Below are 72,089 nucleotides of genomic sequence, written 5' to 3'. Positions count from 1 at the left end.
CATACACACCAAACGTAACTCACACACACGTATGCACAGTACAGTAGCAACAAAAAATTCAGGTGTAAAGGGCGCGTAAGGAATACAAGGAGGACAGCCTTGTTCTGTCAGCAGTTTTCAAATTATCTGCAAGACTTTTATAGAAAGTTGAAATGAACATTGAGCCTAAGAAATAAACTGAATAGGTTAGGTTGGACTGTCGCCCGTCAATAAAGACCTCAATAGATAGACGGAATGTGTCCATAGTGTTACCAAAATTTGTTTGACAACCAAACGAAAAAAACCCCAATAAGGTGTCAGAAATTATATATTAAAAAACTCCGCCTTCTTGTCAAATACTATAAGTTTGCTAGGACACACGTCAATTTCTGCCTCGAGATTTGTCAACTCTGGCGCACCTAGTAGCTGTAGAGCCTTGATCTGGCGAGCGTAGTATACGAATATGGCATATGCTCAACTGTTTCTTCCTGCAGCTCGAACTTCCTACATTTGCTGTTACTGACGAGGTCTAACTTATAAGCATGTGACGCCAGAAGGCAGTGCCTTATTAGTACGTCCATCGGTAAGCCTTCTGCGCTTCTGTCCATCTCGCTCATGCATATCATATGCAACTCCAGTCTTTTTTTGATTTTTCCTAAAGAAAATAATAATAACGCTATAGTGAAAATTCAGTTTTCGGCGGGCGTGGAGCATACATCAGCGAACAAAAAAATAGCAGTGGCCATTTATATAAAATTTTGTCCATGTACATGTCTTCGTTTTTTGCATAGGGAAAGGCGTTGGCGAGGACCAAGGAGTGGGTCTTAGCCAATCTTGTTTTAGCGAGGTGCTCAACTTTTTGGAACCGTTGCTTTGTCCACAATAGATAACTTGGCCGACTGATACGTTGTCATAAAAAATATAATTTACATACTTAGCAATACAGGAATTTCACTTTTTTCCACTAAGCTTCCGATTGTGCATTATTTATTGATTTATTTCCAATAACAAAAGTACAGCGTGCTCCGCCTACCACCCCGTATGCCCTGGGCTTACACCCCGGGCAAAGCAACATCAAAATTTTTGAAATAAGGGTTTTCAATTAGAAGAAAATTTTTCTAAGCGGGGTCGCCCCTCGGCAGTATTTGGCAAGCGCTCCGGGTGTATTTCTGCCATGAAAACTCTCAGTGAAAACTCATCTGCCTTGCAGATGCCGTTCGGAGTCGGCATAAAACATGTAGGTCCCGTCCGGCCAATTTATAGGCAAAATCAAGAGGAGCACGACGCAAATGGGAAGAGAAGCTCGGCCTTAGATCTCTTCGGAGGTTATCGCGCCTTACATTTTTAATAAAAGTACAAATAATTATAAGAGTACCAAATTTCAAAACAAAAAATTACTTACATTTTGTTTTCCTCTCATTCGTCTGTAAAATATAAGTGAACAAATTTGGGTTTCCCCGCTGTTCATTTCGCCCGTACAAAGAGTTGCTGATAAGGTGAAATCTTTTTCGAACACGAAAAATTCTTTCGCCATCCTCTGCGATAAGGTGAACAAAAACTGTGAATATTTTCGGGCGAAAAAAAAAACTCGCGATAAGGGTGATTGGTTTGCATGGTTTCAATTACTAAACTTGAAAGAAATTGTCATTACTATTTTGCCATTACTATTTTGCAATTCGTTACTTTACTTATGAAAGTACTCGGTCCATTCAGTATCTTCATTTCGATAGCTTCTTAAAATGAAGGCAGATTCATAACTCTGTTTCACTTCCTCCACGGAGTAAAAGAGAATCTGTTTTTAAATGTTTTAAACGAGGTGCCCTCAAGCCTATCTCTCTAACTTTTCATGTACTAAGGAAAAGGCACACAAGAGGTATTTCGAGAATAAAACTCGACACGTTAGACGAAGTTGCAGGCCTTTCAGCACTTAACTCTCTTAAGGATGGATGTCAATTTGACACCATATATATGATTTTTCTAAGGCTTTTGACACAGTTTCGCACAAATTACTTCTGAGTAAACTTGAAAACTTGGGTTTTCACTTAAGCTTTCTGCCGTGGCTCAAGTCCTATTTGGAAAATACAATCTCTTTTGTTGAAATCGAGAAAACTAAGTCTTTTGAATTCTCAGCAACCTCGGGTGTACCACAAGGTATCATCCTTGGCCCTATTTTGTTCTTAATGATGTTGACTCATGCATAAACAATTCGAATTATTTGCTTTATGCTGACGAATTAAAACTCTTTCGGAGGATCTCCTGTACTTCTGATGCATTGCGTCTGTAAGAAGATCTGAATGCTAGTAATAATTGGGCCTTTCAAAATAATCTGCGACTCAATATTAATAAATGCTGTCACATAACGTATACTAAGCCTATTAATGTGTTTCCTTTCGCATCGATTTCAAATGTAGCTCTTGCGTCAATTAATGAATTTCGCGATTTTGGCGCAATTTTGGACTCATCTTTTACTTTCGGTAATCATGTAAACTTCCTCATACAAAAGGCTTATACCAGCTTAGTTTTCTTGCGACGACATGCTAAGGATTTCAAGAACCCATATATCAGGAAAATCTTATAAAATGCCGTAATGTATTCTAGGCTAGAGTATGTTTAAGTCATCTGGAATCCTATATACTTTTCACACTCTTTAAGAATTGAAAGAATTCAGCGCAAGTTCATACGATTTGCTTTTTGACCTCTACATTTTGTTAATCCCCTGCCATCCTATAATGCTAGATGCATGCTTATCAATATCTTGCCACTTGGAGCTAGATGTTTTGTTCAAGGACCCATATATCAGGATTGCCATTGACTGCTCAGTACTACTTGTGAAGTGGACTTTCAATGTCCCTAACAGACCTCTCCGCTTTCACAGTACATTCTGCGTTGAAGTGCTGCATTTGAATTACTTCAGTTTCGGACCTCTTCTAAGAGGTCTTGAAGAATCTTATTGCGCATCCAGTAGCCTTGACCTGGGCCTTGCCATGCCAAGGTCTCTGTTCAAGGCACGCATTGAGTCTTATTTCTTATCTCAGTAAATCTTACTTTAAAATTGTTAAACTAGCACTAAGTTAACCTGTAATCTAGTCAGTGAGGTTGTTACCATTTGACTTAATAAAGATATATGAAATATGAAAATTATCATTGAACATCCCCTTATGGCAATATAAAGCCATAGGGATCGAAAATAATCTATGCTAAAAGTGTAGTTGGTATCTATGGGCTGAACTTCAATAAACAGATACCAATGGAATGTGTTCGTTTTATATTTCAGGCTGAAATTCAGGAAATCATAAGAAATATTCAATAGGAAAATACCTATGAATCGGTTTATTATCGAGGAAAGAGTCAGAGCCCTGGGCAATCTTGCGTCTTGAAGTCAAATACAACCCTTATAAGCCAGAAAATGACTGCATAATAGTGATGATCTGCCAATGAAAAACAAAGTTATGTTAGTATGGGCTCCTGGCCAGTATTGAAAATAAGATGGTGATCAAGCAGACTAAGTTACCCAATGGGATGCTACAGCAGAGTTTATTGGTATGCAGGCTTTCTTTGGGCTTATCAAAGTACACATTATGGAAAGCATGTGTACCTGGGAATGGAAATATTTAAGACGTCACTGGATTGACTGCCTAAGAAAACGGGCGGTCAAATTGTTAATATATCTATCAACATCACCAAAACTTATCAATATGGGGTCACGAACGGAGCTTATCCGATCTTCTAAGTATAATTTTGTCATGAAAATTTTCACGGGAAAATCTCAACTACTTCAGTTGATGCCACATTTGGTACAATATTTGTAGGTCAAACTAGCTTAGTGTTTATATACTGCAAATATGGGGGAACAGTTTAAAACTCCAAAAAAATTACTGCCTAAAAAAGCTCATAGATCATTAGATATGTATATCAAAGTTGCCAATAATTTCAATCAGAGACAAAGCTTCTTGAAGCACATAAAAAACAAAAAATGTTCATACTGACACACCCTGCATAGACTTTCTTGAGCCAAAAGCTCAAGCGCGGATATGTCAACCCAAAAGGCGACCATTAGAACGTTGCACATCAAACGCTCTTGTCGTCAGCGCTTGAGTTTTGCTGATGCTGGCGACACACAATTATGCTCCGTACGTGCGTGCATGAAAGAGACAAAAGAACGCCCAAACATAAAGCAGCATTCAGTATGAGTAACAAGTAAAGTGCCTTGCGGGGCATGGCATTTAAGTATGCGAAGCACATGGAGCAATGAAAAAAATATCAAATATCTGCTTGAGGATATTTCGCAAATGTCGTTAAAGAACTGAGTGCTACAATTTCACTAACTAAATTTGCTAACTCGCTAAAACTAATTCCGTATACGAATAGAGTACCGAAAAGAATTAAGAAAAGAGGCGGAAGGCGTTCGAAGAGTAGAGCATGTGCGCGTATATTGTCGAAACAAAAAAGTTGAAATAAAATGAAAAGATATTAAAAAAAAAGGAGCTACTCGAGTTCAAATTGAGAGAACAAAAAAAAAAAAAAACAAAAAATACAACATTAAATAAAAACAAGTAAGGAAGGTTAAGTTCGGGTGTAACCGAACATTACATACTCAGTTGAGAGCTATGGTGACAACATAAGGGAAAATAACCATGTAAGAAAATGAATCGAGGGAAACCCTGGAATGTGTTTGTATGACATGTGTATCAAATGAAAGGTACTAAAGAGTATTTTAAGAGGGAGTGGGCCATAGTTCTATAGATGGATGCCATTTAGGGATATAGCCATAAAGGTGGATCAGGGTTGACTCTAGAATGCGTTTGTACGATATGGGTATCAAAAGAAAGGTGTTAAAGAGTATTTTAAAAGGGAGTAATCCTTAGTTCCATAGGTGGACGCCGTTTCGAGATATCGCCATAAAGGTGGACCAGGGGTGACCCTAAAATTTGTTTGTACAATATGGGTATCAAACGAAAGGAGTTAATGAGTATTTTAAAAGGGAGTGGGCCTTAGTTCTATAGGTGGACGCCTTTTCGAGGTATCGCAATAAAGGTGGACCAGGGGTGACTCTAGACTTTGTTTGTACGATATGGGTATCAAATGAAAGGTTTTAGTGAGTATTTTTAAAAGGGAGTGGGCCTTCGTTCTATAGGTGTTCGCCTTTTCGAGATATCGCCATAAAGGTGGACCAGGGGTGACTTTAGAATATGTTTGTACGATATGGGTATCAAATGAAAGGTGTAAATGAGTATTTTAAAAGGGCGCGGGGCTTAGTTCTATAGGTGGACGCCTTTTCGAGATATCGCCATAAAGGTGGACCAGGGGTGACTCTAGAATGAGTTTGTACGATATGGGTATCAAATTAAAGGTATTAATGAGAGTTTTAAAAGGGAGTGGTGGTAGTTGTATATGTGAAAGCGTTTTCCAGATATCGACCAAAATGTGGACCAGGGTGACCCAGAACATCATCTGTTGGATACCGCTAATTTATTTATATATCTAATACCTGCCAAGATTTTAAGGGTTTTTTATTTCGCCCCGCAGAACTTTTTCATTTTCTTCTACTTAATATGGTAGGTGTCACAACTATTTTATAAAGTTTTTTCTAAAGTTATATTTCGCGTCAATAAAACAATCCAATTACCTTACCATGTTTCATCCCTTTTTTCGTATTTGGTATAGAATTATGGAATTTTTTTCATTTTTCGTAATTTTCGATATCGAAAAAGTGGGCGTGGTCATAGTCGGATTTCGTTCATTTTTCATACCAAGATAAAGTGAGTTCAAGTAAGCACGTGAACTAAGTTCATTAAAGATATGTCGATTTTTGCTCAAGTTATCGTGTTAACGGCCATGCGGAAGGACAGAAAGATGACTGTGTATAAAAACTGGGCGTGGCATCAACCGATTTCGCCCATTTTCACAGAAAACAGTTAACGTTATAAAATCTATGCCCCTACCAAATTTTAAAAGGATTGGTTAATTTTTGTTCGACTTATGGCGTTAAAAGTATCGTAGACAAATTAAATGAAAAGGGCGGAGCCACGCCCATTTTGAAATTTTCTTTTATTTTTGTATTTTGTTGCACCATATCATTACTGGAGTTGAATGTTGACATAATTTACTTATATACTGTAAAGATATTAACTTTTCTTTTAAAATTTAAATTAAAAAAAAAAAATTTTTTTAAAGTGGGCGTGGTCGTTCTCCGATTTTGCTAATTTTTATTAAGCAGACATATAGTAATAAGAGTAATGTTCCTGCCAAATTTCATCATGATATCTTCAACGACTGCCAAATTTCAGCTTGCAAACATTTTAAATTACCTTCTTTTAAAAGTGGGCGGTGCCACGCCCATTGTCCAAAATTTTACTAGTTTCCTATTCTGCGGCATTAGCTAAACTCATCTGAGATGAGTGCTCAGGAACCTACATACCAAATTTCATCAAGATACCTCAAAATTTACTCAAGTTATCGTGTTAACGGACGGACGGACGGACGGACGGACGGACATGGCTCAATCAAATTTTTTTCGATCCTGATTATTTTGATATATGGAAGTCTATATCTATCTCGATTCCTTTATATATGTACAACCAACCGTTATCCAATCAAACTTAATATACTCTGTGAGCTCTGCTCAACTGAGTATAAAAATATATATATTTGAAATTCTCTAGCGCAGAAAATTTTTATTTGCAATAGCTAAAATGCGCGCACCGGAATGAAATACATTTTTATTTCCGTCAAATAAAAGACATTTTTTATAATTCATTTAAACAATAGCATATTTAATAATACGAAAAATAATGAGGTTAAGTTTTAAGAAATGTGAAGTGGCCGTTGATTGCACACATACACACACAGGCATACATACGTATATAGCTGCAATCATGCAATTATTTCATTTTGTCTGTGTGCATGGCGTATACGTAACCAGCGTGAAAAAGCACCACCATGAATCTGCATTCAACTTGAAAGCTTGAGAAAAAGTTCAAGTATGAAATTACAAAATTGTTTGCTCTACACTTTATAATAACAAAAGGAAAAAATTTTATTTGTATTTCTTCATTTGCGTTGAAATAATTTTTATATTCACTCATATTTTCGTATTTTACGCCTCAGTTGACACAATTTAACATATGACTCCGTAAGATTCGTAGACAAATATATATTTTCAGCTATGAACATATTAATCAAAAGTTTTATATTGAAAAAGTTAAATATTTTTATAAAATTATTTTGGGGCTTTCATGTGGTTATTTAGTATGTAGATGTCATTTTTTAGTCATTCTTCCATCATCAATTTTGCAATAAAGAAATCATAGCATCGCACGTCTACTATTTTTTATACCCAGCGTGTACTTGTACACATGTGTATTTTACCTTGACTGGAAAATGGTTACATAACGGCTTAAAAGATGGGAGAAAAATATAGATTTCCTTTTATAAAAATTGTCAGCATCGAAACAATTTTTTTTTGAGCCCAGTGAGTAAAAATTAACATATCTTTACAAAATTTGGTATGTTGGCTTATCTGAACCCAGGATAGATTGGTATTGAAAAGGGTGCAATCGAATGATAACTGCGCCCACTTTTTTAATATCGAAAATTTTGGTAAAATGAAAAAATGCGATAATTTTTTTACCAAAGACCGATAAAACAAGTAAGCAAGTCTAAGTTTGGGTGAAACCGAACATCACATAGCCAGCTGCGCACTTGAAATGCTATTGTTGTTTGCTTTGTGTGTAGTTAAATACCATAGAATTATTGCAAACTCTGCAAAGGTATGGGTGTGGTCCTTAACCGATTTTAATTATCTTCACTCAGTCTATATAATTTGGCAAGTATAGTGCCTCTGCCAAATTTCAACGTAATGTTTTTAACGGCTTTTGGTTTACGGCTTGTTAAACGTTTTCTTCTTCTAAACGTCGGTGGTACCACCCCCATATTCCAACAATTTTTTAGACTTTATATTTTCAGAAAAGCGACCCACCTACCTAATTTCATTAGCTTTGTGCTGTTCGTTTCTGAATTTTCGATTTCGCTCATTTTCAATACCAATCTTTCCACGGTCCAGATTAGCCCAAATTTGGTGAAGAAATCTCAATATTTGCTCAAGTTATCGTGTTAACAGACGGACAGATGGACAGGTGGACGGACGGACTTCCTACGGTAATGGCTTAATCACATTTTTATTATTCGTTACTGATGATTTTGATATAAGTATATAAAGCTAAAATATTCTGTGCAATACTACATCTGGGTATAAACGGAACTTGATATATGTATGAGTTGACATGAAACAGAAATTTTGAAAAGTTTTGGAAAATGGGCGTGGCACTGCTCACATTAATAAGGAAAATAATATTATATTTTTCAAGCCGTAAATCAAAACCCGTTGCAGATATCGTACTGAAATTCGGCAAATTGAATCGGTTTGGCCACCACGCTCATTTTACTAAAAAGCGATATGGAAGTTACGAAATATAGAGAATTACGGCAATTCATTGGCACAGAAAAAATTAAATATAATTGGTGCGTGATGAAATATAAATTTAATAAAATTTTATAAAATGGGCGTGGCACCGCCCACACAACATTTAAAAGTTTCGATGCCGACAATTAATAATAAGGCTGTTCAAGATATTTTTTTGGAATTGAATTGAAAGGAGGTGGTCCTTGCTAATATATATGTAAGGTGTGGTGTGTAAATAAACGGAATCGGTTGGCCAATACACCCATTTTACCAGAAATCGATATCGAAATTTCAATAACTGAGAAAACGCCAAATTACCAAAGACCAATCGAAAGATGAAGATGTAGGTTGACTTTGTGACAAAAAAAAAATTTGGTAAAATTTTAAACTATGGGCGTGGCGCCGTGTATATTAAGAAGAAAATTTAAAAGTTTACAAGCCGTAAATAAAAACGCGTTGACGATATTATGCTGAAATTTGGCTGGGATGCTACCACTGCTGCTTTTCAGCGAATTTGAGAGCAGTGTTCCATTGTTCGGCTAGAGTTAGCCGATTTTGATACAAAACTGCCGGAAACATGAGGTTAAGCTAGCAGACGATCTGTTAGCCGATTGGCCAAAAAATTTAGCCGTTTTTAACTGATTTCACAGCATAGCATAGTAAGTTTCGTGTGAAAGAGAAAGCAAAAAGCCCCAGCTTTGTACGCAAGAAGATGGTAGGATAGACGTGAAGCCTATTTCCAGCACTCTTTCGATGGTATCTACGGCAATTGTCAAGCCTATACTTTACTATGGAGCCCTTGCTTGGAAGAAAGCCTTAAAAAGGACGCATACCAAGAAAACTAAAGAGGGCATGCAAGGAAAGGGAGGTGACGAAAAGGCGATGCATTTTCAAAGGGGGGTCCAGCACTCAATGAATAGACAGTAGACGTCCCAATCAGCTTATGAGCAATAAAAGCGAGACTGGAGCTGCCTATTGAACAGTTAAGCAGGAAAGGCGTGGACAAAAGCATGCCGATGAAAAATTTGATGTGCAAAACCTGCGATATAAGGCTTGCAAAATGGCTCATATCTCTAAAGATAGAAGACTTAAGGCACATGATGTACATGACAACTGAACACTGCCTTCTGGCGTTACATGCTTACAAGCCTCGTCAGTAACAGCAGGTGTAGGAAGTGCGAGCTGCAGAAAAAAAAAAAATGGTTGAGCACGTTCTGTGTTCATATCCTGCACTCGCCAGGTCAAGACTCCAGCTATTACGTACGGCAACGTTTTCAGATCTCGAGGCACCAATTAAGCTAGGTCCTAGGATACTTCAAGTATTTGTCAAGAATACGAAAATGTTCTGTAATATAAGTCCCGATGCCTAATGGGGTTTTTTTCTGTTTGATAATCAAACAAATTCTGTTAAAAGTATCGACACATTCGGTCTATGTGAGTTCTTTATTGACCGGCCAGATTAACCTGACCTTACCTAAGGCGAACATATAGGCATTAATCTCGCACAGTACTCCATAAAAAGTGTGCTGAAATGCAAACAAGCATGCGGACCTAACTACATCAAGGCTCAAGCTACTAGGGGCGAAACAGTGGTCAGATCTAGTAGTAGGTAGTAATTAATATCGACGAACAGAAATCTTTAATGAATACAAAGTAAAATAAATGTAAGGCGCGATAGCCTCCGAAGAGATCTAAGGCCGAGCTTCTCTTCCAATTTGCGTCGTGCTCCTACTTTTTTATTGGCGGGATGGGACCTACTAGTTTTATGCCGACTCCGAACGGCATCTGCAAGGCAGATGAGTTTTCACTGAGAGCTTTTCATGGCAGAAATACACTCGGAGTGCTTGCCAAACACTGCCACGCTTCGAAAAATTTTCTTCTAATTGAAAAAACTTGTTTCTAAAGTTTTTGATGTTACATTTTCCGTGGCGTGAACTCAGAATCTTCGGTGTGGTAGGCAAAGCACGCTACCATCACACCACGGCGACCGCATGAATAATAAATCGGAATACCATCTAGAGATGGCTCCTGGGAATGTTTTCCGAAAGATTTATGGTCATGTTTATGATACCAGTGGTGTCCATCAAAGGAGGTGTATAAATGAGCTTTATGCAGATATATTACAAAGAGTACAACGAATAAAAGTCAAAAGGCTTTGCTCGCCCATAAAAACACTTTATACTACCAAGATTGGCTTAGAAACTAAAAATATATTTTTTCATCTCTTCATCTTTGTTTGTGTACAAAAAATTTATTATTTACGCTTTTATGTTTGCACTTTTGATTATAAATTTTTATTGTTATTGTTTTATGATTGTTTCCTTGTGTTATCTTCATTTGCTTACAGAACATACATATTCTCGAAAAACTCTATGCACTTTTATATTCATTCTTTGTTAAGATATATGTGCATACACATATGTGTGTATGTGTGTGAGTAAGCTTCTGTATGAATATGCTCATAGTCCTTATTCGATATTTATGTTAACTGTTCTTTTATTCTAAATTGCATTTGCAGTTGCAATTGTTGTTGTTGTTCATTTTCGTTTACATCTTTCTTTCCTTTGTGACAGTTGTTTGTTTAGCTGTTGCTTTTGGTAACTAAAATTAATTTGCAACCCATAGCAAAAAACAAATTGTAGAATCTTTCATTGCAACAATAACTATAACAACATACTTGCTGCAGTAGTGTGGAATAGAAAGCAGCACCCAACAACAAAGACACCATTAAAATCAACATCAACATAAGCTAACTATGTTACAGACAACAATAAACAGCATTACAAGAACAAAATACTCTAATAATACAAGGAGAGGTTGCAAGAGAAAAGCAATGACGACAAGAGCAATAATAGTAACAACAACAATGAGTAAAACGTATGTATGTACATATAACTTGTGTGCGCATGCAAACATTTATTATCATTTTCTCGGGAATTCTTCTTTGTGTATGTTTGCATTGAAATTGCGGTTTGGCTAAAGAAAAACACACCAACAACCACGAAACTAGCATCCGGCTACAAACAAAACACTAACACCAAAATTTAACAATTGCAAAAAAAAATAACAACAATCCACAATCTCACTGGGCCACAGCAAAAATAAAAATTACATTTTATGGTGAATTCCTAATGGGATCAAATGCAACAGTGGCACAAAGCTTTGGTTTACAAAAGTTAGATCAAGATCGAAGTTTGACTTTTTTCGGCTGCATTTCAGTGTTGCCGTAAAATTTCTGGCTTGTTTTCGGTTGAAAGCCGAATAAAAAAGCTAAACTTTGGTCTAACATTCTCATGAGAGGTAGGCAACTTGTCGATGATTTGATAATGGGACTTGCATTACGCCGTTCCGTCTTATTAGGCGGCTGTGAAATCTCGCTAAAAACGAACCCAATCCCCCTATTATGTTATGTGGACTGGACCGTGCCTATTGGTATTGGATGATATTCAGCATACATTAGTGAACCCAATCATGAGAAGAATCTTGCTGCCCTGTAGGTGGTATCCGCCCAAAGCTTGCTGCGCTGACTCCAGGCTCAGTGGAATTCCGAAATCCCTACAACCATCTTAATCCAGTTCAATTTTACCGATGAGGGCTGAGAGATCCGCTTGACAGCCCGGGATATCATTATGGTCCGGAACCCAGATAATCTTAAACATAAAATAGTTCGATGCAATCGCATGTGAGGTTAGACACTCCCAGACCACCCTCGATCGCACTTTAGTTGAGCTCAAGGGCTTGAAATTTCTTAACCCCAGGAACACTGGATAGCATTTCATCCACACTGGATAGCATCCTTAATCGCAACAACTTCCGCTTGGAAGACGCTACTTTGATCGGCCAACTTAAACTTCTTGCTCGCATTCAATATGCCTGCATAAAGTTCAGTAGCAATATACATATGGCGAATTATATACCCAGTGCTTAATTCGGTTGAATAACTATTTGAAAAGGTTTCTGCTTATGGTACACCAAGAGCTTGGTATTTAAGGGTTTTATTTTCAACTCCTTAGACCATAGATGCCAAGAAGAGCTTCGTATAGCGTCGGAAATCGATTCAACCTTTATTTAGTCGCGTGAGTGCAGCGACTTGGATTCAGCAGAGCAAGCAGTGAATAAGAAATATAGCGTTAGTTTAAGAAGTTCTGTAAGCTTTATCTCTTCGTAAATACAACAGATCATAAAAAGTGATTTTATGTTAATGGCCCATAGGTCTCTATGTACCCTACCGCAAACGGCACTACTTTCGAACTAGCCCAGAGCTATCTCATTAAGAGACGATTCGAGTACTAACTCTGTCCCTTCGAAATAATTTCAACTGACACATAACATCGTTCTACGAAACGGCAATCGCCAGTCTTATAGACTGTTTGAACGCATTCTTAATTGGTTGAGTCGAAATGGTGGTTCTGAAATTGTCTCTGCCTAAGGAGGTAGTCATTAAACCTGTAGTGCAAAACTGGTGCAATGCGTGACTATGTCCAATTTTTGCTGCTGGGTATTTACGACTAAAACAGAAACAAATTGGAAAGCATTCAAAGAGAATTTTGTATTAGTAAAACAAAGCACAAACATAATTAGAAGTTAGGAACAGTAAAGTTTCCTACGTTTATTTGAAATAAACGAGCGAGGGGGAATAATCAAAGGCTTGAGCTAAGCAGCTAAATTTATCTGTCTTGAAAAAAGATCAAATAGCATAACAACGCCAGTTTAAAGAGATGCCAAAAATAAAAATAAATGTACGCAAAGTAGAAAACAGTGAGACTTGAAAAAACAGGGGTTTCAGGGGGTTTATAAGAGCAATTCATGTCATCCGCAACCCAGTTGTGAACCTCACCTATGGGAGGTGAATTCTGTTACAAATATGCATGTATAATAAACATATTTAGCAGGCGGGGCTCTGGCGACTTCAAGTTCCTCATGGAACTAGGGAGTGGGGGGCGATATGGACTTAAAATAATGACAAATCTGGTGACAAGACACATATATCTCATGGCTTTTGACGGAATGGACCCTAATTTGCCATGAGAATTAGCCTAATTAGCCTTCTATGGTCATTTCCAGCTTCATTTTATTCTGGCAAAAGCTGACGATTGAGGTCCAAAAATTTCCCGCCGGCGTATATCAATACTATAGCTACCTTTTTCTCATGCGGTACTGTGAAGTTATAAAGCCCTATACTGCGCTTACTTGCTCACATTTCTCACTTATATCATTTGTTAAACTTGTGTTCTCAGAGGGTAGGTACTTATGAACAAATAGTTTCGACTTAGACAGTAGTCTGTTGCGACTACAGATTTTTTACTTTTATCTCGACTTGGGTTTTTGGGTGCACGTGGATCAATAATCGCAATGTTTAAAATTGACAAGATCTGAAAACCCGTAACGGACCGTTATAACAAAATCTGTTGGGTCGTGTTTGAAAGTTACTTTCAAACGAATCTCTGGCAAGCTGCGAATAAACTTTCACATAATCATAAGACTTAGAGAGTCTAGATGCTGTCAATAATGGCATCCTTTGAAGGCACCCGGATCGGTGTAGTTTCGGAGAGATTTGAGCTGAGGTTTTCTTGCAGCTTTCGCAGTACTGCTTTAAGGTTTTCTTCAAAATGGCGGACTGACTACCAACATTTGCGAGACAGATGAAATTTCTCTGAGAATCTTTTCGTTGTCAAAAGTATATGATGCAGTCTTGAGGCGGACTTGAACTTCCGTAGTCGCATGTTACCGCTGCATACAATTTCACCTTCCTTATGTTCTGAGGCGTAAAAGCCCTTCCCGAAGGTTTAAGGAAGTTTACGGATATGAAAAATATTATGCCGGAAGGAAACCCTTACGCTATGGTACTAGGACTATCTGGAACTATCCCGACGACTGCTGTAGGAACTATTTCTTTATCCGCTGAATCTTCGAGATGCAATATTAGTCTCCTCTAGCGACAGGCATGCCTTGCCGCATGAATATTCTGAGCATTTTAGCCCGATGAGTTAGACCTCAGTTGATAATGTCATTCAACTCAAAGTACTTTTGCGGAAAACGTACCACCTTCAGATTTTTAGCGCTACAAAATGTTCCAATCTTTGGCCAACTATTGATTAATTCCTATTTAAGTACTTTTAAATCCATGCTGATTTGTACTTAGGCGACTAGATCTCCAATTTATTTAGTCTGGGCAAATAAATAAATACAATAGCTTTCATGAAGCTTAATTAATTTATCAATTGCACAAAATTAGCATATGTGTGTACACTGAGAAAAACGTTTAAACTGCTCTGCAAATTTTTTGTTTGCAATATCTATTTCTAATGAAACTCTGATCTGTATTCTGTTGGTTTGACATTATTCTGCCTTAACTTTTGTTTATGTGCATGAGTTTTAATAGGCTTAAAGAACAATTACCCACCGACGTGTGCCGTCCGTACGGACGTTGGTCGTACGAAACACGTTTGACCGAACCCTCAAGCCCGTAGGAATCAATGTGTGCGTCTGTGTACATGTACATAAGATATTTGTGTGTGTATTGTTTACAGATAAGCACTGTTGCCATTGACCATTTTGCATACATGCTTATGGAAACATCAACTTTTTCCAATTTAATTTTTGATGTTGCAAAAGGCTGGAATTAATATTAAATAAAAATAAATAGATTACATATATATAATCTGCACTTTTACATAATTATTTCGAATTATTTTCACAATTTTTCAAACTTTAAATAGGTGTTTTTGCATAAAACTGCAAACGGTCAAAAATTAGCGCACAAAACTTTACTAGGCAACTCTGTCTAGTGAGAGAGCGATCAGCTGACACGTTCATACGGAAAAAATCAAAATTGTTTTGATTTCTACGTTCCGGGCTACGTACGTACGGGCGTTGCATGTCGGTGAGTTTTCGTTTACATTGCACACTCATAAGATAGGTCGTGTCAGCTGACACGTTTTTTCTACGTACGTTCGTGAGTAACTGCCGCATTACTCTCATCTCTCACTCTGCCACCTCCCACTCCCTCACGCTCACCTTTTTCACTTTTACACTCCCTCGCTCTCCTCCCTCTCTGAATTTTCACTCAATACTTTTCGCTTCTCCATCTGCCTTGCTCGCTCGCTGCGTCTCTTTCTTTCTCTTCGTTTAATTCTCCCCTTCCATTCTCTCAGTGTCTATCTTTCTCTCTCTATAGCTCAAAAAAATTCCGCGTGTTTTGCCTCAACCGATCCCTCTATTTCTCTATATTTAACTCCCTATCCTTCTTTTTATTTTCTTTTATTCTATTTCTCTCTTTCTTTTTCCGTGGGTTTTCCTTTCTCCCGTTTCCTCTATCCAAAAATCTAGCAATCCGCTTTCTATACAAAATTATGTGAAAAGTGAATGTAGGAATTAAAAAAACTAAACAGAAACAGGCCTTTGAACGGATGAAAAAAAGTAATTGTTTTAATCTCACATAGTTGGGTTTTACGAACCAAATACATACAACTATTTTAAAAGCCGAGCTTTTTGTTCCGAGCTATTATATTAAGTGGATATTATATGACCTTTTCTGTAAGATGTACTGACTTAATCTATTATAAATTGTAAAAAATATTAACTTCCAGTAACAAATTATTCGCGCTCTCTTCACACAAAATATTATTCTATTTCATTTAGAAGTCGCTGGACAATCGTCGTACCAACATCGGAGGAGGCTGTTACTTATTTGCGTTAACTATTATCAAATACTAGCCGGACAAAACACAACAACAAAATACAAAAATCTCATATCAAATATCCACAGAAATAAGCTGTTCTATCAATCAATCATCTATCAATAAAAATTTACAGGCGCTTTGCGCTGCCACCTGGCAAATGTCAGCAACTGCCGGTAATACAGTGTTAGTTCTAATCAAATATTCACAATAGTGCCATAGTACAAATTGGTTTCTTTGTGTGCTCATAATTGTTTTTTTTAATAAATTATTTTAAAAAGATATAGCTAAACAAAAGCACTACGACCAATAATGCCCAAAGTTCGCTAATAGCACGAATCTCCATCTTTACAACCAAAACTTTATTTATAGATTTGGATTCCAAAGAAGAGCGAAAAGGGGACCTGCACATAAAACAGCAATTTGAAATAATATATAAGATGCGTGCATATGTCCTGCCTGGTGAGCTCGTTAATCAATCAGAGTCTAACTTTGTAAATAACATGGTCGAAAATGGTTGTTCCCCAGCAAATATCAATAAAAGAGTCAAGGTACTTTACATACAAGCAAAAGGCTGAACGGATCATACTCGAAAGCATGGAAATCTACAAACAGAAAACATTCGACGGGAGAATAATAAACAAATAGCCAAACACAATTTCTGACACAATATCTGAACCTTTAAAACTTGTTAAAACGAAACAAAGTAATAACCAAGTTAAAACAGACAAACAACACAACAACAAAAAAATACAAAACAATAAAATCCCAGCACGTTAGGGGGCTTAGAATATATCCGCGGTAGGTATGCCTGTCGTAAGTAGCGCCTACAATACTAAATTGATTCAAGGGATTGTGTAGCTCCATTTATTGCTTCTTCAACCCAATTGTCAACCTTATCTACCCGTGGCGTATCTTGTTTCTTAAACAGCCGAGGCTCTGGCGACGCTAAGTTCCTCATGAATCTTTGGGGTGGGAGGGCAATATGGTCTAGAAGGATTTAATGGTCGGGCCAGTACCTTAAGGTTGCTTGTTACCGGAACGCACTGGATCTGCATCCCGCAAAGGACTATCAAAAATAACAACAACTCAACAATAAAAACATCAATGCAAAAACACACAAAGAATGTAAAACGACTAGAATTACTGACTTCTACCTGCCACAGTCAGCCACACTATTTGATCAGTTAAAACCACCATTGGTTCTGAACAAATGCACATACACAAATATCAATTTTGACAATACCTTCTTATGTACCTAAGAACTATAAATACAAGACCTACAACAACAACAGATAAGAATGAAAATTTACAAAAATGATGGCACAACTCCGAAACCGGTTTGTCTCGAAACCAAATTTGACAAGGGATGAGGGAAAATCTTTCCAATATACATTAGTTATCGACCCTGTCGAAAAATTAACAAAACAAAATGAATCAGTACCCGCCAAGTAACGTTCTTTTTAACAAAATTTCTCAACTTCGAAACTTCTATTAGCATGTGCCGATATTATAATTGTTGCAGTATCCATAGTTGTATATACGCTAAACATATATATCGCTCAGTGTACATAACTACGAAAATGTATTTAACTGAGGTCCTTTCTAAGTGTTTCATTCTTGTTAAATTATATAATTACATATCTCTAAATATCAAATGGGCTATTTATTCGCATATTTCACTGCGCGCTTATTTACACCAAACATGGCTTGAAGGCATTTGTGTGTGAAACCGAAAATCTAAACATATGTACTTAAACACCTAATTTTTGGTCACAATAAATTTGTGCTGTTAGCGAGTTACAATTTAATATTAAATTAATTATCATGCTCGTAACTTCCTCTAGTCTACAGCTAATTAACCAATTTATCTTCATTCTCTCGTAGCTATTTTGTACGCGGAAACACCTCAGCGATTCGCTATCTATGAGTATTACATACAGACACATTGACTACTTTTTCGATTGTGCTCAAAATTCATTGTCATATCTACTCATATAAACATTAAACAGCCGTCCATTGCACAGTGGCTTAAGTTGTGCTAAAATATTTTAAAATATCTTTCAGCAGTGATTATAAATAAATTCAGCCGGCATGCCACATGGAAAGGGCTACGTATCTTTCCAGCTAATCAGACTTGACCGGTTCGATCGGCTTCGCAAACGACTACCAATTTCGCTGGTCCTCGTAGAGGTCAGAGCTCTGGATACAGTGTGGTCAGTTGAACGATCCTAGCTTCATCGTTGTTGGGCCAGGGGTTCCAAATGTATCACCTCTACGCTGCGACGTGGCATATTTTTACGTAGTGACTTTTCCGGAAAAACCGGACCAAAGAAAAGTATTCGAAGGAGGGAGAAATCGAGGAAAGCGCCCATATTCAACCACCTGTCAAGCCATAACGTCTTGCCGCTGAATGTTACGAAGAGGTGTCTGACATATGCGGATACGCAGTGTTGTAAATGCAGAAGAGAACTGAAGACCGTGTCCCATACACTTAACCATTACACTCCCCATAGCTCAACAAGGAAGCCACAACAATATTCAAAACAGTCTGGTTCGAGCTCTGAGGTGTCATAGGAACGAGAGGGTAAATAGGACTGTAGAGGACTCCTAGGGTATTGTTATTGTTTTGCGGCATGATATAGTCATACGCGGATCTAATAAGCTTGGTCATTCCATTTGAGAATATAATGAGTTTAACTATTTGAGAATAAAGGAAACTCGAAAACAGAAATAGAAAAATCTCAGCCTCTTGCTGATCAGCTGACGGCGGTTGGCTTCAGGTCAGGGCGGAGGCGTTTTTCATTGGAGCCTTGTGTGGATGGAAGCTGAAAATGAACTGGTAATAAACTTTCCAATATTTCGCAATAATATGCGAGTCTCATGAAATTCATGATTAGCGACACCATTCGCTGGACCTGGGCCGTATGCTAGAACACATTAGCGGCATCAGGTAGCTCCGCCACAAATCCACATAAAGACTGTATTCCTTTCACCTTCAATATATGGGAGGAAGTATTATTATTTTTTTTTTAAATGAGAGTGAAGGCTTCCGTCTATTTGAGAACCAGTATTAACAAAAAAACAATGCCAGTTTAAAAATCAACGGCAGAATAACTCTTGCCAACAAGTATTGCTTTGGACTGGATAGCCAATTGAAAAGTAAAGTCTTCTCGCGTCGAACAATAATCACGCTCTACAAGTCGCTCATCATACCTGACCTGATGTATGGCTCAGAATCATGCACGCTGTCGAGAAAAGATAAGATTGCTTTTGGAGTGCTCGAGAGAAAAGTTCTCCGGAAGATTTATGGTCCTGTCCGTGATCCGATGCCGAGTATCGAAGGAGGTATAATGGTGAGTGATGTATATTGGAACGATTTTCCGTCATCCCTCGTCAAATTTGGTTTTGAGACAAACCGGTTTCGGTGTTGTGCCAGTGTCGATTTTCGTTCTGATCTGTTGCTGTCGTTTGTCCTGTATTTATAGTTCGTAGTTACATGAGCAGGTATTGTCAAAATTGATGCTTGTGTATATTTAGTTATGTGTATGTGCTGTGGGTTCATTCAGAACCGAGGATGGTTTTTACTCGATTTGTGTGGCTGATTGGGGCAGGTAAAAATCCGTAATTTTAGTCGATTGACCATCTTTGTGGGTATGTTGTTTTGGTGCGTTAATTGTTTTGTGTTTATTTGTTGTTGTGTATTTGTCTGTTGTTCCTGTGTGATTACTTTGTTTCTTGTAAACAAGTTTAAAGGGTCGAATATTGTGTCAGAAATTGTGATTATCTGTGGAATGTTTTTTGTATGTGAAGAACCCTAACTGTTTTATAGATGTTTGCTGGGGAACATTCATTATCGCCCATGTCATTCGCGAAGTTAGACTCGGGTATAATGTCTGGCTTCCGTATTTTTTTGTTGTTATCTCTAATATGTTCTCTGAACCTCGTTCTTATTTGCCGTCCTGTTTGTCCTATGTAACTATGTTGGCATCCGCAGGTAAGCTTGTATACGCCGTCGCTGCTAAACGGATCCTCTGAGTTAGTGCTAGTTCTTAGTCTTCGCCTTAGATTGTTCGATGTTTTGAATGCTGTGTTGATGTTGTATTTTTTAAAGAAATTTGCCAATTTATATGTTGCTTTTCCAGTATATGTCATATTCGTTCAGCTATTACTTTCCTTTTCATTATTTCTTTTCGTTTCTCCATTTGTCCTTCTGAGCCTATCTACTAGTGCCTTTTTATATCCGTTGTTTGCAGCGATATTATATATGATCTCAAGTTCTCTCTTAAATGCCTCTTGTGTAAGAGGTGTTCTTTAAAATCTATGTACCAAATGCCTTAATGCTGCCTTAATTCTGTATGTTTATGCTTCATTCAACATCTGTTCGCTATCCTTGCATACATACATATCAACTTACTTAGATGCACTTGTTGGGATTTCTTTCTATTGTAAGTGTAAAATTGTGTGTTGGCGTAGATAGGTTTTGATACTCCAAAATTTGCGGGTGGAATAGATGCTTCTAAACTTGGACATGCATAACGACCTTTGCTCGAATTGCCGTAATAAAATGCGATAGTCGAGGGTGTGATAGTGTCCATACATATGTATGTATGTACATATAGACATGTAGTTACATATATACTTGGCATTTTGATATCCAAGCACATCGATTTATATGTACATTTTGACCTGAACGCTTTGGAATAAATACATATGCTTGTAGTTGTGGCCTGTATGTGGGTGTTGAATACCAATAACCACAAACTTGCTATAATTAGGCTACAAATTCGAGCGTTATTTAATTGGTACTATCACCGTAATAAAACGCACATTCACATACATGACAATTGTACATACAAAACTAAGAGATGCATTTTCATTATAAGACCGTGGTTAACTAATTGGACACTACATATCTGCCCACCTGTGAGCTAATTTGCCTATTGTTGGCTTCGTGTGCATTTATTTTTATTAATATGCAGAAACGTAAAATCATCACCCTTTTTGTTATTTATATTTTCTAAATTTGTCCATACAATAACCTTCTCTAGTTCTGTTGATTTCAATAGAAATTATAGAGATATAGCTGTTTTAGATTTATAGGCTTCTTTGCGACTTTGTAAATATAGGACGAGCCCCAATTCTACTGGAAGGACCAGTGGAAAACGATTAAAGCTACCTTAATGCTACAAATTGCCGCTAATTAGCCAAGCGAGGAAGAAGTTGGCGCGCCTTTTTGAGCGAACATAACCGTTTTAACAGTTAAACGCCAATTAAGGATATTATTATCCCGGTGGGATTTGGGGCTTAAAATACACCCGCGGCAGGCATTCCAGTCTTGAAAGGTGACTTAAATATCCAACTATATTGAGGGGTTTTGTAGCGTAGGTGAGGTTAGGTTGACCGGTCCATGAGGACCTCGCATAGACTGAATGAGCTCGTAGTGTTACCAGAAGTTTGTTTTAACGAACAAACTGAAAAGCCCTATCAAAAACCAGGACCTATGTTATAAAATAACTCAGACCCCTTGGCAAAAAGTAGAAGCTTTCTAGGACTTAAGCCACTTGCTGCTTCTAGATCTGACTGCTATCAATGACCAAGCTTAATTTAAAGGCATGAATACCAGTCATGAGCTTACAGTCCTCTCTTTTTATACTCAGTTGAGCAGAGCTCACAGAGCATATTAACTTTGATTGGATAACGGTTGGTTGTACAGGTATAAGGGAATCGAGATAGATATAGACTTCCATATATCAAAATCATCAATATCGAAAAAAAATTTGATTGAGCCATGTCCGTCCGTCCCTCTGTCCGTCTGTCCGTTAACACCATAACTTGTAAATTTTGAGATATGCTGAAAAAATTTGGTATGTAGGTTCCTGGGCACTCATCTCAGATCGCTATTTAAAATGAACGATATCGGACTATAACCACGCCCACTTTGTCGATATCGAAAATTTCGAAAAACCGAAAAAATGGGATAATTCATTACAAAAGACGGATAAAGCGACGAAACTTGGTAGGTGGGTTGAACTTATGACACAGAATAGAAAATTAGTAAAATTTTGGACAATGGGCGTGGCACCGCCCACTTTTAAAAGAAGGTAATTTAAAAGTTTTGCAAGCTGTAATTTTGCAGTCGTTGAAGATATCATGATGAAATTTGGCAGGTACGTTGTTCCTATTACTGTACGTATGCTTAATAAAAATTAGCAAATCGGAGAACGACCACGCCCACTTAAAAAAAATTTTTTTTTAAGTAAAATTTTAACAAAAAATTTAATACCTTTACAGTATATAAGTAAATTATGTCAAAATTCAACTCCAGTAATATATGGTGCAATAAAATACAAAAATAAAAGAAAATTTTAAAATGGGCGTGGCTCCGCCCTTTTTCATTTAATTTGTCTAGGTATTTTAATGCAATAAATCGAACAAAAATTTACCAATCCTTGTGAAATTTGGTAAGGGCTTAGATTTTAGGACGATAACTGTTTTCTGTAAAAAGGGCGAAATCGGTTGTAGCCACGCCCAGTTTTTATACACAATTGGGCGCCCACCCTTCCGCTCGACCGTTGACACGATAACTTGAGCAAAAATCGATATATCTTTACTAAACTCAGTTCACGTACTTATCTGAACTTACTTTGAATTGGTGTAAAAAATGGCCGAAATCCGACTATGACCACGCCCACTTTTTCGATATCGAAAAGTTACGAAAAATGAAAAAAAAGCCATAATTCTACACCAAATATGAAAAAAGGGATGAAACATGGTAACTGAATTGGTCTATTGATGCAAAATATAACTTTAGAAAAAACTTTGTAAAATGGGTGTGAGACACCTACCATATTATGTAGAAGAAAATGAAAAAGTTCTGCAGGGCGAAATCAAAAGCCCTTGGAATCTTGGCAGGAATACTGTTCGTGGTATTACATACATAAATAAATTAGCGATACCCGACAGATGATGTTCTAGGTCACCCTGGTCCACATGTTGTTCAATATCTCGAAAACGCCTTCACAAATACAACTACCACCACTCCCTTTTAAAATACTCATTAACACCATTCATTTGATACCCAAATCGTACAAAAAATTCTAGAGTCACCCCTGTTTCACCTTTATAGAACTAAGGCCCACGCGCTTTTAAAATACTCATTAAGACCTTTCCTTTGATACCCATATTGACCAAGCAAATTCTAGAGTCCGCCCTGGTCCACCTTTATGGCATATCCCTAAATGACCTCCACCCATAGAACTATGGCCTACTTCCTCTTAAAATACTCTTGAATACCTTCCATTTGATACACATGCCATAAAAACACATTCCAGGGTTACCATCGGTTCATTTTCCTACATGGTGATTTTGCCTTATTTTGTCTCCATAGCTCTCAACTGAGTATGTAATGTTCGTTTACACCCGAACTTAGCCTTCCTTACTTGTTGATGATAGAAACAACTTTGTTAGTCTAAGGTTGTAAGACGTACACATAATCTTCTATACTTTTGTAACGCAACCCTTCCCAATTGGCAGCCGAGGCTCTGGCGACTTCAAGTACTTCATGGTGATTCCATGTGGTCATATTAAATCGTAAATAGTCGGGCTTATATCTTGATGGTGCTTCTTACTGGAACGTATCGGACCTATATCCGGCAAAGGACCATCAGCGTAAATAACTCCCCTCACACGTTTCAATTTAGAGTAACATACCCAAACACCTTACTGAAATTTGGTTTATGTTTCACAAAATTTGTAATCGGGTTGTATTACGTTTGTTTATATTCATATATGGTATGGTGTAATAAGCACGTTAGTTGATGTTTTGACGGTGCCAGCGGCAAGAGGCCAATCAACTAAGCATTACTGGCATTGATATTTTGGGGGCTTACTTCAAGCAAATGAGTTGCTTGGAAATTAATTTGCGATTTTTTCCAGCTTACCAAAATGGATGCGTTGTTGAGCTGAAACTTGTGCAATAACAACTATACCTGTAGACCTAAAACTCTTGCTCTTCCTTAGCTCTCTTTTGATTCGCATGTTTTTTCATTTATGTGACCGAATGCACGCATTGAAATTTCAATTAGTTCCTTCATACAAAATTTCACCATAAAGGGAAAATAACAAGTTTTCTTGAGTTTTATCACACATAGGAGGAAATGCTCCTTGCAGCCTAAGTCAAAGCGAGCTAACTTTCCATGCTAGCTGGACATTTTTTATTCAAACTCTACCAGCTTTACCAGATTCTCCATAGATTTGAAGGTACTCTTTCTTCTATGTAGCCTTTTACTATCAAACAAAAATAGGATATATTTGTTTTTTGTTTTAACCGATGAATTTATGTCTTTCTCCGAGTCTGTATCAAAAAGGTTATACGGAGATCCTACAGAAACACCACCCAGTTTCTTACTAAAAGATTAAAGAAATAATATCCATAACCACTTTTCGACCTGCAAAGTTCTCTGAGCTAGGAAAGATAAAGGTAGGAGCTTCTCTCTTGTTGAAGCGATATGCAGCTGTATTATTTAAATTAATTTGGTTAATACGAACAAAACTCATTGAAGCAGAAAGCTACCTATGTGCAATAAAAGCGAATAGTTCAATAACTAAGTTTTTTCAAATAGATTAGTCCCTGACCCATTACCAGAAAAAAATGTTCTCTAAATATTAACTAAGGGCAAAAAAATCGCCCAAATAATAGTTTTTTTTTGGAATAGGTCGGTCCCTGGTCCACTTCCCGAAAAAAACTTACTTACTTAATTGGCGCATAACCGTCTAAACGGAAAAAAGTTTCCTGTATATTATACTTTGCTGGTGGTTGAGCTTTCGCTCATCATGAAATGCAAATTATTTTTACTTAAGTGGAAGTGGATATGAAAAGGTTGAGAATTAAATGCCGTCTTAGCTAGACGATCGGTGCACGAATGAAATGCTTGCCCATTATTACTTGCGTTTGTCAGTGCCAGTCATTCGCTTGCAGCCTGCTGTTAAAGTGGTGGCATATGTAATAGGGACAGTGCATTGGCTACAGTGGGGTGCATGTAGAAGATACTTGTAATGCATTTGTAAAACGTCATTACATAGTGTTACGAATATTAGCAACACTAAGGGGTACTGCCATCTCTAAGCCGATGCTAATCAATGACGTGAATTCACATCAATAATTCAATAATTATGTCTATACATACACGTACAGGCAGCGGAAAAGCAACGCACAATCACATGCAGATATCATATCTGAAATGCTCCTAAAGGTATGCTATTATAATTGTGGAAGTGTCGCTCACACATACAAGCGCATGGGGTATGAGGGAAGCTATAAATATTATACATCTGTAGTTGTAGCTGAGAAATTTATAACTAACTAGTAAGTTCTGGAATTAGAAAAGCCTAGAAATATGCAACGAGTAAATCAGACAGTATAAAAAGGCGACAACAGTAGAGGCGAGAGATCAGTTTCATTTAAGCTATCAATCAGTTTGGTTTAATTAAGCAAGCTATTAGTTGTGAGTTATGAGTGTTATTGTACTTTAGTAAAGGCCATTTCTCCATTATTCAATGTTGGAGTTATTTATTCAACAGTTTAGCGATACGAACTGTAGAAGAAGATTGCAAATAATTGAAATTGCAATAAATTCGTTACAATAGTATTCTTTTTCTATTAATAAATCTCTGCTAACAATTTGCAACACATAATTAGTGCAACAGCTTACCGTTAGTTCTTACTGAGTAGAAGATCAGAATATTATTGTTGTTGTTACTTAAAGACGACTACATTTCATTTATTGCCGTGCATTTAAAGTAATTAGACTTGTCATCAAGAATTATGCGTGAAAAAATTCATTTGTTAGGCGATTTTTCTTCTTTCTTAAGTGGGTGTAAACTACCTTCTAACAAAGAAGTTATGAAGGTATTATTTTTTAATTTACGAGCAGTATAATTAAGTTTACGTAAGAATGCTAAATTAGTGATCGAAGAAGTGAATCCCCACAAGAACCAAGCAACACTGCATAACATAACTTGAAGATTTATATAATGTATGGAGGAAAGTGAATAAAAATTCTAAAATTAAATCGGAAACGCAAAGAGAAAGGGAAGAGGCGTGGATGTCGAAGTTAGATGAGTTATTTGATATAGCAAGTGCAAATGCACTGGACCTTATTAAAAATTCAAACAAAACGGCAGTAAGTGAAGAAAGAATGGAAGAACGTCAACGAAATCATTTAAAATGGAAAGAGCAGAGTGATCGTGCATTAGCTGCTTCTATTAAGAAAAAATTGTATATTATTTTCAATATAATATAACATATATTTATTTGTACTGTCTTTATTCAGATGAAACAGCTGAACTTTCTTCCTGCAGTTCGGAGAGCGATGTCAGCGAAATAGCTGCCAGCTATGCGGTAAGTTTAAGGTTATAAATTATAAGTAAAACGTGAGAATGGAACTATATAAACGTAGGTGAGAAATAATTGAAACACAAAGGGTTACTTTACAAAACTATAACCAGAACACTTAATTCGTTTTTAACAGGTCTTGGGAGTAGAAGCAGTAATGCCAACGCCAGCCAAAAAATGAGAGGATTTAAAATGATAAAGACTCTAAAACTTGCAGCCGCTTTAGATGTGTGCAAGGTCAGTGATCGAGAGGCCGTGCATTTAATTATATCTGTGGTAGAAGCAGTCGGTCTTGAAATACAACAATATATTATAAATAAAACGTCAATACATAATGCAATTGAAAAAATACGAGCAGAACAGTTCAAAAATATAAAAGAACGTTTCAACAAGAACGAACTTGGTATAATTTGTTTGCACTGGGACGGAAAGCTGTTACCAGCTCTTACTGGGAATGAAAAACTTGACAGGCTTCCAATCATAATTTCATGCGGGCCTACGGAGCAACTACTTGAAGTGCCCGCACTTAAAAGTGGAATTGACAGAGAGCAAGCATCTGCTGTTTGTAAAGATATATTTGAATGGGGACTTCAATATAATATAAAAGCCTTGGTGTTCGACACAACTGCCGTAAATACAGGCCGTTTTAATGGAATCTGTACGACTATTGAACACAGTCTTCAAAAGCAGCTCGTTTGGCTACCTTGCCATCACCACATTTTGAAAGTCGTATTGAAAAGTGCCTTTGAATTTAAGATTAGCAAAATCGAAAGCCCAAATGTAAAAATGTTTGAGCAATTTATCAGTCTCGAATTGAAGATAATGATGTCAAAAAATATTTATCAATAAAGGTAAAACTAAACAGCCAAGAGATGATTACAGGGAGCATTTGAGCTAACACTAATATTTCTTGGCGAAACTCCACCTATTTGAGATGCTGCTTTTCGCGCCCCTGGGGCTGTCAACCACGCGAAATGGATGGCAAAAGCTATATACTGCTTAAAAATATTTTTATATTCTGACGTGAATTTGATTTGTCAGTAAAAGATAGGAAAGCTTTACGTAATATATGTATTTTTATTGTTTCAATATATGTTGAGATGTGGTTCTCTGCCCCTTCTGCTGCACAAGCACCATATAAAGATTTCCAGCTTTTGAAAAAACTAGATTCTTTTAAAAAAATTGATGTTGATATATCTCAAGATACATTACACAAGTTTAAAAACCACGTATGGTATTTGAGTCCTGAATGTGTGGCTTTAGCATTTTTTGATAACAGTGTTTCTGTTGAGTCAAAAAAAAAAAGAGATGGTGAATCCATTGAGTCGTGAGACTTTAGATGAAGACGTAAAACGCGCCTCAATTCAAAATTTAAAAGTTATGCATGTTGTTGAAGGCGGATTGGATCAGTACATTTCTTCTGAGACAAAAAATTTTTTTTCTTCGCTTTAAAATCAATACAGCATTTTTGAAAAATGATCCAAGTTTATGGCCTGCGGATAGTAAAGCTTGCAAAACTTCTAAATTACCTTCTTTTAAAAGTGGGCGGTGCCACGCCCGTTGTCCAAAATTTTACTAATTTTCTATTCTGCGTCATAAGTTCAACTCATCTGCCAAGTTACGTCGCTTTATCTGTCTTTTGTAATAAATTATCGTACTTTTTCGGTTTTTCGAAATTTTCGATATCGAAAAAGTGGGCGTGGTTATAGTCCGATATCGTTCATTTTAAATAGCGATCTGAGATGAGTGCTCAGGAATCTACATACCAAATTTCATCAAGATACCTCAAAATTTACTCAAGTTATCGTGTTAACGGACGGACGGACGGACGGGCGGACGGACGGACGGACATGGCTCAATAAAATTTTTTTTCGATCCTGATTATTTTGATATATGGAAGTCTATATCTATCTCGATTCCTTTATATATGTACAACCAACCGTTATCCAATCAAACTTAATATACTCTGTGAGCTCTGCTCAACTGAGTATAAAAAAGTGTCCAAAGTTAACTAAAATTTGAAGTGATTCGTGAACTAAAAAAAATATGAAAGAAATAATGCAAAAGGTACCGGTTTTTAATTTTGAGATTTTGAAAATTTCTTAAGGAAAAACAAGAAGCAAACCATGATTCAATTACTAGAGGTTTGTTCTTCAACGATGACAGATCTTTGACACTCCCAAATTGAAAAATCTGGACGGGTTGCTTTTACGAAGTAAGGAAAAAGGGGAATAATTCAATCCCTTTCAGTAAAATTGTAGTAGACAAATATCTTTGGTAGTATATTAGTAGTGATAACAAATTTGCAAATGCCAAAAGTTTTTGGGGAAATAATTCATTTTCTACTAAATATTTCGTGAATTGATAAAGTTATGTAGGTTTTGTCATTCTTTCCAAAATTATTTGAAGAAAGCCGTACATTAGAATCCTATTCAAAAGTGCACTATCTCAAAATTTGTTTCCAAAACTCCCTACATGAGCATAAGTTCAATACATTTTATCATAAGGAGTTAATGAAAAGCATTCTGAGATGAACCATTCTTCAATGTAACTCTAATTAGGGCGGTTTTGTGACAAATCCTGAATTGGGAAATTTTTGAAAAATATTTTGAGATAGCATGATTTTGAACAGGCAGCCGACATGGGGTGATACGCTACTCAGCGGCCGTAATGAACTGACAAAAACAAAAATAAAGTAAATGGATTATTTTCTTATAACTTTATGTTCCTACCTTGGCTTTGACAGAGGAGTTAAGCTTTTGTGCGGTCCTGCTACACAGGGAGTATTCACCTTTTTGTTCTGAAATTTTGGAAAGCATTTTTTCGTTAAGTATTTATGGAAGCGTTCCGGATAAACCGTTAATTTCGAATATTCGGAATACATTTGATACTACCTCACGAGTTCCGAATATGCATAATATTCCAAATATAAACCGATTCTCCAAATTCTTAAATGGAGACGAATGTTCCGAACATACGGAATTAATAGAATAGAAGGTAGACTTTTAATGCGCGCCCAAAAATATCGAGAGAAGTGTCAAAAGACGCGTATTGACCTCGAAAAAAAATAATTCGAAGACCGAAATAAAAATTTCAGCTCGTTCAAAAGATATTGACAAAAAACCGAAAAATGGCCCTTGGTTGCGTTGGCGGCCTTCATGCGAGCTTATAAAAAATTTCTCTGGCCGATCCACCAATGAGATGGGATCAAAATTAATTCCTTGCAAAAGCCCTTTGTACAGAACATCTTCCCCCTTTGTGTTAGGGGTTAGAATATGCCCACGGTAGGTATACCGGTCATAAAAGGCGACCATAATACCATGGGTACCCAATCCATGAGTAAGGTGATTTCACTCGAAAGGTAGCAGGGTGGACGCGGGTATCACCCTGTGGGACCTTACGCATGGTCTTTATAAAAACTGCTACCGCGGGAGCAGGAGAAGCCAGTGTGACCTGATGCACTGCATCGAACGATGCTTTGTACTCAGGCCTCACCTCCTGTCCTGGGATGGCCCCCTTGTGGGAGGTTCGCGGTGGCTGTGGTTTCAAATAAGAGTTCACTTTATGACACGCTCTGAGTAGACTTGTTTTCTCTTGGAGGCGCATGACCCAAGGGAATTTGGTCTCTTGCTTTTCACAGCATACCCAATTTCATTGAGAAACTAACCCTGAGGGGCAGATGAAAGAGTTGGTCACATCCCATAATTGTGGCAACCGGAGAAAGATGGTGAAAGATGGTGAAGAAACGTATGTCTATCGTCAGCCGAAAAAAATCGATAATTGTACGAGTGGGCCGGTGCTCATTTCGTCTTTTGAGATGTTTGAAGCTACTTTAGACTGCGCTGCGAATAGGAGGCGTTCGCAGAATGGATGGCTGCATCCAAATATGTGGCAAGATTTGATGCTGTCATATCATTGCAGTGTGGCCGACTGCTATGCGAAGATGTTGCTGGGGCAGGTACTCGGTACTTACAGGTCTGTGAGCAGAAAAGGTTGGACACATCCCTTTAATTGTGGTAGGAGTGTAATCGGAGTGAAAAATGGAGCATAATTGTTACGTAATTGAGCAAAAATTGGGTGAAGTAATAGTAGAAAAAATAGAAGCCAAAATGAAGCACAATATGGCGCCCAATGTTTGTCAACGTAGTGTGGTCTTTAGCGATGTCGAGAGATATTGCTGAGGCGGGCACTCGGTACTCACAGGTCTGTGTGTAGAAAAGGTTGGTCACATGCCTTGATTTTAAGTGTGATGGAGTTTAAGATGGAGCATAATTGGTGCCAAGCTCACTCTGTTTGTCAACGTAGCGCGGCCTTTAAGCAATATCTAAGCAAAACCAGCTCCGTCGTCAACAATGTTTTACATTGTTGTAACAATGCAGGCCAGGAAAGGTTGGTTACATTCCTAAATTGCGACAAAACACAATATCTCAATCTGATTAACTTGTTAATCAGATATCGAGATATCAAATCAATGATAGAGGGACACTGAGAAAAGCACGGAACTCGAGGTGGAGTTGCCGTGCAACCGGGTGCCATTACCCGAAAATGGAAGGGGGGGGGTGGATAGTCCTACCCGGCCAAACCAAGGCTGGTGGACTTGAACACCCAGCTCACCGATTGGTACCAAGTTATTGGGCCGAAGGTCAACGGACATTGATCTGTGTTTGACGCCGTGGGGTAGGTCTTCGCAGACAGGTACCCACGTTAAGCACTTATCGACTGTACAGAACATCTTTTTCAGTGCACAAAAACATTACAACCACATGAAAATTGCCAACTTCTACTGCAAATATCTCCGGACAGAGATACAATTTTTCTTTTCCGCTTTAGGATTATTGTTGTCGAGGTCACCTCTCTCGATATTTTTGGACGCGTATTAGCAGTAGACTCCTGTTCTAGACTTTTACCTGAATAATTAAGTTAACATGCCCAATGAGTACATTTTGTTATGCCATCTCCATTATTTACTAATAACATTTTTATGGGAATCGATTTAATAGTCGAGGTTTTGAGGTTGAACGATGAATTTTGAATTGGTTTAGGTTTCGTATGTTCATAGGTTTACGAAAGTGCACGATTCCTTGGTGTCCGTACTTTTCCTAAAACCTGCGTTCAGTCACATTAACAGATAATAGCATAGTTAATAAATTCATCTTGAATTAATAAATGTTCTAAGGAATTATGCAGTTAAGTACTTATCGGGTATTTGTAAACTGATTGCTTCCTATTTCTACTACTAATATTTTTCGAAAATTCGCAAAGAAACAACACAGTTAACGGATGTCAATTCGATTTGGGAGCAAAATGGCTGCAATTGTCAAAAAATGTGTCTGTCGAGCAAACCTCTTGTGATTGAATCATGACTACGACCCACACTTCGAGAACGACAGAACTTTAAAGTCATAATAAATTCACTTAATTTTTATAAACTATTATGTCCTTATTGAAACAGTCGATATGTCCAGACATAAGTAAGTACTCTGAAAACGGGGCTACAAAGTGAATGTGAAACGCTATGCATACATTCAGGCTCTGTGAGGGCATTATTGACGGGCCAGTTTAACGGGGTGAGTGCCATAACTTATTTCAAGATGTTGCAAGGCAACAAATTTAATCTTATCTTATCACGGATATTTGTCCGCATGCCCAGATGTTTGTCTTTCTGACTTAACCACGTCAGAACTACCAAATGGATATAGATGGAACTTTGCATTTAGATGAAACTTTGCATAATCTGAAATGATTTACGGCTAAACTGATTTGTATGAAATCTTACAGAGAGATGGACAGTAATGAAAAAGGGGGAATGGGGTTCAACACGCATCGTGAGCAGAAACTTTTGAATTATTTTTAGGTATAAAAATGTTTTAAAAGTTTCACTTGGATTGAGGTTTAACCAAATGTGCCAGTTCTAGAAAAGTGAGCAAAATTACATCGGCGATGATTTAAGGATTATTTAGGGTAACTTTAGCATAATTTCATGACTGTTTTAAGAATAAATTTGGAAATTTTTGTGCATCTATACCAAATTAATTTTTGGAACTGTGCTGAGGATTTTATCTGGATTTGTTGAAGATTTAAATATGAGAGTGCGAATGTATATTCATTGACTTTGCTTTGTGGCTCCAATTTATCAGACTTGAATGACATTTTGTACGCGGTTAGCCAATAGTCTTGAGAGATATAACGTACTTTTTTTTGTGGAAAATTGGGGATGCTACTTCCTCTGGTAACAGCCTACGGATTTGAATAAAATTAATGGCTTTAATTTTTTTGAAAAGGAGTGGGTGGGGTTCTACAGCCCTTGTATTTGCCCTAAGTATTTCGTATTTGCTTCTTACAGATAGAGAATTCAGCAAAAGCATACAATAGCGTAAGCGAAGGGTGTACCGTGCTGTGAGAGCACTCCTCACACTTAGTTAGCTAGCGGAAGAAGTGGCATGCCTTCAGGGCAATAACTACCGATTTCCTTCCTGAAGGGCCAACAGCAAATCAAGCTATCTAATCTTATGCCCCTTCTTGTTCTTGTAGCAACATGGAGACTGCCCGAGTGTTTGGTACGTTTTAACAATGTTACTTACCCTTTTTCGGATAAAGTTCAGGTGCGTTACGGAAAATAACATAAGATACTAGCCCGAAACAATTTGATATGAAAATGTTGTACCCACTAAGTCATCCAACCCCCTACTTCCGTAATGCGCTTGGTGGAGCTAGAACTAAATAAACAGAAATCGCCACGAGTGAGATTAACAATTGGGTAGTAAAAGCTAAATATTGAGGTAGTAACCACTTGAAAGGGTCCTTTGCACAACCCGTTCAAATCCAAATTCTCTCTTTTTATGCGGCGATCATTATTTTACGGCGAAGAACCTCAATATATATTTCCTACTTCACTAAATTGTCATCAACTGTTGGTCGTCAGCTGCTGTTTGACCAGTGGTTGTGCACTGCCTGTTGCTCAGCTGGTTTATATTTGCCGTGCTATTGTTATTATAAGTTACGTTCCATTGAGACTTGAGCGAGACACGGATAGAAATTTAACATGCAAATGCAACAACAACGTTGTGATCCTGATATTTATCTGGTTCAATTTCTGATCCGTATATCAGTTCTGTTCGTTTCGTTTTTTGTAGTAGATTTTTCGACAGCTAACCACTTTTGAGTTGGTAGCACTCATGGCTCAATTATATGGTTGGTTCATCTCTACAGCAACAACATACATTTGTTCACATTGCCAAAATCAGAGTGTTGCTGTTAGTCGAATGGAATGAACATAAAACTTAGCAGCATTTGTATGTAGTAAAAAAATGTTGTAAATTCGTTGGTTTCATTTTAAGTTTGCCATCTCCTTCTGACAATCCCTACTACAGTGAAATGAAAAAATAAAATCAGCTGGTGAGATGAGCCAACCATATAGTTGAGCCATTGTAGCACTGAACTAAATATGTGTACATTTGTGTATACATAAAAGAATTCGCCATATTTAAAAGCAAAAACACTGAAAGAGTAAACAACTTGAAGATGATGTAAGGAAAATAAATAGCTTGCTTACATGCGAAACTATTTAAATGTTAATAATTCTATCAGTATCTTAAAATTTTGTGTACGTTTCTTCTTATTTTCAACAAAACAGATGTTTTATATTAGTGCTGCCAGTTCTCATAAAGTTGATCCAGATCGTTGCAATGAGATTTGAGCCAGAGCCAGAGCTCGATAAACCAATGGAACGGCCCTATAGTGTGGTTTTAGGCGAATTTAAATTACAGTGGACGTTATAAGCACCTTGCCACATCAAAAATCGTCAGAACTAAATAAAACTTACTGAATCCAAGAATTCTGACCATAAATTACTTACAACCTTGCTACATTTGGTGTCAGTTTAACGCTGAAGTAATGAATTTGGACTAAACCTAAGACCCTTCCCTGACTTTTCTTTAAACAGTTTTTTAGGAGAATATTCATGAAGGTAGACCATATGCTTTTATGTACTTGAAATATTTAATTAAATTGGACGATGCTCATATGTTTCAAAGTTCTATTTACTATGTTGTACATACATAGATAAGAAAATACATATATATGAAAATACATAGATATGAAAATATTTATGTATGTGTGTGAAGACATATTATTCAACCGCATATTGCCAAATTTCCATTGATTTAGTAAAACCATTTTGCATTTTAAATTAGTATTCCTGAAAATGATTAAATAGTCAACATTTCTACAATGCAAGTAATAACTAAATAATTGCATTTACACAAAAGGATTCAGTACGAGACGTTTATATGTATATACATTGTATGCATGCTCATGCTTATGTGCGTAAATTTATGCATAGATATATGTATATACATTAGAATGGGTCGTAACCCATATGAAAAATATATTTGAATTTCATTCCAAGTTTGGAGCTAAAATTGAGAGAGTGCTCTGTACAATATTTTGATTTTGATTGTTCCATTTTAATTTAGATGAAATTGTTTTTTCTAACTGTAAATTGATTTGTCGCCAACATGCATGGAGTACTCGCGATTTTTGCAGGGTAACGCAGATAATGCTATGTATGTACGTATGTGATGCATGACGCCTCACTCAAACCAATTTGCGCGCAAAGTTGACCGCGAACAACCACACACTGCATTTTTTGGTAAAAATGTTAGTTTTGTTTAACAACTTGGCTGATATAAGAAAGGACTCAAGTATTTTTTTGATGCAAAACGAAGGTAAATATTTCAAAGTTTTACTGCAAAGTACAATTTTTTAAATCCATCCATTAACTTATGAGTTCTAGCTGTGTAAACAAAAATTTTATGATTTTTTACTACATTTTGGGAATTTGCCACTCCCATATAACATATAGCCTCAAATTATATTGAAAATATCCCTCTCACGTGACTAAATTTTCAAATGCAAAAAAGCGTTTTAAAGTCTGAGAATTCTGTGTGAAGTAATGTGCGTACAATGACAATTAGCGACTTTATTTTATAAGATTTATAGATTATTTGCCTGTTTTTTTTCTTAGCTATGAAGCAGAGTTGTTGACAAATTTAAACATCTGGGAATGCAATCGACGCGTTCCCATTCCTGGACTAATACTTCTGGATTGCAGCTTTTATTACTTTTTTTGGTATAATGGAAACATATTTTTTATTCATTATTCATTTTTGTTAGTCCGGATTTATTATTCCTTTTTTCATTACTAATATGGAAAAATTAAATTTAAAAGCGTTTCATTGGAAGAAGAGAATTCAAAAGCACTCCACAATAAAAATATTGAAAAGTCAATGAAATGCAAAGAATTGTGGAATGTAGTCCAATGAATGACACCAATGGAATGAAAATAGGAGTAATTAGTCCGGAATGCAAAATTTCTTTTATATATTATTCCGGATTAACAAAAAAGTATTGCAATTCTCAATACAAGGAATAATTATCCCAAATGGAATGCATTCCTTAAAAACTTTGACCTGAAGTCGTTGTTCAATACATTTATCAAACAAAAATGGTTTAAAAAAAGACAAACAAATTCTAAACACTTTTACTTTGACAAGAGTTCAAAACTGGTGCAAATTAAGTTAATTTGGAACCATTACTAGTTCGCCTTCTATCCCTTTTACATGCTTTTAACTGGAGAATTTAACATTGCGATATCCTATGTTGTGAAATTTGTCCCCGCTGCGAGAAACCCACTTAGTTGCAGAAATGTCCCTCTGAAGAACTTAGGCAGTTTCAATATGAATTGACGCAAATAAATGTAAGTTGCATGTCATTGTTGAATCTATGCAAAAAAAATTCTATTGGCGGAACCCTTGTGCTTCCCTATATGCTATGAAGTTTACTTCAGATGTAGAGAAAAAGGCATACTCATAGTCGAAGTTCCATAAAGAACGAAAATCTACACTGATGAGGAGCAACGCCGAAACCGGTTTGTCTCGAAACAAAATTTGAAAAGGGATGACGGAAAATCCTTCCAATATATATCATTCCTTAAAGCTAGTAGCAGTGTCTATGTAGATAACATATTTAATATAAATAATATAAAAAACCAAAATATTGATTTTTGAAGCAGACAGAATCTAGTACGAAATAATACTCATATGGTGCCTAGGTCTAGTTCTGAATCAGACATGAATATCACTAGTTACCGATTTTCCTTTAGGGTGATTTTTTTCGACCCAGTCTAAAGTACTATCATAACTGCAATTTCCTCAAATAGACTACAAATACTGCCGCTAGCAGTCAGATAATCCAAACTGACATATTCAAGTGCAGATTTATCAAATAACCAATTTGCTGACATACATTTCACACGCCAATGCATTAGTGTGTCCGTTATTCATTTACCAAACATTCTAAAACATTTAAGTTTAAGATTCGAGAAGTTTCTTGAAAAAGTATTTGGGAAATCCACAAGAGTATCGTATTCATTTGAAGTTTTAGGATATGAGGTGTTTCTTTGGTTTCTAATAAAACTTTTTTATTGATTAAAGCGTAGCACGTACGGCGAATAAGAGTAGTTGTGAATTGTCTTATTAATTTACAGCAATAAAACATGGCTCCTCTTATAGGAAATTTAATCATATAAGTTAAGGAGCCCAAGGACTAGGGCTCCAAAAAGTTAAAGTTGGAGGCCGCCCGGCGGCCCCATTGCAACCTGTAAAGACCCAAATAAAAATAGTCTTTACTCCGCTTAATAATATTTAACATTTATTTCCGTTCAATGTCAAAAAAAGACTGGCTTTATCATTAACTTAAACTAAGCTCTAAGCTTCTACATTAATCTAAGCGATTTCATAATTGCTGACACTGCACTTCCCACGATTGGCCAAAATAATATTTTATCGCTTGCGTGGCGAATCACACGACTTGCATTTTGTCCGCATATCATATCGCTTACGCTGCAGTTCCCATGGATTGCATTTTGTCTGCTTACGCAATATGATATCGGATCAATTACCTACGTTGGCTTTGCTTGTGTTTGTTGAAGTGTGGTGTCAGCACATTCTTACAAGTAAGTGTGTCTGCCCCCTTGTTAAGTTATATATAAAATTATCATGTCAGTGTTTATGCTGCGGTTGAACCCCTTCGAAACGGCTCGCCGGATTCTCATGAAATTTTGAGAGCATATTGAATAGGTCTGAGAATCGGATCGTATCTATTTTTCTTTAAACACATTTTTTTGTTTTTATTTTCTATAAAAGAGCATTCAAAAATACATGAAATCCTCTGGGACTGGGAATCGAATTAGGACTTAGAATGAGGAATGGAGTAGAATGAAAAGAACAAGAGATTATAAAAACAAGGCAAGGAAGAAGAAACTGAGAAAGAGATAGAGGTGGATGAACATAGAGATATCGATAGATAGAGCGGGGCAGGAAGAAGACAATAAGGGATTATAAAGACGGCGAGGGGGTAAGATACGCAGAGAGAGGATTGAATAGAAGGTAAAGAATAGTGGTAGAGAAGGGGAAGCGGAGTAAGAGGTAAAAAGATATTAATAGTTATGCAGACCAAAGCTAGGGCAGAACAAAATCTGCATGTCTGTGTTAGTGTTTTATAAAAAAGGCCCATCACATTTTTTTGATAAATTCAACTATGCAAAAGATATTCTAATCTCAAGCCGAACTGTTCATGAAGTCTCTAAATGAGTAGTGGTATTAAGTTTGCTTGTCTTGGGATTATAATTTTTATGGGCCTAGCGTACCCGGCTGACTTTTCCCTGCCAGAAAATTGGTTTGCCTACTTTTTAAAAGTGAGCCTCGCTTCCCGTCTTCACTCTCTACCCTATCTTATTCTTCTTAACCTCTTATTCTCGTTCTTGTTCTCTCATTTTAATACACTTGATGGCTTCCACTCCTATTCCCACTCTCACTTCCACTCCCAAACCCACTCCCACACCCACTCCAACTCCCGCTCCCGCTCCCGCTCCCACTCCCAACTTCGTTTCCACTCCCAATCCAACTCCCATTAAGCGCTCTTGTCCATCCATTAGTTGCTCTCAAAATAAAAAATGTTGTATTTTTAGTCTTTTTATCATCCCATATTTTAATATATCTTTTAAACCATTCTTGAACTGAATGTTAGTTTTTTGAGTCTTCATAGAGCAGTCTTAGCTTTGACCACTGGCGACACCCCCTTACTGTCTACAATCGGAACCAAAATTTACATATAATATTACCGCCTGAATGAATGAGACTGGAAAAAATTGCTTATTTTATTTGTAAAGACCACCCTAGTGTAAAAGCAAAAAATACTATAAGCGGTTGTAAGCTATTGAAAACATGAGCGTTAATCATTCTGATCATCAGTAATTAGCGCTTAAACACCTGAGAGGTCTTGGCCGGAAAAAGTTAGCCAGCTATCACTGTTTCACAATAACTAGCGCCAAGTGGGAGAACCAAGAGAGGACAACTGTCCCAACTCAGTGGAGGTCTCCCCCTCCCTCTGCTTACAAAATGCTGTGTTGGCTAAAGCTTAGGGGCTTTTACTCACCGCACAATGTTCATATCTGCGTAAAGCTTATGCAGCTCATCATTATACCTCCCGCGATACTTGCCAGCGGTTTGACCTACCAGATCATAAATCTACCGGAGAATCTTTCCTCGACACGGCACCGCGCATGATTCCGACATGTATATACGATCGTCTTGTAGATATGATTTTTGTTCGTCGAGGGCACTTTTTGGCAAGAGTTATTCTTCGTTTAATTTCGACTGCAAGAATTTCCTTTTGTTTGTCGGTCTCCTTCGGAGGTAAATCAAGCCAAATATCTTTTTTATGTCTCCAAATGTTCATGTTGGAGGCCACCGTGGTGTGATGGTAGCGTGCTCCGCCTACCACACCGGATGCCCTGGGTTCAAACCCCGGGCAAAGCAACATCAAAAATTTTAGAAATAAGGTTTTTCAATTAGAAGAAAATTTTTCTAAGCGGGGTCGCCCCTCGGCAGTGTTTGGCAAGCGCTCCGGGTGTATTTCTGCCATGAAAAGCTCTCAGTGAAAACTCATCTGCCTTGCAGATGCCGTTCGGAGTCGGCATAAAATCATGTAGGTCCCGTCCGGCCAATTTGTAGGGAAAATCAAGAGGAGCACGACGCAAATTGGAAGAGAAGCTCGGCCTTAGATCTCTTCGGAGGTTATCGCGCCTTATATTTATTTATTTTTTTTATTTTAAATGTTCATGTGAATTGACTTTGGTGATCTTCCAAGGATTTATTCAGTCGGCTAAGGTTTTTGTTTTTTCATTTGAGTTTTAGTATACCTCCAGTCATTTGCTTAAATAATATAAGGCACGGTCCTCAAAAAATTTAAAACAAATGCCTTTTCGCACATGCAATGAGGGTACAATTGTGCTATGGAAAGCAGACCCTTAATCTGTGCTTCACCCGCACACCTGAAATAGGACACAGAAAACTTTAGAGCTCATGCAAGTCCTATGATCTTTGTCAATATCTTATTACTCCATAAGCAGTCACATTCCATCCTTAGATTATAATAAATGTTATTTTCTTCGGGTTATTCTTTGAAAAATCTCCACAAAGTTGTTGAGGTGTTTCCCATAGCTCTTTTCTGTTTACTGTGCACTAGAATGGGTTGGTCTCCATACGAAATAAAAAAGTTTCAAAAGCCCTACTCTAAGTTAAAAACTTATGATAAGATGTTCTCGAATTTTTTTTTTGCTAAGGAGGCATTATAATCTGCACCTTAGTTCCTTGTTTTTCAATAAAATAATATGTATGCCTAAACATGGCCTATATGCGTAAGGTTGTGTATATGTGTAAAGTTGCCTTAACGGTAAGTAACGTACCATAACATAGTTAAAGATTTTGGGCATCATGGTATAAGCCTTTTGACCATCTCAACTAAGCTTAAGAAAAGGTCACATTTTTAGTGTATATGAATGTAATTAAATATGAAGTAGTATGTCTTCATTTATTTCATTATTGTTCTGCTTGTGGAAAATTGGCCTATTCAAAATTCTGAAACTTTATTTAAGTGCAATATCAACAAACATAAATCTTATTAAATATATGTTTCATAATTAAATGCAACAAGTAAGGAAGGTTAAGTTCGGGTGTAACCGAACATTACATACTCAGTTGAGAGCTATGGTGACAACATAAGGGAAAATAACCATGTAGGAAAATAAACCGAGGGAAACCCTGGAATGTGTTTGCATGACATGTGTATCAAATGAAAGGCATTAAAGAGTATTTTATGAGGGAGTGGGCCATAGTTCTATAGGTGGACGCCATTTAGGGATATAGCCATAAAGGTGGATCAGGGGTGACTCTAGAATGTGTTTGTACGATATGGGTATCAAATTAAAGGTATTAATGAGGGTTTTAAAAGGGAGTAATCCTTAGTTCCATAGGTGGACGGCGTTTCGAGATATCGCCATAAAGGTGTACCAGGGGTGACCCTAGAATTTGTTTGTACAATATGGGTATCAAAAGAAAGGTGTTAATGAGTATTTTAAAAGGGAGTGATGCTTAGTTCCACAGGTGGACGCCGTTTCGAGATATCGCCATAAAGGTGGACCAGGGGTGACTCTAGAATGTGTTTGTACGATATGGGTATCAAATTAAAGGTATTAATGAGGGTTTTAAAAGGGAGTAATCCTTAGTCCCATAGGTGGACGGCGTTTCGAGATATCGCCATAAAGGTGTACCAGGGGTGACCCTAGAATTTGTTTGTACAATATGGGTATCAAAAGAAAGGTGTTAATGAGTATTTTAAAAGGGAGTGATGCTTAGTTCCACAGGTGGACGCCGTTTCGAGATATCGCCATATGGGTGGACCAGGTGTGACCCTAGAATGCGCTTGTACAATATGGGTATCAAACGAAAGATGTTAATGAGTATTTTAAAAGGGAGTAATCCTTAGTTCCATAGGTGGACGCCGTTTCGAGATATCGCCATAAAGGTGGACCAGGAGGGACCCTAGAATTTGTTTGTACGATATGGGTATCAAATAACGGTATTAATGAGGGTTTTAAAAGGGAGTGGTGGTAGTGGTATAGGTGGTCGCCTTTTCGAGATATCGCCATAAAGGTGGACCAGGGGTGACTCTAGAATGCGTTTGTAAATATTGGTATCAAATGAAAGGTGTTAATGAGTATTTTAAAAGGGAGTGATGCTTAGTTCCACAGGTGTACGCCGTTTCGAGATATCGCCATATGGGTGGACCAGGTGTGACCCTAGAATGCGGTTGTACAATATGGGTATCAAACGAAAGATGTTAATGAGTATTTTAAAAGGGAGTAATCCTTAGTTCCATAGGTGGACGCCGTTTCGAGATATCGCCATAAAGGTGGACCAGGAGTGACCCTAGAATTTGTTTGCACAATATGGGTATCAAAAGAAAGGTGTTAATGAGTATTATAAAAGGGAATGATGCTTAGTTCCACAGGTGGACGCCGTTTCGATATATCGCCATAAAGGTGGACCAGGTGTGACCCTAGAATTTGTTTGTACGATATGGGTATCAAATTAACGGTATTAATGAGGGTTTTAAAAGGGAGTGGTGGTAGTGGTGTAGGTGGTCGCCTTTTCGAGATATCGCCATAAAGGTGGACCAGGGGTGACTCTAGAATGCGGTTGTACAATATGGGTATCAAATGAAAGGTGTTAATGAGTATTTTAAAAGGGAGTAATCCTTAGTTCCATAGGTGGACGCAGTTCCGAGATATCGCCATAAATGTGGACCAGGGGTGACCCTAGAATTTGTTTGTACAATATGGGTATAAAAAGAAAGGTGTTAATGAGTATTTTAAAAGGAAGTAATCCTTAGTTCCATAGGTGGACGCCGTTTCGAGATATCACCACAAAGGTGGACCAGGGGTGACCCTAGAATGTGTTTGTACAATATGGGCATCAAACGAAAGGTGTTAATGAGTATTTTAAAAGGGAGTAATCCTTAGTTCCATAGGTGGACGCCGTTTCGAAATATCGCCATAAAGGTGGACCAGGGGTGACTCTAGAATGTGTTTGTACGATATGGGTATCAAATTAAAGGTATTAATGAGGGTTTTAAAAAGGAGTGGTGGTTGTTGTATAGCTGGTCGCCTTTTCGAGATATCGCCATAAAGGTGGACCAGGGGTGACTCTGGAATGCGTTTGTACAATATGGGTATCAAATGAAAGGTGTTAATGAGTATTTTAAAAGCGAGTAATCCTTAGTTCCATAGGTGGACGCCGTTTCGAGATATCGCCATAACGGTGGACCAGGGGTGAACCTAGAATTTGTTTGTATAATATGGGTATCAAAAGAAAGGTGTTAATGAGTATTTTAAAAGGGAGTAATCCTTAGTTCCATAGGTGGACGGCGTTTCGAGATATCGCCATAAAGGTGGACCAGGGGTGACCCTAGGATTTGTTTGTACAATATGGACATCAAACGAAAGGTGTTAATTAGTATTTTAAAAGGGAGTGGGCCTTAGTTCTATAGGTGGACGCCGTTTCGAAATATCGCCATAAAGGTGGACCAGGGGTGACTCTATAATGTGTTTGTACGATATGGGTATCAAATTAAAGGTATTAATGAGAGTTTTAAAAGGGAGTGGTGGTAGTTGTATATGTGAAGGCGTTTTCCAGATATCGACCAAAATGTGGACCAGGGTGACCCAGAACATCATCTGTTGGATACCGCTAATTTATTTATATATGTAATACCTGCCAAGATTTTAAGGGTTTTTTATTTCGTCCTGCAGAACTTTTTCATTTTCTTCTACTTAATATGGTAGGTGTCACAACCATTTTATAAAGTTTTTTCTAAAGTTATATTTCGCATCAATAAACCAATCCAATTACCTCACCATGTTTCATCCCTTTTTTCGTATTTGGTATAAAATTATGGCATTTTTTTCATTTTTCGTAATTTTCGATATCGAAAAAGTGGGCGTGGTCATTGTCGGATTTCGTTCATTTTTCATACCAAGATAAAGTGAGTTCAAGTAAGTACGTGAACTAAGTTCATTAAATATATGTTGATTTTTGCTCAAGTTATCATGTTAACGGCCATGCGGAAGGACAGACGAACGACTGTGTATAAAAACTGGGCGTGGCCATCAACCGATTTCGCCCGTTTTCACAGAAAACAGTTAACATCATAAAATCTACGCCCCTACCAAATTTCAAAAGGATTGGTTAATTTTTGTTCGACTTATGGCGTTAAAAGTATCCTAGACAAATTAAATGAAAAAGGGCGGATCCACGCCCAGTTTGAAATTTTCTTTTATTTTTGTATTTTGTTGCACTATATCATATATGGAGCTAAATGTTGGCATAATTTACTTATATACTCTAAAGATATTAAATTTTTTGTTAAAATTTTACTTAAAAAAAAAAATTTTTTTTAAAGTGGGCGTGATCCTTCTCCGATTTTGCAAATTTTTATTAAGCGTTTATACAGTAATAGGAGTAACGTTCCTGCCAAATTTCATCATGATATCTTCAACAACTGACAAATAACAGCTTGCAAAACTTTTAAATTACCTTCTTTTAAAAGTGGGCGGTGCCACGCCCATTGTCCAAGATTTGACTAATTTTCTATTCTGCGTCATAACTTCAACTCACCTACCAAGTTTCGTCGCTTTATCTGTCTTTGGTAATGAATTATCGCACTTTTTCGGTTTTTCGAAATTTTCGATATCGAAAAAGTGGGCGTGGTTATAGTCCGATATTGTTCATTTTAAATAGCGATTTGAGATGAGTGCTCAGGAATCTACGTGCCTAATTTCATCAAGATACCTCAAAATTTACTCAAGTTATCGTGTTAACGGACAGACGGACGGACGGACGGACATGGATCAATCAAATTTTTTTTCGATCCTGATTATTTTGATATATGGAAGTCTATATATATCTCGATTCCTTTATATATGTACAACCAACCGTTATCCAATCAAACTTAATATACTCTGTGAGCTCTGCTCAACTGAGTATAAAAATAGAATGATTGGATATATTGGCATATAAACAGAGATAGTAAGAACAAGAAGAAGACAAAAGTTGATAGTTGTGATGAAGATAGTTAGGCGCAAATATTTTTTTAGAAGAAGAAAAATTAATAACATTAACGAATAGAATCAGAATCCGTACATACCGACACAGGATTGGAAGGTACTTACTGTATCTCGGCCGACCGAGAAAGTTGAGTTCTACATCTTCCAAATAAATAAGCAGGCGGAGGATATTTTGTACACGCAGCTTGGCAAAATGTCTTTTGGCACTGGCAAAATTTAGATCCGACTCAGGAAAAGAAGTCCCTTGGATAAAAATCCTAACACGCTAGAGGTGGGCGAAGTCGAAAAGGACCTCAAAAGCCTAAGGGAAAAAAGACAGGTGGAGGTCCCCGACGTCACCACGAAGGTGTTAGAAGAGGACCAACCGCTAAATGGTGCTGTGACTCGCACAGAGGAACACCCGGCACAACAGTTACGAGAAGCTGAAGGGGGCCTCGAATACTCTACACCAAAAGGGCAAGGGGAGGACGGCGACGTCACGACGAAGGTGCTGGAGGGGGACAAACAGCCCAATGGTGCTGCGAGAACTACAGATAAACCTCCAACAAAGTAAAGTGACGTCGAGCGAACTCCTACTAACCCTTGAGTAGGGTTCGTTTGACGTGGCGCTGATCCAGGAGCCGTGGCTCTGATCGGGAGGAAAGGTTTATGGACTTAGCGCTCGCAGGTTTGGCGTTTACTACGCGCAAACGGAAGGACGGGTGCGAGCTGTAGTAATGGTAAGGAAACAGCTGCATTCATATATGCTGCCTTATTACACTACTGAGGATCTCGTAGCGGTGGCCGTTGAGCAAAAGAATAAGCAGGCATTCATCCTGGCGTCCTGCTACATGGCCCATGCTGCGGAGGTCCCACCGATGGAGTGCAAAAGGCTAGTACAAGAGGAAGGGCGCAAAGGGCGGTTGGTCATAGGCGCAGATGCAAATGCGCACCACAATGCGTGGGGAAGGGCAGATACGAACGAGAGAGGAGAATCTCTGTTTTGTTACATCCTGCAAACCAATTTGCAGATAACCAACAGGGGAAATGTCCCTAGATACATTGGTCCAACATCCAGCAATGTTCTGGACATTACATTGAGCTCCGAGCGTGATATATCAAGGTATGATTGGATGGTTCTTGATAGACCATCCTTCTCCGACCATGCGTATATCAGCTTCAACATCCCCCTAAAGAGGGTAGAGAAGGGAGGAACCTTTAGAAACCCTAGGTCAACGAACTGGACTAAATTCCAGAAACATGTAGGAACAAAACTGGGACAACCCAAAGAGGTTGCTAATGTAGAGGAACTGGAGGAGTCGAATGAATTCCTAACAAGGACGGGAAATGGTCACGTAATAGTGAGGAATCCCTTGAGGTGCTTCTCGATACACATTTCCCATCGGAAGATGGTTTATAAGAGCCAGCAGACAGCACTCACTCTTCGATCGCGGAGCGGGTAGTGCCGGGCTTGGTGACCGCTACCAAGATCGAATGGGCAGTGAATGCGTTTCTAAGTTTAAATCGCCGGGCTCAGATGGTATATTCCAGGCCATGCTACAAGTTTCACGTAGGGCGGTCGTGGAATGGCTTAAAATAATATTCGATGAGTGCATAAGACTGAATCATGTACCGCACTCAGGGAGAACTGCTCGTGTAGCTTTCCTACCAAAGGCGGGGAAGATCGGTCACGTGTATCCCAAAGATTATAGACCTATTAACTTAACATCATTTCTGCTCAAAACATTTGAGAGGCTGATAGGTGTGTACATAAAATCCAACGTGGATGAAAAGCTGCTCTCCACAACACAGCATGCGTACACCAACGGCAAGTCAGTAGACTCCGCATTGCATAGGGTGGTAATATACATAGAGAAATACCTGGAATATAAGGAATATGCTCTAGGAGTCTTCTTAGACATTGCCGAGGCTTTCAATAATGTTACGGGCGATTATGGATGGTCTTAATTACATTAAAGTATATCCAGCTTTAACCAGATGGATCGGCTGCATGTTAAATTGCAAGAAGATTTCATCACAATGCGGATGGTACGATGCCATGAAATCCGAGGACAGGGGAACACCGCAGGGAGGGGTGCTATCACCTCTGCTGTGGACGCTGGTCATCAACCAACTGCTCAGGCGATTTGATGAGGACCCGTAAAACTTACGGCTTACGCGGATGACGTTGCAATTGTCATAAGTGGAAAGTGCCTTCCAACGATTAGTCTTCGGTGGATCGGGCGCCTCGGGATATTCATACCTGAGCATCTAATGTCGGGTTGAAAGTCAATGTGGAGCAGATGGATATAGTCTTGTTTACAAAGAGGTACAAGGTCCGAAATTGGATCAGGCCTAAGTTAAGAGGGGTGACCCTACAGGAGAAACCTTGCACAAAGTATCTAAGAATCATCCTAGACAGTAAGCTGTCATGGAAACTCAACGTGGAAATGGCTTTAAGGGCACTTTATGCATGTAAAATAATGCTGGGGTGTACGTGCGGCTTATCGCCCTCTCTTTCTCATTGGGTTTTTACATCGACTGTAAGCGCTATCCTATATTATGGAGTTCTTGTTTGGTGGAAAGCCACACAAAGCAACCTACCTAAACAAATTAGAGGGGTATGCAGACTATCAGTCCTTAGCATTACAGGAGCCCTGAAAACAACCCCTACAGCTGCACTGTATGCCATTCTGCACATTCCACCTGTAGACCTGGCAGCAAAGATCAAAGCGCTAACAACTGCAACCAGGCTAGGTGCCTCGAGGCAGCTTGAGCGCCGACCATACGGCCATAGTAATATAGCGTCATCAATTACAAGACGAACAGACTACCTGATTCCCTATCTGCGCTTCGATGGAAATCTTAAGGCCACAATAGAGGTGGACTGTTGGCGCAAGGATGCGAAATTGGCGGACGAGGCGATACATGTGTACACAGATGGTTCCAAAGTAGTGGAAGGAGTAGCGTCTACGGTATACTGTGCTGATCCGGAAATAAGCAGATCCTACAGGCTGCCGGATTACTGTAGCGTTTTCCAAGCGGACATATTAGCCGTAACCAAAGCAGTAGAAACCCTGGAAGAGAATAGCTTAAGATGCGGCCGTTTTAACTTTTATATTGACAGTCAAGCAGCAATTAAGGCAATAATGTCGCATAGCACAACACCTAAATGCTTGTTAGAGTATAAGCAGTCTCTGGAGAGAATCGAGACAGGGAGAAGCATACATCTATATTGGATCCCAGGGCATATGGAATAGATGGGAATGAAAAAGCGGACGAACTATCTTGAAGCTTGCTCCGTAGACGTTCCAATTAAATTGGGAGAGATTAAGCGAAGGAGAGAGGTGCACATGATCGACCAAGAGGGAAAGGCGTGGGTTCAAGCGCGGTGCTGTAAAGTGTTGAAGATTATGTGTAGGTCTTACAACCATAGACTAACAAAAATTTGCTTCTGTCAATAAAAAGAGAGGACTGTAGACTCGGGACGGGTATTCTGACTGGCGTCACATGCCTTTAAATTGGGCTTGGTCAGTGATAGCAGATGTAAGAAGTGCGGTTTGGAGGAGGAAACGATCGAGCACGTTCTGTGCTCGTGCAGTGCACTTGCTAGGCTAAGACTCCAGCTATTAGGAGTAATACAGCTGTCAGATGTAGAAGCAGCAAGTGGCTTAAGTTCTAGGAAGCTTCTAGTATTAGCCAAGAGGACGGAGTTATTTTATAACATAGGTCCTGGTTTTTGATACAGATTTCCAGTATGGTCGTTAAAACAAACTTGTGGTAACACTACGGACCCAATCAGTCTATGTGAGGCCCTCATATACCGGCCAGTTCAACCTAACTTAACCTAGACCTTTAGAAAAAGCGTGGTCTTTATCCGAGTTTGATTATATTCCCTCAGTCTATATAATTTGGCAAGGATAGTGTCTTTGCCAAATTCCTAAGTAACGGATTTTGATTTACCGCTTGTTAAACTTACAATTTTTTTTTTCGTTTTTGAATAATCTCATTTTTTCCATTTTTCTAAATTTTCGAAATCGAAAAATTGGCTTGGTTATCATCCGATTTCGTTCATTTTCAACACCAATCTATTCTATATGATATCTTAATATTTGTCGAAGCTATCTTGTTAACGAACAGACAGACGGACGGTCGGACATAGCGTGATCAACTTTTATTTCGATACTGACGATTTTGATATATGGATGTCTATATCTCTCTCGATTCCTTTATGCCTGTACAACCAACCATTATCCAATCAATGTTATAATACCCTGTGTACAAGTACAGCTGGGTATAAAAAATTAAATACAAACTTTGGATCGCCTTAAAACGATGGTAAATAGATAATTTTTCAACTTTTTTATGATTTCCATGCTTGAAAATTTTACATTAACTTGGATTAGGGCGCGAGTAGAAGATGAGAGGGAGCAACCAGTAGGAATAACGAATTCGCATAATGTTCTTGTGAATCTAAGTCTATCCCACTTTTTTGCATCTCAGACTGCTCTCTGCTTGCCCATTTGAATGCAAACTACTACCAGAGGTTAAGAGATATCCTACTGAAATTTGAGGCCGGAGCGTGAAATATGTATATGAGTCAGACCGATAGATTAATAACATCACAGCAAGTGTTCGGAGTATACCGACAACTTTTAGCTCTATATGGAGCCTGTAGACAGCTTTGATCCTACGGTTGAACATCTTACCAAATCAATTATGATGTTTTGTTCTGCAATCTAGAGGATCAGAAAATGAATTATACAATTTCTTTGCTAGGAGGAGAGAGCTTGGATAGGTATATTTATTTAGGGAACTATTTTGCTTCTCCGATTACATCTTTAATCTTATTTGAAAGCTTATATATTCACATATACATATATTGTATTATATCAAAGTAAGAAACCACTTTAACACGTGTAATGTTTGAAATGCATCATACCAAAAGTTTTTTGTTAAAACAAACTAAAAAATTTGCATATCTAAATCGAATAACAAATTAAAACAGTTATCTTTCATCCACATTCTACGTACTTATCTACATTTGTAAATATATTCATCTGTACCAGCAAGGATTATGTGCTGAAATATTAAGAATTTACCTGCTTGTTGTATATTTTTAAGCGTTATAGCTCTATGAATATTCTATATATAATAAAACTGATAAGAGTACAATTTTGAGGAGTGACTATTTAATTAATTGGAAAAAAATAATTAAGAAACTACAAATTGGATGCAAACATACAGAATGCACTGTGCTCTGTTCAATAATTTGGAAACAACATTTTACAGCAGTGCTTTGCACACAGATTATATTTACTTTGATTGAATAACGGTTGGTTGTAAAGGTGTAAAGGAATCGGGATAGATATAGACTTCCGTATATCAAAATCATCGGTACTGTGGTTTTATTGAGTCATATCCGTCCGTCCGCCTATCCGTCCGCTAACACCATAACTTCAGCAAATATTGAAAAATATCTTAATAAAATTCGGTATACGGCTTATCTGGGCCCAGAAAAGATTGGTATTGAGAATGAGCGAAATCGGAGGATAACGACGCCCACTTTTTCTATATCGAATATTAAAAAAAATGAAATAATTCAAAAACGAATACCGATTTTGTAATATGGGCGTGGCACCACCCACTTTTAGAAAAAAGGCATTTGGAAGTTTATCAAGCAGTAAATCAAAAGTCATTAAAGATGACTGTTACATTGAAATTTGGCAGGGACACAATTCTTGCCAAACTAAATGGACTGAGTTGAGATGATCAAAATCGGTTAAGAACCGCTCGCACTTTTATATACAACATTTTCAAAACGATCGTAAATGAATTAAGTTAGCCATAACTTTGCAAAAAGAGCCATATATCAATGGCGTTTCATTTCCCAAGTGGAATTATAACAAGAAAAAGCAAAAAAATTCAAAATTTTGAAAATGGGTGTGGCACCGCCTCTTTTTTGATCGAGCAATTTTCTATGTTTCGGGAGCCATAATTCGAAGAAAAATTTTTGGATCGAAACAAGATTGGGTGCATATATTTTCCTTATAGCAGGAAATATTTCAAATGAAAATCGACGTGATCGGTCAAAGACCACTCCCACTTTTATAAAGAAGGATTGTTTAAAGGGGTCATCGACTAGAATAATAAGCTATACCTTAGCGAAAAATAGTATTGTATCAATGATATTTCACTTACCAAGTTTTATTGCAAGATGAAATTAGGAGACATTTTTTTTTAATGGGCGGTGCCACGCACCTGTTCCGACCAAGTATTACGCAACATTTCTGGAGCCTCTAAACAAAAAAAAAAAATAAATCCCTTGTGACAAAATTCGAAAAAGTAATTTATCTGATATGAAGTAGACAATTGAAACTCACGCTGATTATATAATGTTCGGTTACACCCGAGCTTAGACACCCTTCTTGTTTTTATATACCACTAAAAAACTATATGAAGCTAATGCAGAGAGAAATTTTAAAATCGCATTCATCTTTACACCTAAGATATAGAAAGATACTTGAGACGTTCTCTTTGCCGATGATACTCCTTTCTGAGCCGTATCTATTCTCAGTAAACAGAGGCATTTGCCATGTAGCCCCTGCAAAAAAAAATGCATATCTACTTGCCTCTCCTTCCATCTCTTAATGTTTGACACCTGTCTCTCCACCATGTCTTCCTCCTTCCACTTTCTCGATTTTTCTTTCTTCTACTCCAACCTAATTCCTCTCCCTCAAGCCTTTGATATCATTTAGCAAATTAGAAGGAGTGTGGTTATTTGTATTATTCAAAAGTTTAATTTTAACCATACTATATTTTTATGGTATGGTTATGGTTACCCCCTCCACGGTTTTAGCTAAGATACAACAACAATTTAAATGTTATAATTGCAACAAAAATCGACGAACCCTAAAAAATAGCACCAACAACTGTTTTATATCTTAAAAAACATGATATTTGCCTATTTTTTATTGGTATATTTTACCTTTAATCTATAGTATAGCGTCATCAATTACAGAACGAGGGGCTCTTAAATCTAAAATAGAGGTGGCTGATTGGCCCAAGGGTGCTAAAATGGCGGATGGTTCCAAAGTAGTGCAAGGAGTACGGTCTGCGGTATAATGAGTTAAACAGGGCGCATCCCTAAGATTATGTGTACGTCTTACACCCTTAGACAAACTAAGTTGTTCCTATAATTAACAAGTAAGGAAGGCTAAGTTCGGGTGTAACCGAACATTACATACTCAGTTGAGAACTATGGTGACAACATAATGGAAAATAACCATGTAGGAAAATGAACCGAGGTAACCCTGGAATGTGTTTGTATGACATGTGTTTCAAATCAAAGGCATTAAAGAGTATTTTATGAGGGAGTGGGCCATAGTTCTATAGGTGGACGCCATTTAGGGATATCGCCATAAGGGTAGACCAGGGGTAACCCTAGAATTTGTTTGTACGATATGGGTATCAAATGAAAGGGGTTAATGGGTATTTTAAAAGGGAGTGGGCCTTAGTTCTATATTTGGACGTCTTTTCCAGATATCGCCATAAAGGTAGACCAGGGGTGACACTAGAATACGTTTGTACAATATGGGTATCAAACGAAAGATGTTAATGAGTATTTTAAAAGGGCGTGGGGCTTAGTTCTATAAGTAGACACCTTTTCTAGATATCGTCATAAAGGTGGACCTGAGGTGACTCTAGAATGTGTTTGTACGATATGGGTATTAAGTTAAAGGTATTAATGAGGGTTTTAAAGGGGAGTGGTGGTAGTTGTATAGGTGGTCGCCTTTTCGAGAAATCCCCATAAAGGGGACCAGGGGTGACTCTAGAATGCGTTTGTACGATATGGGTATCAAACGAAAGATGTTAATGAGTATTTTAAAAGGGAGTGGGCCATAGTTCTATAGGTGGAAGCCTTTTCGAGATTTCGCCATAAAAGTGGACCAGGGGTGACTCTAGACTTTGTTTGTACGATATGGGTATCAAATGAAAGGTGTGAATGAGTCTTTTTAAAAGGGAGTGGGCCTTAGTTCTATAGGTGGTCGCCTTTTCGAGATATCGCCATAAAGATGGACCAGGGGTGACTCTAGAATATGTTTGAACGATATGGGTATCAAACTAAAGGTATTAATGAGGGTTTTAAAAGGGAGTGGTGGTAGTTGTATATGTGAAGGCGTTTTCCAGATATCGACCAAAATGTGGACCAGGGTGATCCAGAAAATCATCTGTTGGATACCGCTAATTTATTTATATATGTATTACCACGAACAGTATTCCTGCCAAGATTTCAAGGGTTTTTATTTCGCCCTGCAGAACTTTTTCATTTTCTTGTACTTAATATGATTATATATAAGTTATATTTTGCGTCAATTAACCAATGAAATTACCATGTTTCATCCCTTTTTTCGTATTTGGTATAGAATTATGGCATTTTTTTCATTTTTCGTAATTTTCGATATCGAAAAAGTGGGCGTGGTCATAGTTGGATGTCGACCATTTTTTATGCCAATACAAAGTGAGTTCAGATAAGTGCGTGAACTGAGTTAAGTAAAGATATATCGATTTTTGCTCAAATTATCGTGTTAACGGCCGAGCGGAAGGACAGACGGTCGACTGTGTATAAAAACTGGGCCTGGCTTCAACTGATTTCACCATTTTTCGCAGAAAACAGTTATCGTCCTAGAATCTAAGCCCCTACCAAATTTCTCAAGGATTGGTAAATTTTTTTCCACTTATGGCATTAAAAGTATTCTAGACAAATTAAATGAAAAAGGGCGGAGTCACGCCCATTTTGAAATTTTCTTTTGTTTTTGTATTTTGTTGCACCATATAATTACTGGAGTTGAATGTTGACATAATTTTCTTATATACCGTAAAGATATTAAATTTTTTGTTAAAATTTGACTTACAAAAATTTTTTTTTTCAAAAGTCCGCGTGGTCGTTCTACGATTTTGCTAGTTTTTATGAATCATACATATAGTAATAGGAGTAACGTTGCTGCCAAATTTTATCATGATATCTTCAACGACTGCCAAATTACAGCTTGCAAAATTTGTAAAGTACCTTCTTTTAAAAGTGGGCGGTGCCACGCCCATTGTCCAAAATTTTACTAATTTTCTATTCTGCGTCATAAGTTCAACTCACCTACCAAGTTTCATCGCTTTATCCGTCTTTGGTAATGAATTATCGCACTTTTTCGGTTTTTCGAAATTTTCGATATCGAAAAAGTGGTCGTGTTATAGTCCGATATCGTTCATTTTAAATAGCGATCTGAGATGAGCGCTCAGGAACCTACATACGAAATTTCATCAAGATACCTCAAAACTTACTCAAGTTATCGTGTTAACGGACGGACGGACGGACGGACGGACGGACGGACGGATCGACGGACGGACATGGCTAAATCAAATTTTTTTTCGATCCTGATGATTTTGATATATGGAAGTCTATATCTATCTCGATTCCTTTATACCTGTACAACCAACCGTTATCCAATCAAAGTTAACATACTCTGTGAGCTCTGCTCAACTGAGTATAAAAAGAGAGGACTGTAGACTGCTGACGGGTATTCTGACTGGGCACTGCCTTCTGGCGTCACATGCCTTTAAATTAGGTATGGTCAGTGATGGCAGATGTGGGAAGTGTGAATTGGAGAAGGAAACGATGGGGCACATTTTGTGTGCGTGCCCTGCGCTTGCCAGGCTATGATTCCAGCTATTAGGAGATCTTACAGCTGTGATCTATATAGAAGCAGCATGTGGCATAGGTCCTAGAAAGATTCTAGTATTTGCCAAGAGGACGGAGTTATTTTATAACGTAAGTCCTAGTTTTTGATATGGTTTTTCAATTTGGTCGTTAAACACACTTCTGGTAAAAGTAGGGACTCATTCAGTCTATGTGAGGTCCTCATGGACCGGCCAGTTCTACGTAACCTAACCTACCTTTCATATCATTTAATGCTCGTCCATTACTATGTGAGAATATACAGCTGGGTATATAATATTTGGTTTAGTTCTAAGTTACAATCCCCTACTTTTTTTATCACACATTTTGTATTAGAGTAGATTTTTGTGCAAATATACAAATAATGCATCCAAATATGCCATTAATGCGTTATGAGAACTCAACATAATATTATGCATGCCCATACACACATACATAAAATGCAAACATTTTTAATATTTAAGATCTATTTACATTCTTACATCCTTTTCAGCATCTCATTTACAGATTTTTACATTTCCTAACCAAAAAATGTAAGCGTGAATGGAAATACATACATCGTGCAAAAGGCAGTTGGAATTGAAATTTACAGTAAGACGAAGCGCACACAAATCTCATGAATACAGTTTGGGTCACGGTACTTATAAAAAGCAAAGCTAACAAAACAAATCATTTGCATTTTGGTCCGAAAAAAATATTGTAAGCAACTTGCCACTTACCATTTATTTTTGTGGTGCAAACACTTATAATACAAGGAAAGATGCTAGAGGAGAAAAATGCGGTTTAGTTTAAATAACAGCGCTTGGCATACAAATCGGATACTTTTCAAAGATCATGGCTTAACTAAAGAAAATAAAGAATTGAAAAAGCAACTGCAACAACAATATTTTGGATAAAAGCTGAACTGAACAACTCTGACTAAAAGTGTTTACTCAAGGAATTATACTTGAGCAAATAATAGCAGCTGCTTTGAACTGGAAACGGAAAAGCGCCAACACAAACGTCGTCAAGTTAAGTACAACTATAACAACAACAGTGCAATAGCAAATTGAATACAACAGAAAAGATTTTGCCAACCTTACGAACAGAATTATTTCGAATACCTAATGTTGTTGCTACTGCTGCTTGTACTGGCGCCATTGGTGCTAACGCTAAGCATTTACGTAGCCTTTGTTGCGCGTATTCACTGCTGCTACTGATATTACACGCCCAGCATCCAGTACCCATCACCCAGCACAAATCATTGCAAATGAGCGCAAATGGAATTCGTAAATTGAAAAGTTATCCTAAACTGTTTGTTTATTTCAATGGCGCTCCTATGCAGTAAGTAGTCTTAGCGGTGCCTATCGAACGTTCGGTGGGGCTAAATGCATGCGGATGAGTGAAAGTTGTTAAATGAATGAGAGTGCTTTCTATATGTTGTTGAGAGACTTGTTTACACAAGATTTGAGGTTTTAGATTTTTGAGGATAAATGTTTGATGTGTATACTTCTGTTACGTTAATTGTATTTGTCGAAATCAAATGAATGGATAAATGCAAAAGTGCGTACTTGAATTAGATTGGATTAGTTGATTGGTAATGCGGATGTTTGTCCGGTGTGAGATGTTTGTAAGTATTTAATAGTACTTAGTCCCTTTGAATGAAAAGCAAAATATGCTAATGTGGTTCGTGCTAAAAAAAGGTAGTAATTAATGCAAACGGGTTTTCATTTAACTGTTTAACCTTAGCTCATTGCCCGAAATTGTCTAGTTTTTATTTACGACTTACATCGCATTAGGATGAGTTGGTTCCCCGAACTTCTGTCCATTAGATAAACGTTGAAATACCTTTATTGAATATTGTAAACGGTTTTGTTTGGATAAAGAAAAGATTAAAAGCTGAAGCTTTACAAATTCAAGCCTTATTCCTTCATGTTTGATCCTTTTAAGAATCTTGTATAAAGAAGTGGGCGTGGTTCCTAACCGATTTTGATTATCTTCGCTAAGTCTATATAATTTGGCAAGGATAGTGTCACTGCCAAATTTCAATGTAATATCTTTAACGGATTCTGATTTACGGCTTGTTAAACTTTAAAATTTTCTTGTTCTTAATGTGGGAGGTGCCACGCCCATATTCCAAAACTTTTTGGAAAATATATATGTTGCCATAAAAGCAATTCACCTACCAAACTTCATTAGCTTAGTGGTATTCATTTTTCAATTATCTACACTTACGATCATGACAAAGCCGACGACAATGTGTTCCCTGTTAAATAGTTTCTACGGTAATTACAGCTACGAAATGAAATTTTTATACCTTTCATGAACATGAAATGGTATATTAACTTTGGTCCGATGTTTGTAACGTTGAGAAATATAGAAGATAGACTCACCATTTAGTATACCCAATTGATCAGGGCGACGAACTGAGTTGATATAGCCATGTCCGCCTGTCCGTCCTCCTGTCTGTTTGAACGCAAACTAGTCCCTCAAATTTTGAGATATCTCAATCAAATTTGGCACCAGGATGTATTTTTGTATTATATTAGATATTTGTCGGATCCGGTAGGATTTGACCACTATAACATATATCTCCCATACAACCGATCGTTCAGATAAGACGATTTTGGTCATACCTGCCGCAATTTAGAAAGTATAAACGTGAAACTAGGTGATATATATTCTAATATATCAAAGAAGATTTCCTGAAAAAATCACTTTGATCGGAGCTATATATACTATATATCCCAAACCGATCGATCAGATAAGGGAGTTTTTTGCCATTTTTTATTTAATATTTATCTTTAAAATCGTTTAGGTATGTAGACCTTTTCACGATATATTTCTTATCTTATACATCCGATTATTTGGAGATTACAAACGGGATAAGATTATTGTTCAGCCCCATTCATTAAAGTTATGAAGCCTTCGGCAGAGCCGAAGACAGTCCCGTCCTTACATGTTAGTTATTGTGATTAACATCGACAATTCCTTAACTCATGAGGTGGTATCTTAAAGCGAAAAAGCTGGAAAGTCCCTAGCAGTTTGCGTAAAAGCAACAATGTTTCATAATCAAAGGACTAGTTTTATCCTTGAAGAAAGAAATTAATATAATTGTTTAACAAGGACAAATCACGCAAAATATGGAAACAGTAGGCGGAGTAGATTACATTGAATTATTCTTGAAAATATTATGGACGAAATATATTAAATAAGCGACTTTATCCTCTCATTTACGAAGTGAATGACCACGAAGGGCCACTGTACGCGTTGATAGGAATATCGTCATTTTGGCTTTTCTGAATACATTTAAAACTGCTCCAGAAACTTCCGCGGAATTGAGAGATAATATAAACATGAAAACTACAATATCAGTGGCACAGTGTCTCTTGAGAAAAAATAATTTGTTGGCCCATGGCTAATAAAAACCCACTTTCCACCACTGAAAAGCGATCCCGCACGGTAAATGGTATTACAAAAACATAAATTGGGCAGGGAACGATTGGCCATGATTCATGTTGTCTTATGAGTTCAAAATAAGTTTTATTCAGCTAAAGTTCGCGATGCGTAGTAAGTCCCAAAAATTAGGAAGATTGAGTCAAAACTGCGTTAAGGCAACACTGAAGGATTCTTCGTATATAATGGTGTGGCACGCATTAAAACCATGAGAGTTGTCTATATTTTGTTAATAGGGAGTTAAAATAACTCCGCCGCCGACATTGACAGCATTCAAGACGGCATTTCACCAAGAATTGGGGGCTAATCGAGCATAGTAATCTGAACGCAGCTGGAAATTCATATTTTTCTATGTTTGGGGCTAACCACGCATTACAAAACTGAATTGAATTTATTTATTTTGTGCTATTCAGAGAATATGACTCGTCCCCAGACGCTCCGATGTCAGATTCTTTTTTCGCAGAACCAGCTTAGTAGGGAGGAAGGGTTTTTGTGCTAAGAAGTTGGTTTTATTCTAGCCAGGGACCATCTAATTACAATATTATAGTTTTCATATTTATAGTATCCTTCATTACCGCAAACGTTTCTGGAACAATTTTAAGTGTATTCAGAGGATCTATCCTGACGATATTCCTATTAACGCGTTTTGTGGCCTTTCGTGGTCGTCCACTTTGATAACGTGTGAATAAAGTCACATATTCAATATTGTTACGAATGTTAGCAAAACTAAGGAGTGCTGCCAGCTCTAAGCGATGCTAAGCAGTGACCTGAATGCACATCAATAATTCAATCATCACGTATCTACATAAACGAAACAATAACTGCGTCTACATATATGTACCATGTACGTATACGAGCAGCGGAGAGTCAATGCACAAATACATGCATATATCTGAGATACTTCTATAAGTATGCAATGAGAAAAACTATAAAATTGTGCAATTGTAGTTACAGCTGAGAAGCTTGAGAGCTGCTGGACTAGTAGATTCTGGAAGCAACTAGAAGATGCGAATGGTAAAATCAAAGAGTATAAAAGGCGACAGATGTAGAGGCGCTGTATTCAGTTTGATTTGAGTTGTCAAGCAGTTTCGATTAAGACGCTATCTAGCGAGCAAGAGCAGTATTATTTTGAATAGTAGAGTTTCATTGAGCTATCACTCAGTGTGGTTATTAAGCAAGCTATTCGTTGCACAGTTTGAGTGTTATTGTGAAGTACTTTAATAAAGGCCATTTTGCATTATTACAAATTGGAGTTATTTATTCAACAGTTTAGTGATTCGAACTTAGCAGAGGATTGCAAATAAGAGGATTTGCAGAAATTCGTTACAATATATTTCGTCCAGAAACTCCTTACGGATAATTCATTATAATGTTCTCCGCTAACGCTTTCCATATTTTGCGTGATTTGTTCTTTTTAGACAATTATATTAATTTTTTCTTCAAAGATGCGTGTGCAAAGCACGCTGAGTATAAAAAATGTTTTCGTTCATTTAAAATAATAAAACGTACTCTCCGCTTAATAATACAGATTATTTGCATATTTTTCAAGTTTTTAATTTGAAATAAATTGCAAGAGGATATCAATCCATTTCATCCAATTCATTACAAATTTTTACTGAGACTGAAATGTCCCAACTTTTTGTCAGATAAGCAAAAATAAGAGGCTTGCACGAAAAAAACTTTTGTTGTTACTAAATTGTTTTGAATATTTTATTAATTTATTAATTTAATTTATAACAAAAGTAGCTGCATGTTTAAAAGTAACTGGCACTCAATGGAAGTGGTGCTACTCACCCCCGACAGCTTTTTTTTACTGCACACAAATGAATGACCAAACATAATCAACATAATACAACAACAACAACCAAATATAACAGTTTTGTAAATATGTAAATATTTTTCATTAAATATTCATAAGCTAATAAAGTTCAAACCCCTTTCTTTGTTTTGTTTTTGTGCTGCTTGAGTGCATCTCATAAGTAAGTAAGGATATACGACTGAAGCTTAAAATGTGCTCGTACTAAACTTCAACTGTCACATTCAGTTTATTCTAATCGCCACTTAAATGGGTTGTAAAATACAAGATAAGCTAAAAACTGTTAAATGTGTCGGAATTAATCGGTCATTTCTCTTCGCGTGGTTTTTACGTAGTACAATAAAAAAATATGTACGCGTACGAATATAAAGCAACATCTTCCTAAACGAAAGCTAAGAACCAATTTCAAAGATTCTAAACTGACAGCTCCTCCAACTTCCTTAGTTGCTAACTTTCAGCTCAACTACGAATACGAATGGGAGGATGCATGAATACACTTAAAATTTTCAAATGCGTCTCCCATATCTACACTTCGAAGTTATTTTCCTAAATATTTACGAGAATGTTGTTTTCGTCTAAATACTTTGGCATACAATGTAAGCAAGAGTACATAAGTAAGACTCGTCTTCAATGTTTATGCTTGCATTCTTAACTTACTTTGCTTTTTTTTATGTACCTACTTTTATTGTTGTTGGTTTATTGTTTGTTTGACGTTGGTATTTTGGTATTTTTCAAGACAGCGCAGCCAGCAGTATGGGTCTCTAAGATGCAAGTAATCCCGTTATTTTGTCAACCGTACAACCGCTTAATACAACATGACGGCAAGAAAGCCAAAAAACCCTAAGCAAATATATCTTAACGCCAACGCACAGTATAACATTTTCGAAATTTATGTTACTAAAAAATTAAAGCTTTTATGGAGTTTTTTGTGTTTCGCCGTTTAATGTGTTGTCCGTATATTTAATGAGAAACTGTTTTCTATGACAGCCGAGTATAGAAGGTGTGCAAACTCCTGTCAAGGTGCAATATTTATAACAAAAAGCACAGTGCAGCTCTCGACACTCCAAGGCCTTTAGGATCACATTCTTGAAGGAGAGCAGTATAACCCGGAACACTGAGTTTTAGGACATTATAACACGCTTATATTAGCTTCACTTGTATGTATGTTTGTTTGTAACTCTCTAGGCTAGGCGCGCAAAGGAGAGTGAAGGCTCCATTACTGATACTTAGCATAGACTTGACTTGGCTTGCGAACTGTCACTTACAGTTCTGTTAAATGAACATTATATGTTACTGATTACTTAAAACTTAACTTGACTTAGAAGTCTGTTGAATTTTGATTTTCTATATAAGTTCTAAGTGACGTTTACATTTTGAGATGCCATTTGTTTGTTTCCATTTCATTTTGACATTTTGTCATACAAATTTACATTTATTTAAAAATAAATTTCACGCTGATTATGATGCCAGATTTTATGCGCCAAGTGGAGTATAATCGTGGCTAAGTTGCCAAATTTACGTCAAGTCAAGTGAAGTCTATGCAAAGTATCAGTAATGGGGGCTTTAGACCCATATAAGCGGCAATTATTGAAGACTCGCGGCAGTGGTTAAATAACTCGCTACAAAACGAGTTGTGCTTAATAGCGGAGACACGAAACTCTGTGCTACGGCGTGTTATTTAGTTTTTTACACGGTTTTATTTAGATTGACTATGCGTAACGAACATAATTTTGTTATTGAAATTGAAGTATCTTCCCGATAAGCTACAAGCTTGAAACTTGGAATTTAGTTCATAACCCGATGACAATGCAATAACAAAAAAAAAGCTCCGATAGGCTGCGCATGGATTGAAGTATTTCAAAAAATCGTATGTTTTTCCCGATTTCTATTGATAGTCAACCGCTGATATCTTTACAAATCATATTTTCATATATGTATAAGTAAGACCAACTGAACCTTAATCAGATTATGCTACGCATCACGTTTTTTAAAATTTAACGCGCCCAACGCTTTTAGTTATTTGTCTGATCAACGCCCTAGATTGGTGAAGAGTGTGAAATTATTTTATTTGAACTATATTTTGTTATTTTTAGTTCTCGCCCCAATGCGCATAAAAAGTAGACTTATTAATATTTCATTCATCTGCACCATAAATAGACAAAGGACAGGAAGGACATATTCTATGAGCACATAGAGCACACATATGAAAGATAACGTGATAGAAGTGGCGTGCTTGGCGCTTCAAAGCCAGGGTAGGCAAGGAAGGTGTATTTGACACCATAGTCGGAAAGTTTAGCATCCACGATGCCAGCTCACCTAATAACCTCATCCAATAAAAAAACCATCTAGTTACTTGTCAATCGACCGAACGAAAACACGCTACCAGGTCAATCATGTTACTCTTGTCGGACGGCATCTCTACGGTGTTTTAACTATACGCATATTTCGCAGTCCCAACATCGACTCGGATCATTATCACGTCGAGAACCTGCACAAGCTCTCTGAGAGCACAAATAAACTCGCAGGAAAGAAGGAGCAGTAGGAGCATTTGTATGGAGCAGGGGCGGAAACTGTTATTCCTTTTATAATATAATTTCTTGCAAAACTATTAATTTTGGACTTTTAATATATTTGGATGAAGATAAAAATTATTTTCGGATTTTTATGATCTGAGTCCGATAGAACTAGTTAAACTCGGACTTTTAAAAATAAAAGTCCGGAAATAAAAGTTAAATCCGGACTTTTATTTTTTAACACCAAAATAAAACTCCGGCTTGATAACAAAGAAACGGCTTATCCGAATTAAAAAATAAAAATACAGATTTTACTTTTATATGTGGACTTTTATTGAAAAAGTTCGAAAAATAAAAATGATGCATGATTCGACATGATATTGTTATAGGGATACCTGGGAACTCAAACATTTTCACCTAGGAAAATTTTTTGACCAGGACTTTTTCGACTCAGAAAAAAAGTTATTATTTTCCGTCCCTGGTCTGGAGTACTTTTTAATGCCGCCGAGGAAAAAGTGGTAATCGGCAACATTGAAAAACTCCAGGTACGATAAAGAATACCGTGTTACTACTGAAAACAATGGCACTAGCTTCAAGGCCATGTCGGGAGCGAATGCATGAAAAGTGAATGCGAACTCTACCGTGCATTGGAAAAGGAAGGATATACTTTTTCAGAAAGAATACGCATAAAGGCGTGAGCGCGAAGAACTTGAACTACCGTTCAGTAGAAAGAGCGACCGCAAAGTTTTCAAAATGTTAAAATTAGAGAGGGAAACATTTTCTGTCCGCTTAAGTGGAGGCATCAATAAAGCATCCAGCGAAAATGTTGTGCCTAAGTACACAATAGAAGACTGTGGAATCAATCTGCCCCTATCCAACAATGATGGCTTAGGAACAGCAAAATCGAGATTATAAAACAACAGAACCAAGGAACTCGATGAATTGGCTGCGGAGGAATTAAAAAATAATGGTAAATCTACAATTCTCAACATTTTAAATAGGACACAAATATGGAAAAACAGACTCGAAGAAAAATTTGTATACATCAACTCTTGTCGATGGGGTGACTCTAAGCGCTTTGTCTGAATATAATTCTTTCGCAAAGTTTATACGGCTATGCAAATTGAAGTTTAGCAATACCACCCGATCAGTACTTAGTGGCCTAGAAGGTTCAATGTGGTTACACAAAATCGTTAACGAGATGGTCGGGTTCGTACCTTAATGGAGCTTGTTACCGGAACGTGCCGGATGTACATTCGGCAAGAACTCTCAACATCGATAACTGTCCCAAAACCTTCGCGGAGTGTTTTTATTATGGTAACAACAAAAACAACAACAATGTCAGCCCAGAAATATTGAGAAGAATTACGCTTGCCCAAGTGCTTCTTTGACTGAGTAGGAAATTGAATAGTTAAGGTCTTTCACGTTAACGAGAAACAAGTTCTACAAGCAATTTTCGCAGACTTCTTTGTATATGGCATAGAGTCACGGACGTCGTCGATATCAGATGAAATGGCTCTGGGAGTCTTAAGGACAACTGCTTCACAAAAGACATGTGGTAAGGTTATTTGCACCCAGATTAAAAAAACAACGAAGCCACGGGCGATGAGGACGCTGCGGAGCTTCCCAAAAACGGCACTGAGTAGTCGGCCACATCCTTGCAGAATGTGGTAATCTGATAAATTGCGTGTATTATCGAATCGTCAGCCTTCACACCAAACAAGTTTCAGCGAGCATTGAAGTCTACCGTGGATAGATTGTTTGCATCTTAGCTGTGCGGTGGAGAATTCAGAGGATCCTGCTATGAGCTGTATGAGCTTTCAGCGAATTAAGACTCAGAGGCTAGGTTGGACGCTGAACCAATTACAGAAGAACATAAGACCTATTGGAATCTCCATATCACATATACCAATATTGTCGGGATCTAGCCATTTGTGGAAAAGTGAACAGTGCCGCCCATTGTTCTATAACATCACTTCGTTACGGATCTCTTTTGTGATCTTTTCAAAGATGTTTTCAGGGAAATTTCGCGCTTCATAAGACTTTCTCCAGATCTCTTTGGGATTAGGAATATTATACCACGAATTTTTTTAATCACTTCTGAATCACCTCTGTATATTTTTGTGGCTCTTTCGTGATAAGTTTGGGTAAATTTAGGGCTATTTGGGGAACATTTTGGAATTGATTTATAGTTCTTTATATCATTTGGAGGTGGTTTTGGCATAGTTTCGGAATTGTTTTCTGGTAATTTCGACGCTATTTCAGTTTCCCGACAAAATTCAGGAAATTTTTCGGAATGTTTCTGCATAACGAAGACATTGGTTTTGGTTCCGATTCAGCACTATTTAGGATTGAATTCAGTACCGTAAGCTAAACCATTTTGGTTATATTTTTATTGTATATATCGAGGTTGTTTTCCGGGCGATTTCTTGATAATTTGGGTATAATTTCAAAAATTCCTCCGTGATTGTCCTCGTAGAATGTCTATTAGATTTTCGAGATTTACTCGAAACTATTACGGGAAGGCAAGACGGACGATTTCGATAGCATTCGACGCTATTTTCGGATCCATTTCGCACCGAATCAGTTCTAAGCTATCTGCAGGCTTAAGTGGAACTATTTGCAGTGTCATTTAAGGATCATTTCCGGATTATTCTCTTAGTGATCTAGTGATTATCACCTGGCCGTTTCGGTATTGTTTTCAAATTAGTTTTGGGTATTACTTTGGGATGGCTGGGAGTTATTTAAAAGTTTGGTCGTTGAGCAAACTTCTGGTAGGACTATGTACTCATTCAGCCTATATGAGGCTTGTTCGAGATCATTTATATGTATGTTGGAACTTTCAGGTATTTTTCAAATATTGCTTTTGGGATTGAATTTAGTTCTTATGCAGGTTTATTTTAAGATTCTTTTCGCGATCATTTCAGAACTATTTTGAGATTTTATTTCGTGATTCTTATAGGAAATATTCAGGACATATCTGCTTAAGATACTTAAATATCAAAGACTCACTTTTTTACTGTAGTATTTTTATGGGAACCGACCTATGGAAGCAAAGGAAGAGGTATGACCAGAGGAAAAGGTGGCGTCAGTTAACGCAACGATGAAGCAATTGTCGCGCCTTGTTAGACCTTTGTTGGACGGCCATAACCGTTCGCCTATTACTTAATTAAGTGATCATTGTTTTGCGGTGATTACTGCAGTTTACTAAATTGTGGTTACAAGGAAGGAGTCTGGTTACAATTTGCTTCTGATAAATTTCTCGTGTCAATGCTTTTTCGAAATTATTCGATTAATTTTTGTTACTAAATAATCACAACAACAAAAACAGCAAAGCAGCCACTCGTATGTACATATACACATTAAAGCTAGCAACACTTACTTACATAGAAGGCGACGAAGAATATCTCACATACACATGTGTATGTAGTCACCAGCTAAGAGAAAAGTTATACTCACACATGCACACGCATATGGCTAGAAGAAAAGCATAAACTACAAATATACATGTATATAGCTGGGTAACCAAGCATGAGGTGCAGCTATTCTAGAGCACATGATCGTGAAACGACTAGACCTTAGCAGAATTACCGAACAAGATAACCGAGAGTATAAAAGCAGCGCAAGCTGGGGAATTAGAAATAAGTTTGATTTAAACACGCTTTAGTGAAATACGTGGTAGAGGAATATAATTGTACTACACCCAAAGTAGTCTAAATAAAGGCCATTTTGCTATACGGAATTTTGGAGTTATTTATTCGAGAGCTCAGCGATTCGAACGTTAGCAGAAGGTGCATAATTATCAGAAATCATTATAATTCGTTACAATATAATATTTATTTGATTTGTATTCGCTGCACTAAACATTTACGGGTTTATAGAACAACTATGACTGGATTTAGATTGTTGTGACTCACCTAAAAAATATGAGTCCCGAAGTTATTTTTATCTTCATTAAACTATCTATATTGAAAGTTGGAACCAATGGGATTTCAAAGACTTCTAAAGGAAAAGCAATAACAAGAATAAGAAATGGCTTGATTAGCGATGAAAATGGAATGCATAAGTAGCGATATAAATTATATAATCAATACAAATATGAGGAGTTAAATTCGTAAAATCTACCACTGTAAGCGTACCGCACATTCCTCTGCCATAAATAACGAATGTGCACTTGTAATAAATTATTCCAATTGGCGGCATTTTTGGTGGCCATGGAAAAATATATTACACAGAGCTTTCTTAAGTCGCATAATTAAAATAAAACATTTTGGTTTGCTTGTAAAATTAGGCGGGTGTGTAAAATATAGAAGAAGAAAAAGAGAAGTAGAGAATGAAGCTAACTGTAGCATAACGAATTTTATTTAAATGAATAAACCGCGTTAGTTTGTATGTGGTGGGTGAGGGTAACAAAGCAAGAGGAGAGCCAGTTAGGGAAGCGGTAAGCAACGGATAAGGCAATGAATGCAAAAGTCATTTATATTTCTTAACAACACCAACACTTTTCAAGTTAAGATGAATGAGGTGACCAACAAGCGCTTAATATAATGACCTTTTCTCTCTCTCCTTCTCTTGAAAACCAAGTTTATTTTAGCGCTTAGAGTTGAGCCTATACATAAAAAATTAACTGCTGTGATACAATTCCAGTTATGGCCCAGTTTCCGGCAAATTCTAAGAATATATATACATGTGTAGGCATGTAGAACTCTCTTGAACCCACCAAAAATTTTAGCTCCAATTTTATTTGGTAAAAAGTCACATCAAATTTGGCCCCAAAGCTGTAAGGACTTTAAGTTGTACGACCTAATCTTAATGATAAAACTGTTTTTCTGTACTTAGGTCATCAGATATAACAATGATCTGAAGGATGCCGTATAGAGTTAATAGCCCATATGAAATAATGCCAAGGAGGACTTAGTCTTCCTAATGCTCCTTTTGTAGGAGCTGGCAAATAAAGTAAGGGTGTGGCACGAGTTTCTGGGAAATGTAAAATTTATGCTTTTCTTGTTATTCTTCTGAATCTCGGACGCCAATAATGCTGGAGCATGAGTTAGGAGAGAGAGAAGGAGTTAAATACGTTATTGTTGTTGTTGTATCATATAAGATGCTTCCCGAATGTTATAGGGATTATTATCGATGTTGATGCTAATTTGGCGGATATCAATTAGGTACGATTCGATAACAATCAGCATTAAGGTACAGTGCTATTTCTGGTATGATTTAATATGACCACATTTAACCCTTTAACCCATCCATTCCCCACCCCTTGGGGGACCTTGGGGTCGCTAGAGCCTCGCCTGCTTAAGAAACAGGATTTGCCACGGTCAGGTGAGGTTGACAATTAGGTTAGAGAGGCTATAAATTGTGCTGAGAACTCCTGAAGTAGATTTCGTTACATAACCCCTTGAATCATTAGAATATTTTAGTCGCCTTTTATGACAGTTCTAATCCCCTTTACCGCTATTAAGAGCTTACACGGTATTCGGGTAATTAACTGGGGGGTATTCGATAGACGGTATTTTTTTACCATTGGGGATACTTTTTATCATTTGCCTCAACTTAGAAGCTTTTGATCCTAATTTAAGGGGGACAAATGGGAGAAAGTTCATCAAATTATTGGGCAATGGGGTTATTTAACTCCGTTCATACTTTCATTTATTCAAGAAATAATTTGTAGAGTTATTCAATATGAGGCGTTCTATGGTGAACTGTTTAGGTGTACCAAAACTTTTGTTTAGTAGACAATGGTGAAGTTCCTTTCGAAATAAAAACAATGTCCAATCCCTAAATTTGAGAAGGAGCAGGGTGGTTCTCCTCGTCAAAGGTCAATTAGAAGACTCTTTAGAAGCCCAAGGACTTGTCGTTTGTTCTAAATCGTACTTAAAAGACAACTGGACGTCTAAATTCGCAGAAGGTTGTAAAACTCCAACTCGTAAACATCACAACTATACCTATTTCAGGGGTGGCTCGCTGAGACTACGTGACATGAAGTGGAGTAATTTGTTGCGAACAAACAGTTTAGCAAGCCTGCGTGCTTGGATATGAGGAGAGCCTTCAATAATGTTTCACTGGTAGCAAAAGAAGATGCCCCCACATGCCAGAAGTATTTAAGATCTTATTTTAACCTGGATAGGATCAGCTGTGCGGTTCAGAATGATTAGCTCTAAACTTAGAGTTTGTGTAGTCCAAGCGCATCTATAAAGAGAGAATCCGCTGGGCGGTGCCCTGCCGCCACGAAAAAGGGATTTGAAGTGGTAGCCCATGCGGTAATGACACGGGCAATTACGCAGAGTATTACCGACCTTCTCGTAATGGTAGAGATAGACCATACATGTTTTCAAAATATGCATTATGTCGTTACTGATGGTTGTTTGTTTTATTCTAGCGAAAAAGACACTCCCCGACGATTTAAACGAGTATTATCGATGTTGATGGTCCTTTTCCCGATATAGATCCAGAAGGTACCGGGCACCGTTAGGGTACTAACCTGACCATCTCAGAAACAGTTTAATATGACCAAATTGAGCCTTCTCACCCTCTATTATCCGTGAAGAACTTGGGGTCGCCAGAGCCTCGACTGCTAAATATGTGTAAGATGCATCCATATTTGTAACAGGATTCTCCTCCCGTAGGTGAGGTTGACATTTGGATTGCGGAAGCTGTGAATTGCGCTTATAAACCCCTTGAGTCCCGGCGGTACTCCTTCGATATATAGGAAATGAAAGGATAGCAACCATTTTCGAGGAGCTAGAGCTTGTTACGAATGATTTATGTTTGTGTTATACATTTCTTTAGAGTAAGTTACCGGTTTGTCCAAGAGTTATATATTTGTCATCGATAGAAATGTTGTCGATAAGTTATTGGTTAATTAGGGAGAAAATATTCATTGGTTACAGAAAAAATATTGATTTGTCATTGAAAAGCTTTCAATTTGCTATCGGAAATTTACCAATTTATTTAAAAACAGTCATCGATTTGTTATTGAAAAATTTCGATTTCGTGTCGAAAAAATATCGATTAATATTCGAATAGCTTTCCACATGCAATCAAAAAATATGGATTTGTTAGCAATAGGCTTTCGATTTGTTATCGAAAAAATAACGATCTGTTGTAGAGTTTTTATTGCAGGGTTACTGATTTGTTTTCGGCGAGATGGTTCTTGCACTGTTCGAATAAAATTTCTCCGGAAGTTTAATAGTCCTTTAAGTTATATTAAATTGTATCGGGAATGATTCATAGATGAATCCACAACGATCTCAAAATAGTCCCGATATAATCCCGTGATAGTCGTGTAAATGATCACGAAATGTTTCCATCACATTCCCAAAATGATTTCGAAATAGTACCTAATAATCCCGAAAAAATTCAAAATAGTTCCAAAATTATTTAAAATAACTCTGGAATAACTCCAAAATTCTTATATAAAAGTCTCAAAATTATATCAAATTGATACCAGAAAAGTAAATGGTCCAGGAAATAGCCCCAAAAATAAAGAATTGCGTTGTAGAGTCATTTTTTTTTTTGATTAAATTTTAGGAATAACAATTATTTGTAGATCCTGATAATGCTATTGTAACGAATTTTGGGTAATTATGCTTATTTTGCACCTTCTGTTAACGTTCGAATCTCTGAACTATCGAATAAAAAACTCCAATATCCAGTATTGCAAAATGGTTCTTATTTAGACCACTTTGGGAATAGTTCACTATTATACTTCACTACAGGCGTGTTTAAATCAAACTGATCTGCTATTCCTCAGCTTACGCTGCTTTATCCTCTCTGTTGCCTCGTTCGCATATTTCTCCTAAGGTCTAGACGTTTCGAAAACATTAGAACAGTTGTATTTCGCGCTTGGTTATATAGCTATATATGTACATGTAGCTGTAGTTTATGTTCTAGCCATATCCCTGTGTATGTGTGAGTAATAACTTCTGCTCTAAGCTGCCGGCTACATATATGTATGTGAAATAATCTCTCTGCCTCAAGCTGCTGGATATATATATGGAATATCCTTAGCTGCCTTGTACATAAGTGTGGCTGCTTGCTTTAATGTGTACATATACGTAAGTGTGGCTGATTGCTGTTTTGTGTTGGTGTGATTATTTGCTAACAGCATAGTGATGCTAATATTCGCCGCAATATTACTATCTAAAGTGTAGTCCCTTACAGAGCGACGGGAGATTTACAATTTGCAAAACCTATTTCGTTGCCAAAATACGAGTTCTAAAAAACCTAAGGCTATAAATCACACGAAATGATCTCAGTGATAGTGAGAAAAAATATGAAAATAAAAATTTTTCACTGTGAAAAACCGAAAAAATTGAAAGACTAATACATATCTAATTTTATGTTTCTAATTTCAAGTAAACATATCTAACTGAGAAACCTTCCATCTGCCTAATTCTTCGTTATTATTTATAACCGTTTATGTAATTTTTTGTTGGGAAGTTTAGTACAGAGCACACACACACACACAAATTTATACCTTTATCTCGCAGGTGCAGATTTCGCGTTTAACTGAACTTATTCAAGACAATGTTGGCTATATTTATGTTGCAACTTTCCCGTTTTTACCCCTTCTTTATTATCTACCTTCTATATATTCGTATAGCTATTTTTTATGATTTCATATCCTTCATCCACATTGTGTTTGAGTTTCTTCAACAGCAACTACATCACGAAAGTTATTGTTAGAAAATTTTCCACTCAAACAAAGTAAAACTTTTTCACGCGGCATATGACTTGCTGCGCGAACATACAAGTTTGAAGAAGACGACAAGTGATGACAGGCGGTTGGTCACAGGGTCGTAGGCAGATTTCAACCTATAGTGGGAATTGCTTTCGAATACTCTGTTAACGAATTGTTGTCTTCCCGATTGCATTTACTCTTAACAAGCCAATCAAACTTATAAGTTGCATTGACTCGTCTGTACGGACCTCGCATCGACTGAATGAGTCCATAGTGTTTGAACAATAAGGCATATGCAGGTGTAGCTCGGGTCGTGCATTGGCATTGCTAATACTTGATATTCATTTCGTAAGTAACGTTACTCCTTTACAATACTTGCTAATGGGCTATTATTGGACCATTCGAAAAATAAACGAAAAGATAAATTTTCAATATCGACCCGAGCCCGTCTGTATACCATCCGACGAATCGGCTTATTTCTTTACTGCTTGATATTATCGCTAGGCTCGAGGTTGCCTCATTATGTGACTAAGAATATTTTTGTTCCCCACAATTTTATTCAAGGTAAGACAGAGAAATTACAATTACCTTATGACTAATAAGTTTATGGAGTATTTAAATGAGTGCACCGGGCGGCGCTTTCATGCTTTTCTACTGAAACAAATTGTTACAGGATTTTATGGCTGTTCGATCCTCCCTTTCAACCACTTGTTTCGGCCACTGAACTTGCTGATATATTTTATGGAGAATTTTGCTACTTCCTGAAGTTTCGGCAGTATTTACTGCCTTTAGTTTGAAACCTTAAATAAATTGATATCATCGGCCTGAACACCAGCGCCGTTAGTTCTGCTTAATCCAAACTGAAAAAGAAACGGAAGGATGGGATTGCTGGTGGCCGAGGACAAAACGAAGTTCCTGTTGACAGCCATGATTTCAAAATAGTAAAATACTTCGTTTTCTTGTGAACCAGCATTAAAAAAACACCGGCATCAGCTTTGAAAGCCAGCGAATAATCACTCTTACTAATAAATTCTACTTTTGACTAGGTGGAGAAATGAAAATTAAAGTCCTCTCTCCCCAAGCAAAAATCATGCTCTACAAGTCACTTATCGTTCCCGTCCTGCTATATGGTGCAGAATCATGGACCATGACAACATCAGATGAAACGGCTCTGGGAGTGTTCGAGAGAAAAGTTTATCGGAAGATCTACAACACTCTACGCGTTGGCGAAAACGAGTACCGAAGAAAATTTAATGATGAGATGTACGAGCTTTACGCAGACATTAACATAGTCCAGTGAATTAAAACGAAAGATGACGCTTCCGCTAAGGAAGTATTATTGTCGGAACCCGCCAATAGAAACAAAGAGAAAGGTGGCCCTCACTGC

The sequence above is a fragment of the Eurosta solidaginis genome, chromosome 2 (genome assembly GCF_040869045.1).
Source record: "Eurosta solidaginis isolate ZX-2024a chromosome 2, ASM4086904v1, whole genome shotgun sequence".
In the NCBI taxonomy this organism is placed as follows: Eukaryota; Metazoa; Arthropoda; class Insecta; order Diptera; family Tephritidae; genus Eurosta; species Eurosta solidaginis.
The sequence above is the reverse complement of the archived record's forward strand: the minus strand, read 5'-3'. Positions refer to the sequence as shown.